A 60,948-nucleotide genomic window follows, 5' to 3' on the forward strand; every position below is an offset into this window, starting at 1 on the left:
CCAATCGCAGCTTATCCTGCTGGACGTTATATGACGCCCAGTCAGGATAACGCAAGCCCTGCCCGGCCGTCATTCTGCTATAGGCCGTGTGGGAAGTGGTTAGTTACAATATGACTCGTGTAGCAATTCTATACGCTAGATAAATTTTTTTTTATTTGCTATTTATTTCCCCCAGGAAAGTGGAGTCACCCTTTAACAATGTGATTCAGGTACATGTGAACATGTGTGAGTCAACTGACAACAGAACATGCAAATAAAAGTGTGAGGGTGCGGGTAACTCGAGTTCCCTGCTAGTTTCCCACGCAGCAGTCTGATCGCGCTGCCCTTGCAATCTGCAGCGGCTGGCAGTGCAAAGTTAACAACACCACAAACGCAGGTCAGAAACGCAGTGCGGTTTTCTGCACTGGATCGCATTGGTACAAAAGTGATCATGCGATCCGGTTGCAGTACGCTTCCAAAAGAAGTGCCTGCTCTACTTTTGGTGCAGTGCGGTGCAATTTCAGCCCGTTCAAAATGAATAACCTGAAATCGTACTGCAACAGAACAGCATGTGAATCGCACAGGAACCGCACAGCCCCCCGGTGCGATTCACATGCACTCCCTAGTGTGAATAATCTCTTAAACGTTTTGAAATTACAGGAGCACCTGAAACAACATACAGTATATGGTTTCCGTGTTTTGGGTTTAGATATGCTTTAAACTGCGATAAGCCTCAGTCAGTTCTTAGAATGTGGCCAAAGCAAGTATTAGAGACCTTATCTACGTATACAAGACGGGCACGAGTCAGGCACACGTCGCAACAGGTCTCAGAGAAATTTAAATAAAATTTGCTGATAATAAACCCATCGTTAACCCTTAGTTAATCCTTCCTCCCCTTCTCCACATGCTTTTTTTTTTTTATGTTTTTTTTTTTTTTTTTTTTCCTGCTGATTGTCTCTTTTTATTATTTGTTTACTGTATTTTCTTTGCTTTAATTTCTTTTTGCAAAATTGTCTTAAGAAGATTTGTTTATTCTCTATATGATCTGGAGAACAATAACAACATTAAAAAAATAAAATAGAAAAATTGGTGTTTCTACTTTGGTATTAGCTTTAAAAAAAAAATAGCTTTCTATAAGTAAAAAAAAAAAAAATGCACAATTTTTCTATAATTTTTCTATTTGTGAAGCTAACATTGTGCTTCTGGGGCAAAGCATTGTAAAAAAAAATATTTATAATTGAAGGGCTTTTTTTTTTTTAATTTGCACCTTAAATGTGACAATTGAAAAGTTAGCAAACAAAACAAATGGAAATGCGAAAAAAAAATGTTTAACATAAACACTTATGTTTACGTTAAACTTTAAACTTTTTTTTTTTTCATTTCTATTTGTTTTGTTTGCTAACTTTTCAAATGTCACTTTTAGGGTGCAAATTTAAAAAAAAAGGCCTTATAATGTAAATAATTATAACTCCACTAGAAAAAAAAAATCATTGCCTGCTGCAATGGACTACAATGGGTCCTCTAATTATGTTGCTGACATCTAGGAGGACACTATAGAGGATCGATATTTTTTTAGGGGTCCATTGTAGTCCATTGCAGCAGCCATTGGATTTATATTTTTTATTTTAGATGGTGTATTTATAATTGAATGAATTTTTTTTTTTGTTTTTCACCTAAATGACAATTCAAAAGTTAGCAAACAAAAAAAATGGAAATGGGAAAAAAAAGTTTAAATACATTAAACGTAAGTGTTTAAATTAAGTGTTTCAACTTTATTTTTCATTGCCATTTGTTTTGTTTGCTTACTATTCAATTGTCACATTTAATGTTCAAAATGAAAAAAAAAAAGACCTTCAATTATAAATACACCACCTAAAAAAAAAAAAAAAATCCAATTGCTGCTGCAATGGATTACAATGGACCTCTTAATTATGTTGCTGACATCTACAGTGAGGGAATCCCCTGCTGATTCTGTACGTTTGCCCACTGACAAAGAAATGATCAGTCTATAAATTTATTGGTCAGTTTATTTTAACAGTGAGAGACAGAATAACAACAAAAATATCCAGAAAAACGCATTTCAAAAAAGTTATAAATCGATTTGCATTTTAATGAGTGACATAAGTATTTAATCCCCTATCAATCAGCAAGATTTTCTAGCTCCCAAGCGTCTTCTATACAGGTAAGGTGCTGAGATTAGGAGCACTCTCTTAAAGGGAGTGCTCCTAATTTCAGCTTGTTACCTCTATAAAAGACACTTGTCCACAGAAGCAATCAATCAATCAATCAATCAGTTTCCAATCTCTCCACCATGGCCAAGACCAAAGAGCTGTCCAATGATGTCAGAGACAAGATTGTAAACCTACACAAGGCTGAAATTAGCTACAAGACCATCGCCAAGCAGCTTGGTGAGAGGGTGACAAGAGTTGGTGCGATTATTCGTAAATGGAAGAAACACAAAATAATTGTGAATTTCCTTTGGTCGATCACAGCGTCTGACGGACCGAGAAAAAAAAAAAGGAAAAAACTCAGCTGACTGCAGGCTTTCTGCATTGACAGCTGTTATATAGCTGAGGGCGTGGCCACCCGATGACGTAAACAGGTGACCCCGCCCCCTGTGACATTATGTGACGTTACATGATGTCAGAAGGGGCGGGGTCACCCGTTTACATCACCGAGTGGCCCCGCCCTCAGCTATGAAACAGCTGTCAATGCAGAAAACCTGCAGTCAGCTGGAGCCTTTTTTTTTCCTCGGTCTGTCGGACGCTGTGATCAAAGATGAATGGACATCGCGGGACACTTTTTCTTTTCTTTTTTTTAATAAAGGACTTGTCCCAAATTGTCTACTGTCATTTGTGCCATTTTGACACCCATTCACATGGTGGGGACTGGGATCTGGGGGGTCCCCTTGCTAAAGGGGGCTTCCAGATTCCGATAAACCCCCTGCCCGCAGACCCTCACAACCACCGGGCAAAGGTTGTGGGGATGAGGCCCTTGTCCTCATCAACATGGGGACAAGGTGCTTTGGGGGGCTACCCCAAAGCATCCTCCCCATGTTGAGGGCATGTGGCCTGGTACGGTTCGGGGGGGGTGCTCTCTCATCCCCCCCTTTTTCCTGTGGCCTGCCAGGTTGCGTGCTGGGCTAAGGGTCTGGTATAGAATTTAGGGACAACCCCTACAGCATTTTTTTTAAAATTTTGGTGCAGGGTTCCCCTTAATATCCATACCAGACCCAAAGGGCCTGATAATGGACTGTAGGGGGGGGGAACTCATGCCGTTTTTTTTTTAATGATTTTTATCTATTTTGCTGGGATCCGACAATTCATTACAGCCGCGAGCAATTTTAAATGACTTTTTTTTTTCTTTAGAAATCTCATTTTGCTGTGATACTGTTCTAAACACAGGAAAGATGCGCTAATTTACAGGCATACTATAGACACCCCCCAGGCATGATATTTAAAGGAATATTTCATTTGTATTGTTTCACTTTAAGCATTATTAAAATTATTAAAATCACTGCTCCTGAAAAAAACTCAGTTTTTAAAAAAAATTGGCACGGACCCGGGTCCCCATACACTTTTTATGACAATAACTTTAAAATTTTAAAACTTTAATAAGCCTTTAAAATGAGCACTTTTGATTCTTCATGTTTGTGTCCCATAGACTTTAACAGTGATCACGTGTTAGCACAAATTTTTTGCCTGTTTGCATGTTCTGGTGCTAACAGAACCGGGGGGTGTTCTTCTCATTCCTACTTACCTCCTCTGTGCAATGGTTTTGTACAGAGCAGCCCGGATCCTCCCCTTCTCGGGTCCCTACTGCTGAGTGCCCCCCACAGCAAGCAGCTTGCTATGGGGGAAACCGAGCCAAGTCACAGATCCCTGTGTCCATTCAGACATGGAGGCGCTGCCCTCCCCGCCCCCTTTCTCTTCTGTTTGGCTGAGAGACTTTGATTGACAGCAGCAGGAGCCAATGGCGCCAAACTGCTGTCCCAGCTAATGAGGAAGGGAGTTCTGGGCAGCCGAGACACTCTTGCAACATCGCTGGATCTAGATGGAGCTCAGGTAAGTTTTAGGGGGGCTGCTGCACACAGAGGTCTTTTTATCCTAATGCATAGAATGCATTAAGATAAAAAAAACCTTCTGACTTTACAACCACTTTAAGTTTTGACAATAAAAACTGGAAGCTGATTGATTTCCATGCAGAGCTACACTAGATTTTGCACTCTCCAATTTTAGTAAAGCAACCCCCTTATATTACCCCTTTTTTTCTTTTTGTTTTTTTTTTTATCTATTTTATATGGGATTGTCTAATAAAAATATATTTTTTTAATGTATTAATTGGTGTAGTACCTTTAAAGTGGCTGTACACCCTGTACAACCACTTTTACCTACAGGTCAGCCTATATTAATGCTTACCTGTAGGTGCTGGAAATATCTCCTAAACCTCCACGGTTTAGGAGATATTTACAAAAAAGTTGAGCACCGATGACTACACATTGTGCCCTTTCTAATAGGGGTCATGCGGTGACTGGTGGCTCCGGACAGTCAGAGTCGAAGTTCGGGGCCCCCCCGGAAGGAAGGGGGGGGGGATGGACGCTCGCTGCTAGTGGGGACATCGGTGGCATCGCAGGCTTCGGTTTCAGGTAAGTGACAAATAATGGGCTACTATGCTTTAGCTTTGCAGGGAAATAAAGAGGAAGTTTTTTTTTTTTTGTGGTATATAATATTGTAGAGGATGTGGCATAAGTAAAACCATCAGAGAGTGGAGGCAGATGTTTCCTTTGTTACATAACTTTCTTCTTTTCAGTTATAAATGACTTTACAATGCTTCGCACAGTCATAATGTTACCTTCATAAATGGGACATATTATAGAATAAAAATGCACTTGTTTATCTTACACTAATTGCTTTAAAGCTAATGTCAAACTAGAAAAAAATCAATTTGTTTTCATTTTGTTAGTTTTTGTTTATAGATCATATAGAGAATAAAATCAATTGTACAAATAAAAAAAAAAGTCAAAGACTTTTTGTGCTGAAAAAAAAAAAAAAAAACAATACATGTATCACTGGCGACGGATGAGGAGCCTTTAGTGCAGAGCTCTATGCAGCTGATCATTGTAATGCGATCGTACGAATGGGGATATAATACGAGCGGAAGATCTCTGCGCAATGGATGTGTTTTTTCTTTATTTTTCATGTTAAGAATATGAGCGGAAAATCAAAACTGGCGATCGAGTGACAGTAAAACTCTAATTATATTCTTCATATTTTTCACAGCAAATCGGCACTGAACTCACTTATTTTTTATATAACTTATTCGTTTTGAGTATTTAATGTTGGCGCACATAAGTTATTCATTCATTTATTTATTCAGTTCAAGTTTGTTGGCAGATATAATTAAGTTGTGGCATTTATTCTATATATATATAATTTTTCACAGCAATCGGCACTGAACCCACCTATTTTTGATTGAACTTATCAGTAGAACTTTGAACATCATATGTTGGTGCACATAGGTTATTCATTTATTTATTTATTTATTTATTCAGTTCATGTTTTTTGGCAGATATAACTAAGGATTATTTGGTATTTATTTCATATGTGTTTTATATGTGTGAATGAATAGGGTAATTTAATTGATAATATTTATTTAATCACTCATTGAGCTACACACTTAGGTGTATTATTAATAGAATAATATCAGTGCAATTAATCACAAACACTTAATTATTCACTTGCTAGTCACAATTTATTGCAGCTATATTATTTGGTCATCTCTTATTAATCACATATTATTTGTGCGGGAGTTACCCACTTCAGTGCTTTAGCATCTTCTAATCATGTATCTCTTTGCTATCCTAAGTAATGAAAAAGTAACAGTAAAAAGGTAAAATAAATAGACCTAGGGCTTTTTTTCAGCAGTAACGTGGGGGAACGCATTTCCGGCACCTTCAGAACTGAATTTATGTAATGGAAAGGGGTGTTGGGATGTTCTGAAGGGTCTAGTAATTCTGGCTGCTGGGGAATCAATTGTTGCTGGAAGGGATCTATTTTTGCAGAGGAAGGGGGTCTATTGTTACTGCGGAGGTCTTCTTTTGTTCCAGGGGATCATTTGTTGCTGGGGTGGGTCTTATGTTGCTGGGGGGTCAGTTGTTGCTGGGAGGGATCTACTGTTGAGGGAGGGGTCTGTGTTGCTGGTTGCTGGAGGTTCTATTGATGCTGGCTACTGGGGAATCTATTGTTGCTGGAGGTGATCTTTTTTTGCAGGGGGGTCTATTGTTGCTGGTGTGGGGTCTATTGTTGCTGATATAGGTCTTATGTTGCAGGAGGTCAATCGCTGCTGGGAGGGATTTACTGTTGAGGGAGGGGTCTAATGTTGCTGGCTGCTGGCGGGTCTATTGATGCTGGCTGTTGGGAGACAATTGTTGCTGGGGTGGATCTATTTTCTCTTGGGTGTCCATTGCTAGATTTATTTTACTGCTTTCATTATCAAAAACAAATTCCATACTTAATAGCACCACAAAATGATACTTAGTTCTGTATTCTCTAAAAGGGGTGGTACTGGGAGGTGGGTAAGGGGTGGGGCCAAGGAGCAGGGCTTGGAGGTGGGTAGGGGGGCGGAGTCAAGGGGTGTCTCAGGAGGGAGGAGTTCCTGCACCTATTCTTTGAGGAAACAAAAGCCCTGTATAGGCCAGTAGCAGAAATATAAAAATTGCTCTGGTTCATATCAGGTACTGTATGTATAGTGGTTAACTATTGTATGTAAGATAGAGGTTGTGGTTTGGTGGTCGAACAAATCCCAAAAACGTGTCATCCCAGCAAAGGGGGAGATTTACTAACACTGGAGCACTCAGAATCTGGTGCAGCTGTGCATGGTAGCCAATCAGCTTCTGACTTCAGCTTGTTCAATTAAGCTTTGACAATAAAACCTGGAAGCTGATTGGTTTCTATGCAGAGCTGCACCCGATTTTGCACCATGCACACCAGAAAAAGAAAGGGCAAGGAGATACCAATTGTCACCAAATGACGTACTAGTACATTGCGGCAGTTTGAGTTTACTACAAACATAGGAAGAGAAGGCCCGGGGTGGTTAGCAGGTAATCTGTAGCCTCAGCTTGATTCATCTAGACCACAACTCCAACATGTTTCGCCCCGACCTCAAGGCTTAATCATGGAGAGGCAGTTTGAGTGGTTTTACCGGGGCCATGGCTGCAACTTTCCCATCCCACTGGGCAGCTCAGGACTGAAGCTGGTGGTTCCACCAGATGATCATAGAGCAGACCGGGGACCAGGATGCCACCAATCATCTCTATGGTTTAAGAGACTGGAAGTGATTAGTATTTGGTCCCTACATTTCTGGTTTGGGCAGAATGTAAACCATCCATTTTTGGACTGGGAAATAATTAGTTCAAACCGATCTTGTGTTTTTTTTTTTTTAGTTAACAATACAGATTGACATTGTCACGTTAGTCATTTGTAACCAACTTAGTTACATTGGCTCATAAGATTGTTCTTATATAAATACAATATTTGGTAGTCTGTACCAGCCTACCACTATTGGGTTCAAACTGTAGGCATGCATAGGCCACCAATTGAGTTAATTAGTTGAATACAGAAAATTATAAAGAAAACAGAAACATTGTGAAACATTGTGTATTCCACACACTTATAGCAGCAAGACTCGCTATAACCAGCCTCTGGAAATCCAGGGACGCACCCAACTTATCGACAGTTATAGCCAGAATCAATACACAGGCCCAGTACGAATTAATGCTGGCATATAAAAACTATTCCACCATTACATTCAGAAAGAAATGGATTGCTTGGATCTCCCATCCCAGAGCATCCAAATGCTTAAAAGAATATAATATATAATCTATATAATCTATTGACAAGTTTGAAGTACATTGTAGTCAGATATATGCATACCCCAGATGTAGTATATCATCCTGGACCTACTTTATTAATCTATGTAGCAAATTTTGTTCAGTTATTTTAAATATAACGTCCCCCTGGCAGGCCGCAGGGGGACGAGAGAGCGGCCAGAGGGGGGACAAGAGAGCGCCCCCCCCTGAACCATGCCAGGCCACATGCCCTCAACATGGGGAGGATGTCCCCATGTTGATGGGGACAAGGTCCTCATCCCCACAACCCTTGCCTGGTGGTTGTGGGGGTCTGCGGGCGGGGGGCTTACCGGAATCTGGAAGCCCCCTTTAACAAGGGGGACACCCAGATCCCCCTAGGTGAATTGGTAAGGTGTGCATTGTACCCCTACCATTTCACAAAAAGAAAGTGTCAAAATGTTAAAATACCACAGAAGACGGCTTGGGACAAGTCCTTTATTAAAAATAAAAAAATTTAAAATAAAAAAGAGATTCCAGCGATGTAATCCAATAAGTCCATGCTCCTACTCCAGCGATGTAATCCAATTCTCGATCTCCAGCGATGGATGATCTCCAGTGATGGATGATCTCCAGCAACTCTAGCGAGGAACACGCACAGGATCTTGCCTCCACCGGAGGCACCCAGCCAATGACGCGGCTCTTATGCAGGATTCCCGTTGCATCAGAGGGGGGCGAGTCACCCGTACACGTCACTGGGAAACCCCGGCATTTCCCCTTGTCAGAGGGAGCGGGTCACGTGACGGGTGTCCCCGCCCTCAGCTACATAAGAGCTGTCAAGCTAGCGCCGCATCATTGGCAGGGTGCCTCTGGTGAAGTCAGGATCCTGTGCGTGTTCCTCGCTGGAGATCGAGAATTGGATTACATCGCTGGAGAAGGAGCATGGATTTATTTTTTTTATTTTTAATAAAGGACTTGTCCCAAGCCGTCCCCTGTGGTTTTTTTTAACATTCTGACACTTTCTTTTTGTGAAATAGTAGGGGTATTTAAAAGAATATTTCATTTTTATTGTTTCACTTTAAGCATTAATAAATTCACTGCTCTCTAAAAAAACGTTCGTTTTTAAAACTTTTTTTTTGCATTGATCCATGTCCCCTGGGGCAGGACCCAGGTCCCCAAACACTTTTTATGACAATAACTTGCATATTAACCTTTAAAATTAGCACTTTTGATTTTTCATGTTCATGTCCCATAGACTTTAACGGTGTTTGTGTGTTCGAACAAATTTTTTGCCTGTTCGCATGTTCTGGATGCGAAACGAACAGGGGGGTGTTCAGCCCATCCCTACTAGTGAGAAAATGAATGGGGATAATGGGCATCTAGGTCTGGTTCCGTTAGTAAGGGAGAAGGTTTTAGAGATTAGGGCAGCACAGTGGTGTAGTGGGTAGCACTCTCGCCTAGCAGTAAAAAGGGTCGCTGGTTGGAATCCCAACCACAACACTACGTGCCTGGAGTTTGCATGTTCTCCCTGTGCCTGCGTGGGTTTTCTCCGGGTACTCCGGTTTCCTCCCACACTCCAAACACATGCTGGTAGGTTAATTGGCTTCTGTCCAAAATTGGCCCTAGTATATGAATGTGAGTTGGGGACTAGGGATGAGCCGAACACCCCCCGGTTCGGTCCGCACCAGAACCTGCGAACGGACCGAAAATTTGCACGAACGTTAGAACCCCATTGATGTCTATGGGACTCGAACGTTCGAAATCAAAAGTGCTCATTTTAAAGGCTAATTTGCATGGTATTGTCCTAAAAAGGGTTTGGGGACCCGGGTCCTACCCCAGGGGACATGTATCAATGCAAGAAAAACTTTTAAAAACTGCCGTTTTTTCGGGAGCAGTGATTTTAATGATCCTTAAAGTAAAAAAAAAAAAAAAGTGAAATATTCCTTTAAATATCGTACCTGGGGTGTGTCTATAGTATGCCTGTAAAGTGGCGCGTGTTTCCCGTGTTTAGAACAGTCCCTGCACAAAATGTCATTTTTAAAGAAAAAAATCTAATTTAAAACTGTTTGCGGGTTTGATGTAATATCGGGTCCTGGCAATATGGATGAAAATCAGTGAGACAAACGGCATGGGTACCCCCCAGTCCATTACCAGGCCCTTTGGGTCTTGTATGGATATTAAGGGGAACCCCGCACCCAAATTAAAAAAAGGAAAGGCGTGGGGCCCCCATGCCCTATATATTCTGAACAGCAGTATACAGGTGCAAACAAGACAGGGACTGTAGGTTTGTTGTTAGGTAGAATCTGTTTGAAATTTTGGACTGGTACATTTTTAAAGTGTAGCTCCAGCCAAAGAATCTATGTTTAAGCTTTTTGGAAAACATAGGGAAGGGTTATTACCCCTGTAACATTTGTTTTGCTGTCTGTGCACCTCTTCAGAAGATTTTACCTCACTTTCTGTCCCAATGACAAATGTTTTTTGAAAATTTGGGTTTTTTTGTGAAACAAGGATTGTTGATAAAGCATCAGTGGAGAGGAGACACGTTTTTCCCATATTAACTCTTACAGGAGAGAATTTCCCTTCCTAGGGGTAGATTTCATCTCACTTCCTGTTGTCTCCTTCCGTTTGCAAGTAGGAGTCGTTTTTAAGTTAGATGTTTGAAAGTAGGGGCCTGCCCTATATACTCAGCAGAAATTTGGGCCTTAGGTGTTGTTGTGGCCACAACACTGTAAGCCCTTACAGGGCCCTGCTGTGAAATATTAGATCAAGAATTGTAATTACATGCCCCTGTTGAACAGGGGCAGAAAAATTGGGCCTTTGGTGGTGGTGGTGGTGCTGGTGCCACAACACTGTAAGTCCATACTCGCTCTTGGTGGGTGCAGAAATGGGCCCTGCTGTGAAATATTAGATCAAGAATTGTAATTACATGCCCCTGTTGAACAGGGGCTGAAAAATTAGGCCTTAGGCACTGGTGCTGGTGCCACAACACTGCAACCCCTCACAGACACTCTAGTTGGAACGCAGGAACGAGCCCTGCTGCAAAGTATTGCATCAAAAATTGTAATTACACGCCCCTGTTAAACAAGGGCTGAAAAATTAGGCCTTAGGCACTGGTGGTGGTGCCACAACACTGCAACCCCTCACAGACACTCTAGTTGTAACGCAGAAACGAGCCCTGCTGCAAAGTATTGCATAAAAAATTGTAATTACACGCCCCTGTTAAACAGGGGCTGAAAAATTGTGCCTTAGGCACTGGTGGTGGCGCCCAGAACCAAAAATGTTCTTACAAGCTATCAGCGTGATGATTAAGGAGGAAGAGGATAATTTCTCAGGGATAGTCACTCAGCATCAGTATAGGCAGTCTTTGAAGGGAACTGAGATTTCAAAAAAAATTATTCGGTTACATCAGCAACAGGTGCTTGGTAGCTGGTGGTGATCCAAGACTGATTCATTTTTATGAAGGTCAGTCGATCGACCGAGTCGGTGGACAGACGCACTCTGTGATCGGTTACAAAGCCTCCAGCAGCACTGAATGTGCGTTCCGAAAGAACGCTGGATGCAGGACAGGCCAGTAGCTCAATTGCATACTGTGCAAGCTCTGGCCAGTGATCCATCCTCAAGACCCAGTAACCCAGAGGATTTTCGGTGGGAAAGGTGTCCAAGTCAGATCTTGCCCCTAGGTATTCCTGCGCCATGTAAAACAGACGCTGGCGATGGTTGCTGGAACCGATCATACCTTGGGGCTGCAGACCAAAAAATTGTCTGAACGCATCGGTCAGACGGCCACCTTCTCCACCGCTCCTTCTTTGACTGACCGAAGCCTCAGCAACACGTTGTCCAGAAACAGGAGTTTGTAACCTCCCAGTCTCTGGGAACGCGTTGCACAGACCTTTCTGCAAGGCCTCCTGAAGATGTTTCATCCTCTGCTCCCTCTGCGATTGCAAGATAAGGTCCACAACCTTACCCTTGTAACGTGGATCAAGGAGGGTTGCCAGCCAGTATTGGTCCTTCTCCTTGATACCACGAATACGAGGATCCTTACGCAGGCTTTGCAGGATCAGGGAGGCCATGCAGCGTAGGTTTGCTGAGGCATTCGGTTCGGAGTCCTCTGGGTCACTAAGGACGACATGGTCCGCAGCCACCTCCTCCCAGCCACGTACAAGTCCATGTGTTTCTTGGGACTGATCCCTTAAAGACTGCTGCTGATGCTGAGTGCCAGGCTCCACCTCCATACTGACACAATCTTCCTCCTCCTCCTCCTCCTCCTCCTCCTCGTCCTCTTCCTGTGTGATCGGTGGGCATGCAGGAACACTGTCTTGATAAAGGGGGCCTTGAGAGCTAAGGAAGTCCTCCTCTTCCTGCCTCTGTTCTGCCTCAAGTGCCCTGTCCATTATTCCACGCAGTGTGTGCTCCAACAGGTGGACAAGGGGGACAGTGTCACTGATGCATGCACTGTCACTGCTCACCATCCTTGTGGCCTCCTCAAATAGTGACAGGACAGTGCATGCATCCCTGATCATGGCCCACTGGCGTGGGGAAAAAAAAACAAGCTCCCCTGACCCTGTCCTGGTGCCATAGTCGCACAGGTACTCATTGATGGCCCTCTGCTGCGTGTACAGCCGCTGCAGCATGGCCAACGTTGAGTTCCACCTGGTGGGCATGTCACAGATTAGGCGGTTCTTGGGCAGGTTAAACTCCTTTTGGAGGTCCATCAGCCGAGCACTGGCATTATATGACCGGCGGAAATGCACACAGACTTTCCTGGCCTGCCTCAGGACATCCTGTAACCCCTGGGCACCTGCCCAAGAACCGCTGCACCACCAAGTTAAGGACGTGAGCCAAACAGGGCACATGGGTCATTTGTCCCTGTCGGAGGGCAGAGAGGAGGTTGGTGCCATTGTCGCAAACCACCATTCCTGCCTTAAGTTGGCGTGGTGTCAACCACCTCTGAACCTGCCCCTGCAGAGCTGACAGAACCTCTGCCCCAGTGTGACTCCTGTCCCCCAAGCACACCAGCTCAAGCACCGCATGGCATCTTTTGGCCTGCGTACTTGCGTAGCCCCTTGAACGGCTACGGAGCACCGCTGGTTCCGAGGACAAAGCACAGGAAGAGGCCATGGAGGAAGAAGAAGAGGAGGGGGTGGAGGAGAGAGGTGTGTCACAATCATTAGCATTTTGGAGGCGTGGTGGCGGAACAACCTCCAACATTACTGCACCTTGTCCTGCATCCTTCCCAGCTGCCAGCAGAGTCACCCAATGCACCGTGAAACTTAGGTAACGTCCCTGTCCATGCCTGCTGGACCATGAGTCAGCGGTAATATGCACCTTACCGCTGACCGCCCTGTCCAGCGAGGCATGGACATTGCCGGTAGAGAGCCGGAATCGCCTTCCGTGAGAAAAAGTGGCGTTTGGGTACCTGCCACTGAGGAACTGCACATTCCACAAACTCACGGAAGGGGGCAGAGTCTACCAACTGAAAAGGCAGCAGTTGAAGTGCTAGCAATTTTGCCAAGCTAGCATTCAACCGCTGCGCATGTGGATGGCTGGGAGCAAACTTCTTTCGGCGGTGCAGCAGCTGGGGCAGGGAAATTTGCCTGGAACAATCTGACGTCGGTGTACCAAAAGCAGATTGCCCACAAGTACTTGGCTGTGACACACCTAATTCTACACCTTCATTCCTCTCAGTGCAGGTCTCAGAGAGGACTGAAGGTATAGTGGGGTTGGAGATCTCAGCTGATGAGGAGCAAGGAGAGGTCCTCTTTGTTCTTTGGTGTGAGTCTTTTAGATACGCTTGCCAACGAACTGCATGGCAGGTCAACATATGTCTGGTCAAGCATGTGGTACCCAAGCGGGAGATGTTTTGACCACGCGAGATACGCTTGAGACATATGTTGCAAATAGCAGCGGTGCGATCTGATGCACTCGTCTCAAAAAAGGTCCACACCAAAGAACTTTTTGAATAACGAGCAGAGACTGCAGCGCCCTGCACATGTGGAGATTTGGGGTGTGATGCAGTCAATGTGCTGCCCTTAGGCTGGCCCCTGGAGGGCATCCTGCCTCATTGGTGATGTGCCGCCTCCTCCTCCTCTTCCTCTCTCCTATCAGGCACCCACGTTGAGTCAGTGACCTCATCATCCCCTCCCTTCTCATCACTGGAGCAAACCTGGCAGTATGCTGCAGCAGGGGGAGCATGACTGCCAGATTGCTGTCCTTCTTGGGCACCCCCTCTGTCCATGCTCATGTTACTGCCTTCATCGAGCTCAGTATCATCATCAGAGCCTTCCAAACGCTGGGCATCCTCCTGGAGCATGTACCCAACACTGTGGTCAAACAGTTCGAGGGACTCCTCAGGAGGACATGATGGGGCTAGGGAAGGAGTCACTGATGACATTGAGCCGAGGGAAGAGGCCGCTGCTTTGCCAGACAAAGTACCCTGGATATGGGTGAGAGAGGATGAGGAGGATGAGGACGGCTTGGTCATCCACTCGACCAAGTCTTCCGCATGTTGCGGCTCAACACGGCCAGCTGCCGAAAAAAAGGCCAAGCGTGTCCCATGGCCACGTGCTGATGAGGATGCACCGTCTCCACGACCAGCACTAGACATAGAGCCTGCTTGCCCTCTCTTATTGGCTTGTGACTGTCTGCCTCTCCTTCTTGGCCTTCCAGACATACTAATGGCCTGTAGCTGCACTAAGCTGGGATATATATATGTACTGATACTGCAGCTAGCAAAATCAACTGCCTGCCTGTAGTATGAGAACACCACCAACCTTCTATAGGTAGCTTTAGCTGAACACTGTGCAGAGCTCGCAAAAAAGCAGAGCTCGCAAAAAACTAACTTGTAACTTTTTTAGTTGCCTGCGGTAGTGATAGGATCAGGAAAACACCACCAACCTTCTACAGGTAGCTTTAGGTGAACACTGTGCAGAGCTCGCAAAAAAATAACTTGTAGGTTTAGCTGAACACTGTGAGGTGGACGCACCACACTAACTTGTAGTTTTAGCTGAACACTGTGAGCAGGACGCACAGCACTAACTTGTAGTTTTAGCTGAACACTGTGAGCAGGACACACAGCACTAACTTGTAGCTTTAGATGAACACTGTGCAGAGGTCTCACTACACTAACTTGTAGGTTTAGCTGAACACTGTGAGCAGGACGCACAGCACTAACTTGTAGTTTTAGCTGAACACTGTGAGCAGGACGCACCACACTAACTTGTAGGTTTAGCTGAACACTGTGAGGTGGACGCACCACACTAACTTGTAGTTTTAGCTGAACACTGTGAGCAGGATGCACCCCACTAACTTGTAGTTTTAGCTGAACACTGTGAGCAGGACGCACAGCACTAACTGTAAATAGTCTAGCTGCCTGACTGTGGTACTAATAGGATCAAAAGTGAGTTAATAGATAGGGGTAAGTGGCGCTACCTGTGTTGGATACCTAGTTAGATATATATTCTCTACTGGGTGCACAAATGTGCACTTACTCAAAAATAAAGGTAAATTAAATTCCAAAATAAATACGTGCCAATTGGGACTAATGTCCCGTGACAGTATGTGCAACAAATAAATCCTTATTGTGTAAAAAAGTTTAAGTACACCCACATCAGTGACAGATTAATCAAAATGTATAAATAATCTAGTAAACGTCCCCTCTAGATGCGTTGAAGGGGATAAATGAATAAATAAAATGAAATAAAAAACTATAAGTAAAAATCCTCCTTCCACCTGATGTGATCATTAACCAACAATCTGCTTCCAATTATTAGTATAACATCTGATATACATAGTACCACATTATCTCCCCTGCAAGCAACTGGGCAGCTGAATATAGCCTAAACGCAGTACATCAGCGTTAAAAAACACCATATAATAAGAAAAAAGTTTAAATACTTGTGAAAATATTTAGAACCACATACATACATCATACAGTCCTGTGGAGGAATCCTGCCCTGTATGATGGAAGTTCTGTGACTAATGAAACTTGCGCCAAAAATAAAAACCGCAGAGGTGATCAAATACCACGAAAAATCTTCTGGAGCTGAAGTGTTTAAATAGGTGACAGCCATTTAAAGACACCAGCAACCAATTACAGAGAGGCACCAAAAAAGGAGGCAACAGCCAAGCCACCACAACGCACAAAGGGAGGCCACCCTCGCTTGGGCAACAACAGGGGAGGCAACAAGGGCATCCCCCCCCAAGACACTTGCAGAGTTACTGAAAGGTCCACTCAAAGTTGTACAGTGAACATTTCTTCCAGCGATGAGAGAAACAAATGGGAACCCGGAGTTCTGAAAGACATACTGTATCTGGAGTGGAAACCCCCAGGGACAACTTTACTGGAACCCTAGACACCATCGAGTGCTGGAGAGTATATGCTGATTACCCCTGTAGGGGTGCATGGAGTTGGTGAGTGGGGATCCTTGAGGGGGAGGACCGGAGTCACTGGATATCAACTGTCGCAGTCACAAAAGTCACTTTACACAGAATATCTGAATGTGATGGAATTATATGGAACTTTTGAAGTTGGGACTTTCACAACAAAAAAAATTTTTCACAATTAATTTTCTCATTTTTTTCATTTTTTATAATACACTTTCTTTATACATTTAATGTGGTTCTAAATATTTTCACAAGTATTTACACTTTTTTCTTATTATATGGTGTTTTTTAACGCTGATGTACTGCTGTATCTAGAGGGGACGTTTACTAGATTATTTATACATTTTGATTAATCTGTCACTGATGTGGGTGTACTTAAACTTTTTTACACAATAAGGATTTATTTGTTGCACATACTGTCACGGGACATTAGTCCCAATTGGCACGTATTTATTTTGGAATTTAATTTACCTTTATTTTTGAGTAGTGCACATTTGTGCACCCAGTAGAGAATATATATCTAACTAGGTATCCAACACAGGTAGCGCCACTTACCCCTATCTATTAACTCACTATATATATCTCACCCTTCTGAGGGTGCGAAAATAAAAAGGGGGGGCTGCAAGCCTTGGTCCGTGAGCGCGGAAATCTTTTCCTATACTGCTAATAGGATCAAAAGAACACCAGTAATTTTCTTCAGGTAGCTGTATATACTGTAACAAGACAAGCCTGCCTGTCAGTAAGAAGATAACAGGAACGGATCTAGCTGAACACTGTGAGCAGGACGCACCCCACTAGCTTGTAGGTTTAGCTGAACACTGTGAGCAGGACGCACCCCACTAACTTGTAGTTTTAGCTGAACACTGTGAGGAGGACGCACCGCACTAACTTGTAGGTTTAGCTGAACACTGTGAGCAGGACGCACTGCACTAACTGTAAATAGTCTAGCTGCCTGACTGTGGTACTAATAGGATCAAAACAACACCAGCAATTTTCTTCAGGTAGCTGTAACTACTGTAACAAGACAAGCCTGCCTGTCAGTAAGAAGATAACAGGAACGGATCTAGCTGAACTGAATACAGTGTATATATATATATGCAACACCTGGGATGCATATATATACACAATACACTGTAAGTGCAGCTAACTGACTGACTGTTCTGCCTAATCTATCTAACTCAAATCAAATGACACTGTCTCTCTGTCTATCTCTTTCAACGCCGGAACACACTACACAGGGCCGCCGTGCAGGCAGCCTTATATAGTGTGGGGCGTGTACTAAATCCCCTGAGCCATAATTGGCCAAAGCCTCCTTGGCTTTGGCCAATTACGGCTCTCTGTTCAAACGGCGATTGACCAAGCATGCGGGTCATAGTGATTGACCAAGCATGCGGGTCATAGTGCATGCTTGGCCAATCATCAGCCAGCAATGCACTGCGATGCCGCAGTGAATTATGGGCCGTGACGCGCCACACGAATTTGGCGCGAACGGCCCATATCGTTCGCAATTCGGCGAATGGGCGAACAGACGATGTTCAAGTCGAACATGGGTTCGACTCGAACACGAAGCTCATCCCTATTGGGGACCTTGGATTGTGGGCTCCTTGAGGGTAGGGACCGATGTGAGTGTGCGATGTATGTGTGGAGCGCTATGGGTACCTTAAATAAATAGGGATAATTGTAAACACGCACCCACACTCACTCAGGTTGGACTGGTGTCTTTATTCAACCTTACTAACTATGTAAGATTATACCTGATGTGAATACTTTGGCCGTAGGTTGAGAGTATAGCACCATAATTGCCGAATGGATGAATCCTTGAAATCCGAATTTGGCTAAATTTTTGGAAATGTATACCCAATGCATTCTGTTGAATGCCTTTTCTGCATCTAATGCTAGAAGCGAGGAGGGAGTTTGATCGGTGTGAATTTGGTCAATTAAGTTAAGAATTCTTCTCGTGCTGTCTGGTGCTTGTCTCCCCTAATGCCGCGTACACACGAGCGGACGTTTCGCCCCGACTGGTCCGACGGACCGAGTCTGGCGGACAATTTGATAGTGTGTGGGCTTCATCGGACCTGCAGCGGACTTTTTCGGTCGAAAATCTGACTGACTTTAGATTTGGAACATGTTTCAAATCTTTACGTCGGCACTCCGTCGGATGCAGTTCCTATAGAAAAATACGCTCGTCTGTATGCTAGTCCAACGGACGAAAACCGACGCTACGGCAGCTATTGGCTGCTGGCTATCAACTTCCTTATTTTAGTCTGGTCGTATGTCATCACATACGAATCCGTCGGACTTTGGTGTGATCGTGTGTAGGCAATTCCGTTTGTTCGGAAAGTCCGTCGGAAGTCCGTCGGATAGACCGTCGGACCAGTCCAGTCGAAAAGTCCGCTCGTGTGTACGCGGCATGAGTGAATCCTACTTGGTCAGGTCCTATTAGGTAGAGGGTTATGTTTACTAATCTGTTGGCCAGGATTTTTGCATAGATTTTTAGGTCAGAATTTAATAATGAAATGGGTCTATAATTTAGAGGGGATGAGGGGTCTTTGCCCTGTTTCGGTATTGTTATTATTATTGCTTCCAATAGTTCTTTGGAAAAATTTTTAGAGTTAGCTAGATGGTTAAACATGTTTGTTAGATATGGAACTAGAGTTTCTTTCAAGGCCATGTAATATTCCCCCGATAGGCCGTCAGCTCCTAGTGTTTTGTTTTTGGGTAGTTCTTTGATTACTTTAAGGGTTTCTTCAGGTGATATTGGTTTATTTAATCCTTCTAAATCATTAGGGTCAATATTTGGTAATATTATGTTATCTAGGAATTTTGTTATATTTTCTAGGTTAGGTTGAGGAGTATTGCTTTCATCTTTTAGGTTGTATAGTGACTCATAGTATTGTGCGAATGTATCTGCTATTTATTGAGGGTTGATTACTACTTTACTGGAGGTATGATGTACTAGTTTATGGATTTTATTCTTTATTTGGCGTTGGCGGAGTTGGGAGGCTAGTAGTTTCCCTGCTTTGTTGTTCTGGGAGTAATAGTTTATTTTCATTTTTTTTTTTTATTTTATCATAGTCTAAAATTAGGATGGCTCACAATTCAGATCTTAGTTGAGTAAGTCGGCGATCTAGGTTAATGTCTTAGGGTTTTTTTTTTTTTTGTGAAGTTCTTCTAATGTGGCTATGTCTTTTAAGATATTACTTACCATATTGGTTTTCCTTTTTTTTCCCCTTATTGCTGCCTGTGTAAGGAGGCCTCTAGCATAGGCTTTATGTGTACACCCTAGAATAGTGCTGTTTATCGGTTCTTTATTATTAATTACAAAAAGTTCTTCCAAGTTTTTTCTCAAAGCCAACAAGTGATTCTCCTGCGAAAGAACAAAGGTGTTATTTCTTCATATGTAGCTATTAGAGCAAGGCAGCCCTAGGTTGATTTCAAGTGTGATTGGTGCGTGATCGGACCAAGTTATATTGTGGATGCATGCTTTGACGATCTTTGGCAGGAGAAGCCTGTCGGCAATGAAATAGTTTATTCTAGAATAGGATTTGTGAACATGTGAAAAAAAAAGCGTAATCCCTTTCCCTTGTGTGCAAGCATCTCCAGGCGTCATACATGCCTTCTGAGGAAAAAATGGTAGATAAACCCTTCCTGGAGCTAGTTCTTTCCTTGGAGGTGTCCATAACAGGGTCCATAGGTGCATTAAAATCACCGCAGAATATGAGAGTTCCTTCCTGTATTTTTCTTGTTTTCTTGAGAATTTTTCAGATGAATTGGTGAGGATTTTTATTGGGAGCATAGATGTTTACAATTGTGTAGATTACATTGTCTATTGAGGCCACCAAAATTATGTATCTGCCTTGAGTGTCAGTTAATAGGTTAATAAGCTTGAAAGAGATAGTGTCTTTAATTGCTGTTATCACTCCTTTTTTTCTTTTTTTTTTTTTGCAGCTGGATATGAAGATATGAGGAAATTTTTGATGATTGAATTTGGGAGTTTTGTTTAATGCGAAATGGGACTCCTGGATGCAAATGACGTCACATTCATATTTTGGGGCATCTGTCCACAGAGCTCTTCTTTGAAGTAGACATACCGGTATGTTTCATATACAGATAAGTTGTACAGGAAATGGATATGATGTAGTTATGTTTTTCTTCCAGTAGATGGAACTTTTGAACCATATATTCAATATACAGGTAAGTGGTTTTAAAGAGATGAAAGGAAAAAAAAACACAGTCATTTAACTCAAACATAAGAAGGTAGAAAAAAATTAAAGAGTTGCAAGGCAACTCTAGTGTATATTGAGCTTGTACTAATTTCCAGGGGTTACAGGGAAAAAAAGAAACACAGGGTGAATCAGGTATCTGGATCCCTGATCTTCAAGAAAAAAAAGCTTAGATTGTTAATTTTTGAGGAATTTTCAGTTCCACAGACTGCAGGATGTTGCTATATACAGGGCATATTATTATCTTACCATGTATAGAGGATTCATCTGTGACTTTTTTGCCAGTCTTGTGACACTTTTCCAGGAGTGGATTTATCCGGTATGTTGACTGCATCTTTTTGGAGTATGCCCCATGAACGTAAGACTTTCAAACCTTGCTCCAAGTTGTTGATCGAGTACTAGGTGCCTTTCTGTTCTACGAATATTTTCGTAGGAAAACCCCATCTGTAAATCATGCTGTGATTCTGTAGGATCTTGGTAATTGAGTTTAGGTTTTTGTGTGCCAGGATCTTTGCTTGTGATAGATCTGCATACAAGATGATACCTGTGTATGGGTCAGGAAGTGGGGAATTTCATCGTGCGTATTGCATAAGTTGATCTTTCACCTCATAGAAGTGTATTCTGTCTATGACGTCCCTTGGCAATTTTTCTGAGATGTGAGATGGTTTAGGCAATCTGTGGGCTCTGTCGATTTCTAGTTCCTGATGTGGGATTGTTGGAATTCATTTTTTAATAGTGTCTTTAAGGAAGAGTTTCAGTTCGGGTGGTTTCGCATTTTTGGGTATGCCTCTGATCCTTACGTTATTGCGTCTAGTGCGATCTTCCAAGTCTGCCATTTTTATTCTTAGTTGTTTAACTTCATCTTCTAATTCAAAGCGAGAATCGTCAATTTCATTGTGGGCAGATGTGAATTCACACATTTTATTTTCTACATAGTCCACTCTTTCTCCTAGCGCATCTATTTCCATTTTAGATTTCTGCATGGAGTTTAACATATCGTATTGTAATGTTCCTCTTAGGGAGATTATCAAATCTTATATAGTAGAATCCAGTATGGGTTGCCCTGCTGTGGAGACTGCATTCAGCTTCTCATCATATGGATTTATATCTGATGTATGATTTTCATTTTGTGGTCACGGAGCTCCCTCACAGTGCGGCCAGCTCGTTCCGCGGCTAGCCACGCCCCCCAAACCGATCTTGGTTTGATCAGATGCTTTTAAGGGCAGGTGAGAGAGATGTCTCAGTAAAGAGGACCTGTCATGCTTTATTGCTATCACAAGTGATGTTTACATGCCTTGTGATAGCAATAAAAGTGATCCATTTAAAAAAAAAAAATAATAATAATTCAAATAAAATAAACTTCAGTTTGAGAGCAATAATTCCAGCACCAGACCTCCCGTGTAAATCTAAAGTCGTAACTTGTAAGGGTTTTTAAAGAGTAGCCTATGGATAATATGATGTACATAGTTTGTCACCGTTCCAGGGGCATGTCCAGTTTTAAAGTGTGAAATGATTGGTATCTATTTACATGGCGTGCCATCATCTTTTATCGTTTACCAAATAATTGTATAATATATTGTGTTTTTGTGCAATAAAAGTCATTAAAGTTTATTTTTTTCCCCAAAAATTGTGTTTGAGAAAACGCTGCCCAAACACTGTGTGACATACAAAATTGCAACACCCATCATTTTATTCTATAGGGCCTCTGTTTCAAAAAAATATATAATGTTGGGGTATTCTAAGTAATTTTCTAGCAAAAAAAAAAAAAAAGATATTATTACTTGTAGGAGAGAAGTGTTAGAATAGGCCTGGTCTTCAAGTGGTTTGCGTTTCATATATTCCAAGAGGCTCACTTCATCATGCCTTGTTGATCCTGGAAAACAGTATAAAGTCCGCTCCGGTCATTGGATTAGCAGCTACTAAACTGGTGACTGGGGCAGATTTTTATCTCTTTATTTTTGTGTACCCGCATGCTGGGTGAACTGGTTAGGGGTCCAAAGTTCATAAGCCCCCCTCCCTCCTGGTATGCCCTCCAGGGCACCATGGGTGCTGAAGAGTTACAGTGCCTTGCAAAAGTATTCACCCCCCTTGGCGTTTTTCGTGTTTTGTTGCCTCACAACCTGGAATTAACATGGATTGTTTGAGGATTTGCATCATTTAATTTACAGAACATGTCCACAACTTTGAAAATGTTTTTTTTTTTTTTTTTTTTATTGTGAAGCAAACAACAAATAGGACAAAATAACAGAAAAAGTCAATGTGCATAACTATTCACCCCCCTAAAGTCAATACTTTGTAGAGCCACCTTTTGCGGCTATCACATCTCCAAGTCGCTTTGGATAAGTCTCTATGAGCTTGCCACATCTTACCACTGGGATTTTTGCCCATTCCTTATTGCAAAACTGCTCCAGCTCCTTTAAGTTAGATGGTTTGCGCTTGTGAACAGCAATCTTTAAGTCTGACCACAGATTTTCTATTGGATTGAGGTCTGGGCTTTGACTAGGCCATTCCAACACATTTACATGTTTCCCCGTAAACTACTCAAGTGTTGCTTTAGCAGTGTGTTTGGGGTCATTGTCCTGCTGGAAGTTGAACCTCCGTCCTAGCCTCAAATCACACACAGAGTGGTGTGGGTTTTGCTCCAGAATATCCCTGTATTTAGCACCATCCATCTTTCCCTCAACTCTGACCAGTTTCCCAGTCCTGACTGCTGAAAAACATCCCCACAGCATGATGCTGCCACCACCATGTTTAACAGTGGGGATGGTGTTTTTTGGGTGATGTGATATGTTGGTTTTGCACCAGACATAGCGTTTTCTTTGATGGCCAAAAAGTTCAATTTTAGTCTCATCAGACCAGAGCACCTTCCTCCATACATTTTGGGAGCCTCCCACATGCCTTTTCGCAAACTCAAAACGTGTCATTTTGTTTTTTTGCTAAAAGTAATGGCTTTCTTCTGGCCACTCTGCCATAAAGCCCAACTCTATGGAGCGTACGGCTTATTGTCGTCCTATGTACAGATACTCCAGTCTCTGCTGTGGAACTCTGCAGCTCCTCCAGGGTTCCCTTAGGTCTCTGTGCTGCCTCTCTGATTATTGCCCTCCTTGCCCGGTTTGTGAGTTTTGGTGTACGGCCGTCTCTTGGCAGGTTTGCTGTTGTGCCATGTTCTTTCTATTTGGTTATGATAGATTTGATGGTGCTCCTAGGGATCATCAAAGATTTGGATATATTTTTTTTATAACCTAACCCTGACTTGTTCTTCTTAACAACATTGTCCCTTACTTGTTTGGGGAGTTCCTTGGTCTTCATGGCAGTGTTTGGTTAGTGGTGCCTCTTGCTTAGGTGTTGCAGCCTCTGGGGCCTTTCAAAAAGGTGTGTATATGTAATGACAGATCATGTGACACTTAGATTGCACACAGGTGGACATCATCTCACTAATTATGTGACTTCTGAAGGTAATTGGTTGCACCAGAGCTTTTTATGGGCTTCATAACAAAGGGGGTGAATACATACGCACATGCCAATTATCAGTTTTTTATTTCTGAAAAATAGTTTTATGTATATATTTTTCTAATTTTACTTCACCAACTTAGACTATTGTGTTCTGATCCATCACATATAATTCAGATTAAAAAAACATTGAACTAAAGGCTGTAATGTAATTTGGGAATTTTTATTTATACTGTAGATTTGAAAGCAAATAATTTGTAACTTTTTTTATTTGTAAAATAGCATGTAAAATAGTGTAAAAGTAAAATAGAACAGCAATTTATAACATTGAAAAAAGTGAAAATGAAATAAATTTGACGACCTCTATAGTATTTCTATATACTGTGTTCAGCATGGATAACATTTTTTTTTTAAATCTTTACTACTGTCTGAAAGTGACTGAAAAGAAAAAAAAAATCTATCTTTACTACCAATCAGCCTTTTTGTACACTATATTACCAAAAGTATTGGGACACCTGCCTTTACACACACATGAACTTTAATGGCATCCCAGTCTTAGTCCTTAGGGTTCAATATTGAGTTGGTCCACCCTTTGCAGCTATAACAGCTTCAACTCTTCTGGGAAGGCTTTAGGTTTAGGAGTGTGTCTATGGGAATGTTTGACCGTTCTTCCAGAAGCGCATTTGTGAGGCCAGACACTGATGTTGGGTGAGAAGGCCTGTCTCCGCTCTAATTCATCCCAAAGGTGTTCTATCGGGTTGCGGTCAGGACTCTGTGCAGGACAATCAAATTCCTCCACCCCAAACTCGCTCATCCATGTCTTTATGGACCTTGCTTTGTGCACTGGTCCAAATCATTTGGTGGAGGGGGGATTATGGTGTGGGGTTGTTTTTCAGGGGTTGGGCTTGGCCCCTTAGTTCCAGTAAGGGGAACTCTTAAGGAGTCAGCATACCAAGACATTTGGACAATTTCATGCTCCCAACCTTGTGGGAACAGTTTGGGGTGGAGGAACTTGACTGGCCCGCACAGAGTCCTAACCTCAAACTGATAGAACACCTCTGGAATGAATTGGAGCAGAGACTGCGAGTCAGGCCTTCTCGTCCAACATCAGTGCCTGACCTCACAAATGTGCTTTTGGAAGATTGGTCAAACATTCCCATAGACACACTCCTAAACCTTGTGGACAGCCTTCCCAGAAGAGCTGAGGCTGTTATAGCTGCAAAGGGTGGGCCATTAAAGTTCATGTGCATGCAAAGGCATGTGTCCCAATACGTTTGACAATATAGTGTACTCTAAAGGCCTTTTTTTTTTTTTTTTTTTTTTTTTTTTTAGACGTTCCAGAAAAATACCTTAAAAAAGAGAATGCAAATCATAGCTGGGAGGTAGAAGCTTTTCTGGAGACCAGTACTTCCATTAGTGCAGATAAATTCAACAACTGTCTTTACTCTTTGGCTGCTAACAGATTGGCTACCCAAATCGCAGATGCTTTTTGTGGCACAACCGCGTATTGCTGATGAATTTTCTGTTGGTCCCTCTAAAAATAAATATATAAAAAATTATACATTTTACAACAAATGTTTAAAACTATTAAAACTGTAATGGCAGTTTGATCTCAATAACACCAACACATATCAATAAGGTCTTAAAAATTAGGTTCCAAATGTGTCAATTCACAGGCTTTTTTTTTTAAATCTTGCAAAAATAAAGAAAAACAAGAATAGGACTTTAACAATGTGGCCCACTATTAGATGTATGTATGAGAATGCGGATCAAACTACCATATGGAGGGCCAGACATAGGAACCAGTGTTCCCATCATCACCAATTGAAATTGCTATGCATTTCCCCAGAGGCTTCTTCAGGTATCCATGAAACCATGGTTTCTCTCTCTCCACCCTTCTGTGTGAGCTGGATGCACTTTACCCCCTTCTCCCAGTGTTGTAGAATGAAATCTCTTTGAATCTCAGGCCTACTTGATATATAATACCAATAGAATGACCTGAAGAAGCCTCTGGAGAAACATGTAGTGATTTCTATTGGTGATGACACATGTTAAAGTCCTACTTTCTTGTTTCTCTTTATTATTGCATGCCCACATGGATGTGGTACCACAATTACAGGTTATGTCTCTAAACTGTATCTATTCTTTTTTAAATCGTGTTAACTTCCTTTTTTGTCAATGAACATTTTGCTTAAATTTTGTGATGTTAAGGGTAGACTCTTTCTAAAAAATGTCCTATGCAAATGTCTCAAGCATTTAGTGAGCTGTCACAAATAATGTATTTTGCCTAATAGGTTTATTCATATAATCTTCAGCTCCAACTAGTGGCCATAATGCAGGATTTTCCTAATTTAGGGATTTCAGAAAAATACTGTGTTACAAAGACTAGATAGTGCTGATGATGATTTAGGAAATACTGCCCTGCGACCCATGCTTGGCTTGGGTATGTCACAGTACATGTTGGCATTCATGGTTCACTCAATGAACTGTAGCTCCCCAGACCATGACACTCCCACCACCATGCTTGACTGTAGGCAAGACACACTTGTCTTTGTACTCCTCACCTGGTTGCCGCCACACACGCTTGACACCATCTGAACCAAATACGTTTATCTTGGTCTCATCAGACCACAGGACATGGTTCCAGTAATCTTAGTCTTAGTCTGCTTGCCTTCAGCAAACTGTTTGTGGGCTTTCTAGTGCATCATCTTTAGAAGAGGCTTTCTTCTGGGATGACAGCGATGGAGACCAATTTGATGCAGTGTGCGGCATATGGTCTGAGCACTGACAGGCTGACTCCCCCACCCCTTCAACCTCTGCAACAATGCTGGCAGCACTCATACGTCTATTTCCCAAAGACAACCTCTGGATATGACGCTGAACACGTGCACTCAACTCCTTTGGTGGACCATGGCGATCTGATTGGAACCTGTCCTGTTAAACCGCTGTATGGTCTTGGCCACCATGCTGCAGCTCAGTTTCAGGGTCTTGGCAATCTTCTTATAGCCTAAGCCATCTTTATGTAGAACAACAATTCTTTTTTTTCAGATCCTCAGAGGGTTCTTTGCCATGAGGTGCCATGTTGAACTTCCAGTGACCAGTATGAGAGAGTGAGAGCGATAACACCAACATTTAACACACCTGCTCCCCATTCACACCTAAGACCTTGTAACACTAACGAGTCACATGACACCGGGGAGGGAAATGGCTAATTGGGCCCAATTTGGACATTTTCACTTAGGGGTGTACTCACTTTTGTTGCCAGCGGTTTAGACATTAATGGCTGTGTGTTGAGTTATTTTGAGGGGACAGCAAATTTACACTGTTATACAAGCTGTACACTCACTACTTTACATTGTAGCAAAGTGTCTATTCTTCAGTGTTGTCACATGAAAAGATATAATAGAATATTTACACAAATGTGTGGGGTGTACTAACTTTTGTCAGATACTGTATGTAAATAGCATGAAGTACATATGTAAAAATAAAAGTTGGAGAATAAAAATAATTTACATGTCCTATATGTCAAAACATTGTATAAAAGGGTGAAGCTGTATTTTAAAAGCATACAATATATGTCCTGTGTTCAGAAGGCGTTTGACAGGTGGTGAGGTGGTATTACATCCTCATGAATTTTTTGAACATCAAAAAACCTACATCACTACACCATAACCTCGTACATTCAAGAACTGGTACCGTTTAGAGGGCAGTACTGCCCACTGAGCACAACAGGGGATGTCATTTTTGCCACAATACAACCCCCATCTGGTGACTTTGCAGCATAAAGGGGAGCAGTTGGGAGGGGGGTAAACATGCAACTCAACCATGTATTTTTATCCCACCCACAACTATAAGTGTACACTAGGCCTAACAGATTCCTGGACAACAGTAATAACAGGAATTCTGATCCTTCCCCATGCTACCAAAATCTAAAAATCTGGCTATAGATGCACCCCAATGCTTCTCACTGAGTGTAATGTATAGCATTACTGTCAGGAAGGCACTAGCCATAGTACAGATGAAGCTTCAAGGTGTACATGGGCACGCAAGTGCAGATGTATGGGTGCCCATTTTTCTGTGCATAGCCCTGCACGAGCATGCGTCCCCGCTGCTAATGTTGGCACTGATGGGACTATTTAAACTGCAGCAGATCCCTTAGCCAGTGCTGTCTGATCTACAGCTATTACCCATGTCTCTGTAATCATACTTGTGTTACTAACCCAGCTTGCCCTGGCCTTGCTTGAATCCTACCTGCCCTACCTTTGGCCTGTCTCTGGATTTGCTCTGCCTCCTGCTCATCTGCCTGATCCTATGTTGCTAACCTCTACTTGTATCCTGACCGTTCTCTGCCTGCCGTCCATGCCCGTATCTGACCATCTGTTGTGACCTGACTCGCCCTGGCCTTGCTTGAAGGCTACCTGCCCTAACTTTGGCCTGTCTCTGGATTTGCTCTGCCTCCTGCTCATCTGCCTGATTCTACATTGCTGACCTCTACTTGTATCCTGACCGTTCTCTGCCTGCCGTCCATGCCCGTATCTGACCATTTGTTGTGACCTGACTCGCCCTGGCCTTGCTTAAATGCTACCTGCCCTGACTTTGGCCTGTTTCTGGATTTGCTCTGCCTCCTGTTCATCTGCCTGATCCTATGTTGCTGACCTCTACTTGTATCCTGACCATTCTCTGCCTGCCGTCCATGCCTGTATCTGACCATCTGTTGTGACCTGACTCGCCCTGGCCTTGCTTGAAGGCTACCTGCCCTAACTTTGGCCTGTCTCTGGATTTGCTCTGCCTCCTGCTCATCTGCCTGATTCTACATTGCTGACCTTTACTTGTATCCTGACCATTCTCTGCCTGCCATCAATGCCTGTATCTGACCGTCTGTTGCTGACCTGGCTCTTCTGACCTTGCATCCAGTTGTCCACCTGTCCTGCTCTGCATGCTACCTGGTCCCTGCTGGTTTTTCACCTGCTGAGTGCTGCCATTCCTTCCACATCTGCTGTCTGCCAGCTGCCTGTCAAGCACCTGTCGCCTGCTGTCTGCCCAGTCCCGGGTCTGCTGTCTCTGCTGTCTCTGCTGCCATCTGCTGTTCCAGTGATCTGACCGGTCTCTGGCGACACACCTGCTACCCACTGCCACGGCTGACGGAACATCTTACAGGCACTTGTACCTTGCCGGGCTCTCGCAGCCACTGTCGCAGTATCAGTGGTCCCAGAGCCGGAGCTGTACGAGAGGCCTCCCTCTACATGCCAGACTCTGCCACAAGCTACGTGACAATTACGCATAATAATACACGTGTTTAACCACATTTTACTGTAATGCATTAGTGTAAATGGGCTAATTATGATAAATACATTTTTTTTAATAACACTGGCTCTGCTTGTAATACTGACCTGATACTATTGTGGTTTGGCGAAAACACATGTTCTCATCCCCCGTACACTTCATCGTATCTGAAGTGTAACACCAGGTGGAGTCAGCAGACATGCAGGATCGGCACGTCAATCCATTGGACTGTGAGCTGTTCCCTGGAACTAAGGTAAGAAAACATAATATGAACATAATGGCATGGGATTAAAGAGCACCTGTATTTAAGTACCAAACAAAGGGTCACCACACTGAGACCTTCTAATAATGAAGATGTTAACCCTCTTCGCACCTAAGGGTAAAACAAATGTTAAAGTCCAAGTACAATTTTGCAACTTTGACATGTGTTAGTAAAACAGTATATATTATCACAACTACTTTGTGCATCCAGGTGGATTATACCGTGTTTTTTTCAGGACAATTTGGGCTTTTATTTGGTGGTAAATGGTAATGGATATCTCCTGAATTTTTTATCTTTTTTTATGAAAGGAAAACAGGCCCAAAATAGTAAAGAAAAAAATGTTTTTTTTTTAAATGTAGCTGTATATTTCTTGTTACTACCATAATATTGTTGTCTTTTTTAACTCTTTAGGCTAAGGTCCTGGTGGTGGGAATTTTTCCCCCAGTTTTTGTAATACCATTTGTAATTTATCCCTTATCTTAAGCTGCGTGGTCCTTAGTAATCTCTTTTAGGTGAGGTACTTCCCCACCTTGTTCTTTTTTCTTGTTACTACCATAACCCAGTGTTTCTCAACTCCAGTCCTCAAGGCGCACCAACAGGTCATGTTTTCAGCATTTCCCTCACATGAAACGGCTGTGGTAATTACTAAGGCAGTGAAAACTGATTAAATCACCTGTGCAAAATAGTGGAAATCCTGAAAACATGACCTGTTGGTGCACCTTGAGGACTGGAGTTGAGAAACACTGCCATAACCTACCACCAAAGAAGAACCCAAAATGTATTCTCCTGCTCTGGACGATCAAAGCAATACCACATATGTGTATATTAGTTGTTGTATGTACCCATAGTGGGGCCCACAAACAATGGTGAGCATTTTGCTTTTTTTTCAGTGCCCATCCCTAATGGCTGTCGGTACCTCCCCATCAGTGCTGCCTATCAGTGCCCACCAGTGCCACCTATCAGTGCCACCTACCAGTGCCACCTATCAGTGCCCATCAGAGCCGCCTATCACTGCCCATCAGTGCTGCATATCAGTGCTGCATATCAGTGCTGCTTATCAGTGCCTATCAGTGCCACCTTATTAGTGCTACCTCATCAGTGCCCATCAGTGCCCATAAGTGCAGCCTCATCAGTGCCCGTCAGTGAAGGAGAAAACAAACTTTTATAACAGAAATAAAGAAAACATTTTTTTTTCCCCAAAAATGTTGGTCTTTTTTAGTTTGTTTAGCAAAAAATAAAAACCAAGTGGTGGTCAAATACCACCAAAAGTAAGTCCTATTTGTGGGAAGAAAATTATAAAAATGTAGTTTGGGTACAGTGTTGCATGACCGCGCAATTGTCATTCAAAGTGTGACAGCGCTGAAAGCTGAAAACTGTCCTAGGCAGGAAGGGGGCAGTGCCCGGTATTGACGTGGTTAAAAGAGAATTATGGGAATAATTTTTTTTGCGAAATCATACTTATCTAGCTGGATGCAGCATCAGTCCCATGCCGCATCGGTTCACTGCCGACTCTAACATTGAGAACCAAGCGATCCCTGAGCAGAGAGTTGCTGACTGTCAGACAGCATCTCTCTGCTCTGCCCCACCACGCTCACTGGAGTGCTGGGCAGTGGGGGGGGGGGCAGGAGCGGCCAGCTCAGGCTGAGCAGGGTGCCAATCCAGGCCTGTGGGCAGATCCCGACTTCACTGTGGCAATCTTGCCCGAGCCTGGCCCAGATCTGTGACGTCAGCAGACAGCGGACTTCAGCCGCTGCACTTTTATTATAATTTTTTTTACTAGTAATGGCAGTTATCTAGTATTACTAGTATTTTTAGCGGGACTGCGACATTGCGGCGGACGGATCGGACACTTTTCACACATTTTTGGGACCATTAACATTTATACAGCGATCAGTGCTATAAAAACGCACTGATTACTGTATAAATGTCACTGGCAGGGAAGTGGTTAACACTGGGGGGCGATCAAGGGGCTAAATGTGTTCCCTGGGATCTGTTTCTAACTGTGGGGGGGGAGGGGGCTGACTTGAGGAGGAGAGAGATCGCTGTTCCTAATCACTAGGAACAGTAGATCTGTCTATCCTCCTCTGTCAGAATGGGGATCTGTGTGTTTACATTGACAGATCCCCGTTCTGCCTCTCTGTGGAGCGATTGCGGGTGTTTGGAGGATATTGCGTCCACCAGTCAAGCGCATCGGCTCTGGCGCCACTCTGTGCCGGGGGGGGCGCGCGCCCCTTTGTGCTCTTAAAGTGGCCGACGTACACCTACGGTGATTCGCCCAGGAGAGCCAACCTGCCACAGTATAATGGTTGTTAAGCGGTTAAAGTAAAGCAGTGCCATATCGCAAAAAAATAGCCTGGTCATGAAGGGGGGGGGGTAAACCTTCTGGAGTTCAAGTAGTTATTTATTATTTTTTAATTTACATATTTAGTTTTACATTCATAACATTTATTTACTTACGGGAAGGAAGAGGTGGGGTGCAATGATCAGTTCTACAACACGATCTACCCAACTTCACTCTTACATTGTTATGAGGGCTGAAACTTCCGCTTGTGTTACACTTGTCCTCCCGTGTACATGACAGCATGTATGATTTTGACACAATGGAATCTACAATAAAAAAGAAAATCATTTCATTCTCTGCAATGAAAATAGACAAAGTTTTAATGTGAAAAAAAAATGGCAACCCCCCCCACATTTATACCAAACGTTTAGAGGGGCTTTGCACATTAACAAAACAAAAGTTTCCCGCACTAAAGCCTCATACACACGATCAGATTTTCCAATGGGAATTGTGTGTTGACAGACTGTTGGCCTAAAATCCGGCCGTTTGTACGCTCCATCGGACAATAGTTGTCGGATTTTCCCGCGGACAAATGTTGGATGGCAGGCTTATAAATTTTCCGCGGACAACGGTCTGTTGTCAGACTTTCCGATCGTATGCACACAAGTCCGTCAGACAAAAGTCCAAAGTACAAACACGCATGCTCGGAATCAATGCTCATCAAACACGACATCAGCAGAAGGTGCCCAAAGGGTGGTGCTAAAGAGCTGAAAAACCACGTAGTACGTCACTACGTTCGTGTTTGTTGGCCGACAATTGTGTGCCGTTTGTACGCAAGACAAGTTCCTGGGCCAACGCCCTTCAGACAAAAGTCAGACGCTTTGTCTGCAGGAAATCCGATCTTGTGTACGAGGCTTAAGACCCCATACACACTATCATGCCCTGTACACAAACGATAGGATTTTCAACAAACGTTGGATGTGAGCTTGTTGTCGGAAATTCCGACTGTGTGTATGCTCCATAGAACATTTGTTGACTGAATTTCCGCCAACAAATATTTGTGAGCAGGTTCTCAAATTTTCCAACAACAAAACTTGTTGTTGGAAATTCCGAGCGTGTGTACATAAGTTTGACGCACAAAATTCCACACATGCTCGGAATCAAGCAGAAGAGCCGCACTGGCTATTGAACTTCATTTTTCTCGGCTCGTAGTAGGTGTTGTACGTCACCGCGTTCTTGATGTTCGGAATTTCCGACAACATTTGTGTGACCGTGTGTATGCAAAAGTCCAATTAACAAATGCACCCGAAACAAAACAAAAATTTGTGGAGTGCACATGTCTAGTACTGCAGTTGTCACCATCAGAAAATCCACCCTAAAAAATGCCATGTAGTCACCTATAGAGCACATGTGTGTAGGCAGGACGAGGCTTGGGGAGGTCAGTAGCACTGAGATGAAAAAGGTGTAAACAGTTTTTTATTTTTTTTACTTTTTACCAAAATAAAAAAATGCCAATTTTTTTGTTACGATACACAGCGCTCTAACAAACTAATGCTGCGTACACACGCTCGGAATTTCCGTCAACAAATGTTCGATGGAACTTGTTGTCGGAAATTCCGACCGTGTGTAGGCTCCATCGGACATTTTTTGTCGGAATTTCCGACAACAAAAATTTGAGAGCTGGATCTCACATTTTCCGACAACAAAATCCGTTGTCGGAAATTCAGAGCGTGTGTAGGCTCCATCGGACATTTTTTGTCGGAATTTCCGACAACAAAAATTTGAGAGCTGGATCTCACATTTTCCGACAACAAAATCCGTTGTCGGAAATTCAGAGCGTGTGTAGACAATTCTGACGCACAAAGTTCCACGCATGCTCGGAATCAAGCAGAAGAGCCGCCCTGGCTATTGAACTACATTTTTCTCGGCTCGTTGTACGTTTTGTACGTCGCCGCGTTCTCGACGTTTGGAATTTCCGACAACATTTGTGCGACCGTGTGTATGCAAGACAAGTTTGAGCCAACATCCGTCGGAAAAAAAACATGGATTTTGTTGTCGGAATGTCCGATCGTGTGTATAGGGCATTACTGTCATCCAGATAGAGTTAGGGGCTAGTAGTGAATATTGACTTATTATATTGGGCTATTATATTTTGTGCATTGCAATATTATTTTGCTGTTTGGATGACATGAGTGATGATCTTGAGTGTGCTATTCACACATTGTGCCCATAAAACCTAAAAACAGATATCTCTGATTTGAACTGACGCTTGTGACTCTCCGATAGACATGTGCACTGATGAAAAATGTGTTCGTTTTCATTTAATTTGTTTTTTTTTTTTGTTTGTTTTTTCGTTACATTCGTTATGATTGCAATTCGTAAATTTGTAAATTCAAAAGTTTGAAAGAATAACTAATTATTAATAACTAACTATTAAATTATAGGTATTGGAATTTCCTTTCAAATTTGGCTGTTAGTGAACGTAACAAATACAAATTTATCCGAAGTTTTGAATTTTTCTAAATAAGGAATGCTGCATCTAAACAAATGTAACGGAATTAATTAATAATAAATAATAATAATAAAAATGTTTTATTATTATTATTTATTATTATTAATTTGTTATGTTCCATTCGTTTAGGAACGGCGTTTGTTAATTCAGAGAATTCGTAACATTTTTTATTCGTTACGTTCACTAACAGCCAAATTTGAAAGGAAATTCCAATACCTATAATTTAATAGTTAGTAGTAGTTATGTTATTATTAGTTAGTTAGTTATTTCAGATTTTCGAATTTTTGGGTTTTGTAATTTTCGTAATTTTTGAATATTCAAATTTACGAATATTTGGAAAAATTTGTTAAAATGGGTTTTCGTTAATTTGGATATTTCCGAGTTAACAAATTTGTCGAAATTCGTTAAAAAAACAAATTTGAAACAAAACGAATTGCAAACGTCTACTCTACTCTACTCTCCGACATAAATTCCACATACTGTAGCATTTTTTATTGAGTAACTTACCCTGAGACCAGCTTTCTGTGTATACAGCTCCACACACTGAGCCAGAAGAACAATTTATATTTGGCCCAGAACACGAGTCAGATGAAGAAGCACACCGTGTACAAAAGAGCGAGTAGCCTAAAGAGAGAAAAAATACAGCAAGGATTCAACCACAGCAGTAATATTTTACTGTATTGAGAACCTCATTTATCATCCATTTTCCAACTCTCATCCTCCAAAGCAAATTTAACCCACAGCTCCTCCATACATCTTAGAAAACATATGTGACCGGTAGAGTTGGGCGAACACCCGAATTTGCGGGTTGCACGGCAGGATATTCGACTGCTGAGTGCCCCACAATGCACAATGCTACATTGTACCTCTACTCATTCACCAAAAAAAAAGTCTCAAAAAGAAATAAAAACACACACAATTCCTTTATTAAAAATCAAAAAAATGTCCCCCCGATTTAGATCCATCATCAATCATGATGCCCGCCACACTGCTGGACCCGAAAAAAGAAAAAAAAAATGCTCTGCCCACGACGAAGGCTAACCACCAACTACCTGCTCCACTGTTTGACAGCTCCTATTTAGGTAAGGGGTGATGACACTTGGCAACGCCACCTGGTGTCACCGCCCCCTTGTAAAGTCACCAACCCAACATGCACTGGTCAGTGGCGTCACATGGGGCGGCTCCACCAGACGACATCGCCAGGTGGCCCTGACCCATACCTATAAAAGAACTGTCAGATGGTGGAGCAGGTAGTCGGCGTTTAGCCTTCGTCGCAGGTGGCGGGTTTTTTCCTTTTTTTGGATCCGGTAATCGTGGTTGAAGATGGATCTACATGGGGGACATTGCACATACACACAGCCCCTTCACACCTGTACACGCTCAGCCCCCCTCACCTGTACACACTCAGCCCACCCCCCACACCTGTACACACTCAGCCCTCCTCACACCTGTACACACTCAGCCCTCCTCACACCTGTACACACTCAGTCCACCTCCCACACCTGTACACACTCAGCTCACCCCACACCTGTACACACTCTGCCCCCCTTACACCTGTACACACTCAGTCCACCTCCCACACCTGTACACACTCAGCCCATCCCCACACCTGTACACACTCAGCTCACCCCACACCTGTACACACTCAGCTCACCCCACACCTGTACACACTCAGCCCTCCTTACACCTGTACCCATTCATCCCCCCTCACACCTGTACACACTCAGCCCCCCTCACACCTGTACACACTCAGCCACCCTCATACCTGTACACACTCAGCCCACCCCCCCACACCCGTACACACTCAGCCCACCCCCCACACCTGTACACACTCAGCTCACCCCACACCTGTACACACTCAGCTCACCCCTCACCTGTACACACTCAGCCCTCCTCACACCTGTACCCACTCAGCCCCCCTCACACCTGTACACACTCAGCCCCCCTCATACCTGTACACACTCAGCCTCCTCATACCTGTACACACTCAGCCCACCCCCCACACCTGTACACACTCAGCCCACCCCCCACACCTGTACACACTCAGCCCACCCCCCCACACCCGTACAAACTCAGCCCACCCCCCACACCTGTACACACTCTGCCTCCCTTACACCTGTACACACTCAATCCACCTCCCACACCTGTACACACTCAGCCCACCCCCACAACTGTACACACTCAGCTCACCCCACACCTGTACACACTCAGCTCACCCCACACCTGTACACACTCAGCCCTCCTCACACCTGTACACACTCAGCTCCCCTCACACCTGTACACACTCAGCGCCCCTCACACCTGTACACACTCAGCCCCCCTCATACCTGTACACACTCAGCCCTCCTCACACCTGTACACACTCAGCCCACCCCCCACACCTGTACACACTCAGCCCTCCTCACACCTGTACACACTCAGCCCACCCCAACACCTGTACACACTCAGCCCACTCTGCACACCTGTACACACTCAGCCCACCCCCCACACTTGTACACACTCAGCCTACACCTGAACACACTCAGCCCACCCCCACACCTGTACCCACTCAGCCCCCCTCACACCTGTACACACTCAGCCCACCCCCACACCTGTACACACTCAGCCCTCCTCACACCTGTACACACTAAGCCCTCCTCACACCTGTACACACTTAGCCCACCCCCCTCACCCGTACACACTCAGCCCACCCCCCACACCTGTACACACTCAGCCCCCCTCACATCTGTACACACTCAGCCCACCCTCCACACCTGTACACACTCTGCCCCCCTTACACCTGTACACACTCAGTCCACCCCCACACCTGTACACACTCAGCCCACCCCCCCACACCTGTACACACTCAGCTCACCCCACACCTGTACACACTCAGCCCTCCTCACACTTTTACCCTGTCAGCCCCCCTCACACCTGTACACACTTAGCCCCCTCACACCTGTACACACTCAGCCCCTCTCATACCTGTACACACTCAGCCCTCCTCACACCTGTACACACTCAGCCCACCCCCCCCACACCTGTACACACTCAGCCCTCCTCACACCTGTACACACTCAACCCTCCTCACACCTTTACACACTCAGCCCACCCCCCACACCTGTACACACTCAGCCCACCCCCCCACACCTGTACACACTCAGCCCACCCCCCACACGTGTACACACTCAGCCCTCCTCACACCTGTAGACACTCAGCCCACCCCAACACCTGTACACACTCAGTCCACCCCCCACACCTGTACACACTCAGCCCACCCCCACACCTGTACACACTCCGCCCCCTCACACCTGTACACACTCAGCCCACCCCCCACACCTGTACACACTCAGCCCTCCTCACACCTGTACACACTCAGCCCACCCCCCACACCTGTACACACTCAGCCCTCCTCACACCTGTACACACTCAGCCCCCCTCACACCTGTACACACTCAGCCCCCCTCATACCTGTACACACTCAGCCCTCCTCACACCTGTACACACTCAGCCCCCCTCACACCTGTACACACTCAGCCCCCTCACACCTGTACACACTCACCCACCCCCCACACCTGTACACACTCAGCCCTCCTCACACCTGTACACACTAAGCCCTCCTCACACCTGTACACACTTAGCCCACCCCCCTCACCCGTACACACTCAGCCCACCCCCCACACCTGTACACACTCAGCCCCCCTCACATCTGTACACACTCAGCCCACCCTCCACACCTGTACACACTCTGCCCCCCTTACACCTGTACACACTCAGTCCACCCCCACACCTGTACACACTCAGCCCACCCCCCCACACCTGTACACACTCAGCTCACCCCACACCTGTACACACTCAGCCCTCCTCACACTTTTACCCTGTCAGCCCCCCTCACACCTGTACACACTCAGCCCCCCTCACACCTGTACACACTCAGCCCCTCTCATACCTGTACACACTCAGCCCTCCTCACACCTGTACACACTCAGCCCACCCCCCACACCTGTACACACTCAGCCCTCCTCACACCTGTACACACTCAACCCTCCTCACACCTTTACACACTCAGCCCACCCCCCACACCTGTACACACTCAGCCCACCCCCCACACCTGTACACACTCAGCCCACCCCCCACACGTGTACACACTCAGCCCACCCCCCACACCTGTACACACTCAGCCCACCCCCCACACCTGTACACACTCAGCCCACCCCCCACACCTGTACACACTCAGCCCACCCCCCACACGTGTACACACTCAGCCCACCCCCCACACCTGTACACACTCAGCCCACCCCCCACACCTGTACACACTCAGCCCACCCCCCACACCTGTACACACTCAGCCCACCCCCCACACGTGTACACACTCAGCCCTCCTCACACCTGTAGACACTCAGCCCACCCCAACACCTGTACACACTCAGTCCACCCCCCACACCTGTACACACTCAGCCCACCCCCACACCTGTACACACTCCGCCCCCTTACACCTGTACACACTCAGCCCACCCCCCACACCTGTACACACTCAGCCCTCCTCACACCTGTACACACTCAGCCCACCCCCCACACCTGTACACACTCAGCCCTCCTCACACCTGTACACACTCAGCCCCCCTCACACCTGTACACACTCAGCCCCCCTCATACCTGTACACACTCAGCCCACCCCCCACACCTGTACACACTCAGCCCTCCTCACACCTGTACACACTCAGCCCCCCTCACACCTGTACACACTCAGCCCCCCTCATACCTGTACACACTCAGCCCTCCCCACACCTGTACACACTCAGCCCTCCTCACACCTGTACACACTCAGCCCACCCCCCACACCTGTACACACTCAGCCCTCCTCACACCTGTACACACTCAGCCCCCCTCACACCTGTACACACTCAGCCCCCCTCATACCTGTACACACTCAGCCCACCCCCCACACCTGTACACACTCAGCCCTCCTCACACCTGTACACACTCAGCCCTCCTCACACCTGTACACACTCAGCCCCCCTCACACCTGTACACACTCAGCCCCCCTCATACCTGTACACACTCAGCCCTCCTCACACCTGTACACACTCAGCCCCCCTCACACCTGTACACACTCAGCCCCCCTCATACCTGTACACACTCAGCCCTCCTCACACCTGTACACACTCAGCCCACCCCCCCACACCCGTATACACTCAGCCCTCCTCACACCTGTACACACTCAGCCCTCCTCACACCTGTACACACTCAGCCCACACCTGTACACACTCAGCCCCCCTCACACCTGTACACACTCAGCCCCCCTCACACCTGTACACACTCAGCCCACCCCCCCCACACCCGTACACACTCAGCCCTCCTCACACCTGTACACACTCAGCCCTCCTCACACCTGTACACACTCAGCCCTCCTCACACCTGTATACACTCAGCCCACCCCCCACACCTGTACACACTCAGCCCTCCTCACACCTGACAAATGGGGATGGTGCTGCGCTAATCCTACAATAAATTATACTATCTAGGTGTACTGGGTATCAACTCTTGTCTTTACTGAGGTATGGGATGGTGATCTAAACCACCATGGGGAATATAGCACTATGTGGACGTGCAGGCAGTATGTGCATAATAGAAAAAAATATTAATAAATAAAGGGTGGAGCCCACCAAAAAAACTATACATATGTATCTCTCAGCTTAAATAAAAATAAAACCATGGTGAAATCTACAATAAAATTTAAAAAATTGAAAAATAATAAAATATTCTTTTTCAATAAGATAGTGATTGCCGCTGAGACATTAAATGCCAGTACAAAGTGCTGTGAATTAATATCCGGAAATTATTATAGTTCAGTGAACCATGATTCATATAAATAAATAGATGGCTAAAAACGAAATAACATAAAAGCAAAAATTGCCAAATGATACAATGTTACATTGAATGTCCAAAGTGATCTTCATAGTTGTGCATCATGCAATATAGTGTCCAGCAGGGGGTGCTCAAACTTAAAATAATACAATCCAATAAAGGTGACTCAGTGCAACAAAAAACAGCTTCAATGCTTCCTTAGTGATAACAGACAATTAAGTCGTGTGGATAGCAGCTGAGTTTAAAAATCATTTGTTCAGAAGAGTGGTGAATGTGAAATGTGCAGCAGGATCTCCTCTATGCAACAATCCTCTAGTGGTAGATAATGGCCCCTTACCTCACTATACTGAGGATTCAGCATAGAGCAGACAGCACTTGTGGTGTCTCCTGTGCAGGGGGGTCCTAGGTAATGGACTGTCATTTAACAGACCTCAGATCCATGGGGAGCATCATAGTAAATGGAGAGATGAAGATACCATATAGTGTAGTATTTCAAGCATGTATCAGACTTTATTCAACATTAGCAGCATACAGGGTACTCACACAGTAAAAAACGAAAGATACAGTGTATCCAGACGAGCGGCGAGCTCATACACTGCTGACAGTGGGCGGTGCCTGTCCCTACATGTGGCGTCACGGGTCACGTGGCTTCATCAGGGGATGGTCAACATCACCTGATGACCACGCCCCCTTATGACGGCACAGTCCCAGCATGCCCCGGGACTGTGACCTCATAAGGGGGCGGGGTCACCGCCTATATAAGTCCATTGCGGAGCGCTCAGAGAGCATTCCAGCTGGAGAGAGCGTCGTGTCAACATCGGAAGAAGAGAAGAGGGAAGAAGACAAGAAGGAAGAAGGCAGAAGGCAGAAGTCCGGGCCACCGCTAGCAAAAGAGCTGTAGAAGATAGCGGAGGATCCAGCAGAAGATCAGGACACCGGGAGGAGACGCAGGAGCGACCTCCGAAGTCAGAAGAAGACCCCCGGAGTCAGAAGAAGACCCCCGAAGTCGGAAGAAGACCCCGGAGCTGCCTAATAAATTACTTTAAAAACCTGTGTAGTGTGTTTTTTCATTGACACTTTTCTTTTTTCCCTAGGTGAATGGGTAGGGGTACGATGTACCCCATACTCATTCACAAAGGGTGGGGGGCCGGGAACTGGGGGCTCCCTTATTAAAGGGGGCTCAGAGATTCCGATAAGCCCCCCGCCCGCAGACTCCGACAACCAACGGCCAGGGTTGTCGGGAAGAGGCCCTTGTCCTCATCAACATGGGGACAAGGTGCTTTGGGGTGCCCCCTGCCCAGAAGCACCCCCCCCCCATGTTGAGGGCATGCGGCCTGGTACGGTTCAGGGGGGGGGCGCTCGCTCGTCCCCACCCCCATTCCTGACCGGCCGGGCTGCATGCTTGGATAAGGGTCTGGTATGGATTTGGGGGGACCCCCACGCCGTTTTTTCGGCGTAGGGGGTTCCCCTTAAGGTCCATACCAGACCCAAGGGCCTGGTGTGCTCTTGGAGGGGGGAACCCATGCCGTTGTTTTTTTTTAAAATTTGGCGCGGAGTTCCCCCTCAAGATTCATACCAAACACAGTGTCGGGCATTGGCGGGGATCCAAGTCGGATCCCCGTTCATTGAAAGCCGGACGCATGCTGGCTTCCTGTCACAGGGCAAAGTCGGATCCAAAGTAGGACGGCTGTCATGTCGCACCAGTGTGAACCCAGCCTTAGGTCAAAGGAATGAACTTCTGTGTGTAAATGAGGGAAGTTTAACCACTTAAAGACTAAATCTTTTTCTGACACTTGTTGGTTTCAAGTTAAAATCATTATTTTTTGCTAGAAAAGTACTTAGAACCCCCAAACATTGTATATATTTTTTTTGCAGAGACCCTAGAGTAGAGGTCTCCAAACTGCAGCCCGCGGGCCGAATGTGGCCCTTTGCTTGCCTTTATCTGGCCCTCCGGGCACTATTCAATAGGGTAGTATTCCTCCCACTGACACCAGAGACAGGGGCGGACTGACAACACTCAAGGCCCCCGGACCAAATAAAGCAAGGGCCCCCTGTCAGGCCCCGCCCATGACTCACCCTAACCCCGCCCATGGCCTGCCCCTGACCTCGCCCCTACATTTTGCACAAAGTACAACTTCTGCCTTTTTTTTTATGGGACCTGGAGGGGGGTCTCTCTCTAACAGTGTCCATTAGAGAATCTCTGTTAGAGAGAGAGACCCCCCTCCAGGACCTATTAGAGACTACAAAGGAGTATAATGGGAACTGGAGGGGGGCCTCTTTCTAACAGAGTGTACAGTGAACACCTTCATTTACTCTGGTCCTCATAGGACCCCCTCCTTGTGCCGTGACTCTCACCCCTGCCCCAACCTCTCACAAAGTAGAAATAAAATTGGCACTGTGTAGAGCTCTTCTTACCTTAACTATGTGTACTGTAGCTGTGGCTGGTTCCCGCATCCTCTGTGGCTAGCTGGTTCCCACATCCTCTGTGGTTGGCTGGCTCCCGCATCCTCTGTGGCTGGCTCCTGTGGGTGGCTGGCTGGCTCTCTGGTGTGGGTGGGTCACTGTGGGTGGGTGGCTGGTACCCTGGCCTTGCTGTGGGTGGGTCACCTTGTGTGGTTGGGTGGCACGCACCCTGGCCCCACTGTGGGTGGGTCACCGTGGGTGGTTGGCTGGCACCCTGGCCCTGCTGTGGGTGGGTGGCTGGCTGGCACCCTGGCTGGCTGGTGTGTCCTCCCCTCTTCCGTCATTTTGGGAACTGTTTGCCGAGGTGAGGGAGGTACTTGGAGGGAAGTGGTGACCTTTTCCCTATCTGGGACGGTAGATCTAGAAGGTTTTGCAGCAGGCCCTGTGCGCGGAGACACGTGGCGCAACACATAATGACGTTGCCTGCGTGTGCGGGTCCTCTCTGTGCCCATTTGAGAGTCTATGTTAGAAAAAGCCCTCATCAGTACCCATCAATGCAGCCTCACCAGTACCAATCAGTGCAGCCTCACCAGTGCCAATCAGTGCAGCCTCACCATGAATGCAGCTTCACCAGTGCCCATGAATACAGCCTGATCAGTGCCCATTAATGCAGCCTGAAAAGTGCCCATCAATGCAGCCTCACCAGTGCCCCTTAATGCAGCCTCACCAGTGCCCCTCAATGCAGCCTCAATACAGTTTTACCAGTGTGCCCCTCAATGCAGCCTCACCAGAGTGCCCCCTCCATGCAGCCTCACCAGAGTGCCCCCTCCATGCAGCCTCACCAGAGTGCTCCCTCCATGCAGCCTCACCAGAGTGCCCCCTCCATGCAGCCTCACCAGAGTGCCCCCTCCATGCAGCCTCACCAGAGTGCCCCCTCCATGCAGCCTCACTGTGCCCCCTCCATGCAGCCTCAGAGTGCCCCCTCCATGCAGCCTCAGAGTGCCCCCTCCATGCAACCTCAGAGTGCTCCCTCCATGCAGCCTCAGAGTGCCCCCTCCATGCAGCCTCAGAGTGCCCCCTCCATGCAGCCTCAGAGTGCCCCCTCCATGCAGCCTCAGAGTGCCCCCTCCATGCAGCCTCAGAGTGCCCCCTCCCCCCTCCATGCAGCCTCAGAGTGCCCCCTCCATGCAGCCTTAGAGTGCCCCCTCCCCCCTCTATGCAGCCTCAGAGTGCCCCCTCCATGCAGCCTCAGAGTGCCCCCTCCCCCCTCTATGCAGCCTCAGAGTGCCCCCTCCCCCCTCTATGCAGCCTGATCAGTGAATGGGGAATAGCTGCCGGATCACACAGAGCGGGTAACTCCCGCTGTGACACCTGGCGACCACTGTCATCGGATGTCCCGCCTCCTTTGTTAGACATCACACGTCCCGGCATTGGACCAGTGAGATATTTATCAAAGGAGGCGGGACATCGGATGACATCGGTAAGCGGGAGATCCCCGCTCTATGTGATGCAGGGGCGCCTGCCCTCCTCCCCCTTACCCTCCGAGGCAGCGCTGGGGCCCGTGCGGGCCCGAAAAGATGATCACCAGCCCTAAAGGCTCCAGCAGGTGGCGCTGGCGGGCCCCCTTTAGCGGCCGGGCCCTCGGTCCATGTCCGATTGGACCGACTGGTCAGTCCGCCCCTGACCAGAGATGAGGAACCAATTTTCCCACTGACACCAGTGATGGGGCACTATTCCTCACACTGACACCAATGGTGTAATTTCTTTACTCCCACTGACCACCAAGCCTATGGTATTGTTTACTCCCACCGATATCAGGGCATTTTCAACTCCCACTGGCCACAGTCCGTCCCCTCCTAAAGTTTGGAGGGCAGTAAACTGGCCCTTTGTTTTGAAAGTTTGGACACCCCTTCCCTAAAGCGTAAAATGATGGTTGTTGCAATATTTTATGTCACACTGTATTTGCGCAGCGGTCTTTCAAACGCAATTTTTTGGGGAAAAAATACACTTTAATGTACACTCCCTGTCCCCCCCACTACCCTGTATAAGAAGGAATGGATGGCTGCACACCAAGGTAAAGATAAGTATTTTTTTTGTAAAATCCGTAACATGAATAACACCACAGGACAGGAAAGCAGATACAGGTAGACACGTTTCACACAGCGACGCTGCCCTTATTCATATTCCTATGAAAGAGACTTACCTCGGTGTGCAGCCATCCATTACTTCTTATCCAATTACACGGCTGGTGAGCCGAGGCTAACACCCCTGGGAGGAGTCCATTCCCCAGCTCACCTGGTTCCATCACTCACTAGGAGGGGCATTTTCTTTTCCCATCCCCCCACACCTGTACGCACACCCCATACACACATGTCACACTTAGCCCCCTCATACCTGTACACACTCAGCCCCCCCCCCCCCCAGACCCTTATCTGAATTTGCAGCCTAGCTGCCCAGGAAAGGATGGGGAAGAAAGTGCATCCCCCCCCTCCTGAACCATACTAGGTCCCATGCCCCCAAGATGAGTGTGTCCTGTCCATATTTGGTCATGAGATCACCTGGAAGACCCACCTTCTTTGTATACTTGTTGATGTGCTAAAGTGCCCCTAATTAATTTTCAAGATGATACTCAGACAAGATGGTATATGCCAGTCTAGTATAGTGCCATCCCCAGCCTGTGCCACCCCAGGCTTTTTGGGGCTCTGATGCTGGAGCTAAATGTAATATTTTGCATACTAAGTTCCTAGGCCCTGAATCTTGGAGTGCTTTGAAGGACCAATGTCCGGGTACTTCTCGGTATAAACTCTGACCTTCTAAAAGTGTCTAAATCACTGTAGATAGTTTTACTTTATGTTAGTATTGATTCCTGATATTTATTGTTAGAACTTCACACATTATTAAAAAACAGTGCATTCTTTTTAGGACATGTGTGAAATATTATTAAGATTAAGAAGCTCTTTTGTAAAATTGGTAAATAAGAAAATGTTGAATAAAGAGGTAATGTTAAAAAAAATAAAAAAAAAAAAAAAGATTAAGAAGCTCTTACCAGATGCCACCAAAGCTGATACAACCCCGAGAATTCGGAGAAGTGATGCCATTATGAGAGCCTTCTGTTTTTCTAAGTTGATGCCTGGCAGAAGTGACTGAGTATGCTGGAGAGCTGTTTTATTTTGTAAAACTTATTTGCATTGACTTTTTGGATCTGACCTTGCATAAATATTCTGTACCACAAAAAAACAGACTAGGTTTCATTTCCTTCCATTTCTTTAATTCAGTTTTCTGTAAATGCCAAATCTAAAGGGTAAATTTAACTTTAAGAAGTTTTCATCTAATTTCTAATTCCTAAGATTGTAAATGGGCCATATTTATAAATTTGCAGCCAAAAAGCACGACTCTTTGTACTTTAGATCACATTATTTTCAGGTAATAATACATTGGTATTTTGTCATATGCAAAAACACATTTACAGGTACTCATACAGTGAGGGAGAAAAAGTATTTGATCCCCTGCTGATTTTGTAACTTTGCCCACTGACAAAGAAATAATCGGTCTATATAGATTTATTGGGATAATAAACAGTGCAGCGCTGGACATGAATCTAGATAGATTGTTATACCAACCAATGATAATAACATTAAATAAAGGTAATAATATTACAACAATATGAGTGACGATGTGCTAATAAGATAATGTGAACAATCTAGAATGATTAGCCACCAGTATAAAAAATACCCATCAGTGAGAAATAAGTGTTCATAAAACCTAAATATATTCTAAAAAATGCTCAAATAAAGTGCTAAAGTCCAAAAAAAAGTCCAAAGAAGGTGTAGGATAAAGAATAAGAGATCCAAATCCAATGATCCACTTGAAAGTGACGCCCACCACCAGGGGAGAAAAATGGAGGCTTACCAGAAAGCCTGCGACCGCCCTTACTCAGAGGGGTTAAAACAGGCTTAGTAGATCACCGTTGATGTCCTGCTAGGGTTGAATCTGTAGTTCCTCAGACCTCCCTTTGCGATGGCTTATGAGCAACAGCCAGAAGCACTCAGGAGAATGTGGTCACAAGATGGTTCAAGCAGCGGACACTCCAGCAAGGGTGAATCATATAAAAGAAAAAGGAACTCCCATAGTGCAGAGAATTAAGTTCCATTTATTTCAAAAGAAGGCAGATAAAAAATCAGATACACTGCATTAAAATCGCATATACAATGCCCAAACGAAAAACGAGCAGGGAAACAGTGAAATAACTCCACCGCTGTTTTAAATTAAATTTAAACCGCGCATGTGCGATGTGTGTTCACGTTGTCACAACGAGTTTTTTTTTTATCCAATTCCCCCATTTACACATTCCAGGTATTGGGGAATCCTCCGACAGCGAACCAGTGGGTGAACAACCAGGGTTGCTGTCCTGGCACCGCTATTGACAGCGCTGGTCTCTGTCTCCATGGCAGCAGCAGCGCATTAGGACCTAGTGCTGGCTAATTTGGCACACTAGGCTAATGGGCGCATGCGTAAGAGGGCCAGTACAATTGGTTGTAGACAGCTGAGCTCCCTCACTTAGCAGTGGTAACACTACATAGCATTCTCTGACATGCTCATCGGGATGTGATTCAGGTGATGCTCCCAGTCAGATCTATTGTTAAACGTGATAGTGAGTTTATTGATCAGAACCTCCACCTTACTGGCATGGAGCCCACATAGCTGCTGAACATATGGTTGATATATATGTGAGTGTACTCTTGATAAATACTGTGTTTATTAGATCCTACTGGGAGCATCACCTGGGTCACATCCCAATCGGCATGACAACAGAGAAGGCTGTGCAGCGGTACTGCTGCTAGGTGACCGTCGGGGGGCTCAGCTGTCTACCCCCAATAGTGCCCGCCCTCCCCCTGCATGCATCCATCAGCCCCATAATGTAACCAGCACTGGGTCCTGATAGACTACCGCCGCTGCCATGGGGAGACACCAGACCAGCGCTATCAATAGCAGGGGCATGACATAAAGAGTAGGCTGGGGACACCCATGGTGGCAGAATGTCAGTACCCAGTCACAAGTGTGACCTTTGCAACCCTGGTACTTCTGCCATTGTGTTGGACCCTTTTATGCAGTTCCCTGGTGTGCCATATCTATTGTTTTCTGCCACCGTGCGGTGGGCCAAGGATGGTAGAAAGGGGGCCCACTGCAGAACATATAAAAGGGTCCCACTGCGGGACCATAATAAAGGCCCCCCCGGGCCAGTGGGGAGGGCCATGGGACCAGAGAAATGGGCCCCGGGACCAGTGAAACAAAGGGGGGGTTAGGGGGGCCCTTCAAGGTTTCTTGCACCAGGGCCCTGAAGGCTCTAGTTACACCTCTGAAATATTTGATCCCCTATCAATTAGCAAGATTTCTGGCTCACAGGTGTCTTCTATACAGGTAACAAGCTGAGATTAGGAGCACTCTCTTAAAGGGAGTGCTCCTAATCTCAGCTTGTTACCTGTATAAAAGACATATGTCCACAGAAGCAATCAATCAGATTCCAATCTCTCCACTATGGCCAAGACCAAAGAGCTATCCAAGGATGTCACTGACAAGATTGTAGACCTACACAAGGCTGGGATGGTCTACAAGACCATCGCCAAGCAGCTTGGTGAGAGGGTGACAGCAGTTGGTGCGATAATTCGCAAATGGAAGAAACACAAAATAACTGCCAATCTCCCTCGGTCTGGGTCTCCATTCAAGATCTCACCTCGTGGAGTTTCAATGACCATGAAAACGGTGCGGAATCAGTCCAGAACTACACAGAAGAATCTTTTCATTGATCTCAAGGCAGCTGGGGTCATAGTCACAAAGAAAACAATTGGTAGCACACTTGCTAATGAACATCTGAATGATTCAGAGGAGAACTTGGTGAAAGTGTTGTGGTCAGATGAGACCAAAATCAAGCTCTTTGGCACCAACTCAACTCACCGTGTTTGGAGGAGGAGGAATGCTGCCTATGACCCCAAGAACACCATACCCACCATCAAACATGGAGGTGGAAGCATTATGCTTTGGGGGTATTTTTCTGCTAAGGAGACAGGACAACTTCACCGCATCAAAGAAACAATGAACGGGGCCATGTACCATCAAATCTTGGGTGAGAACCTCCTTCCCTCAGCCAGACCAATAAAAATGAGTCGTGGATGGGTATTCCAGCATGACAATGACCCAAAACACATGGCCAAGACAACAAAGGAGTAGCTCAAGAAGAAGCACGTTGAGGTCTTGGAGTGGCCAGCCAGTCTCCAGACCTTAATCTCATAGAAAATATGTGGAGGGAGCTGAAGGTTCAAGTTACCAAATGTCAGCCTTGAATCCTTAACCGGTTCAATACCGGGCCTTTTCACCCCATTCCTTCCCAGACCAATTTTTAGTTTTCAGCGCTGTCGCACTTTAAACGACAATTGCTCGGTCGTGCGATGTTGTACCCAAACAAAATTGACGTCCTTTTTTTCCCCCAAATAGAGCTTTCTTTTGGTGGTATTTGATCACCTCTGCGGTTTTTATTTTTTGCGCTATAAACAAAAGAAGAGCGACAATTTTGAAAAAAACACAATATTTTTTACTTTTTGCTATAATAAATATCCCAATTTAAAAAAAAAAACTAATTTTTTCCTCAGTTTCGGCCGATACGTATTCTTCTACATATTTTTGGTAAAAAAAATCGCAATAAGCATGTATTGATTGGTTTGCGCAAAAGTTATAGCGTCTATAAAATACGGAATAGATTGATGGCATTTTTAAAAAAAAAATATTGTTTTTTTTTTTTTTACTAATAATAGCGGCGATCGCCATTTTTTTCGTGACTGCGACATTATGGCGGACACATCGGACACTTTTGACACATTTTTGGGGCCATTCACATTTATACAGCGATCAATGCTATAAAATTGCATTGATTACTGTGTAAATGTGACAGGCAGTGAAGGGGTTAACCACTAGGGGGACACAAGGGGTTAAATGTGTTTCCTAGGGAATGCTTCTAACTGTAGGGGGCGGGGACGTACAAGGGGAGGAGACCGATCAGTGTTCCGCTGTTCTGGGAACACAGATCGCTCTCCTCTGAGCTGACAGGACGTGGATCTGTGTGTTTACACACACAGATCCACGGTCCGCCCCGGTTAACGGGCAATCGCGGGTGCCCGGCACACGCACCGGGTCCCGAACAACGCGGCGCACGCGCGCCCCCTAGGCGGCCGGGAACCCGAGGCCGTCATATGACGTCCACCCAGGATGGGAGATCCTATCTGTGGACGTCATTTGACTATAGGCAGGTAGGGAAGTGGTTAATGACTTGGAGAGGATCTGCAAAGAGGAGTGGGACAAAATCCCTCCTGAGATGTTTGCAAACCTGGTGGCCAACTACAAGAAATGTCTGACCTCTGTGATTGCCAACAAGGGTTTCGCCACCAAGTACTAAGTCATGTTTTGCAAAGGGGTCAAATACTAATTTCATTCATTAAAATGCAAATCAATTTATACCCTCAAACATACAAAATCAGCAGGGGATCAAACACTTTTTTTCCCTCAGTTTATGGGTAAGTGTTGTGCAGGGAGGGGGGGGGGGTGACAGGTGTACGTATATCTTCCCCACTCAAGGTGCAAGATTATAAAACACCTGCCCCCCCAGGACAAGAACCTAGAGGGGAGCGTCAAGGACCTAGAACACCGAAATCTTGGTGGCAGAATAAGGGCAACTAGAAACCCTGGTCTAAATCCCCAAGAAGACCTTAATGGAAAAACAATGGTAATTGTAATAATAATAGGAACGGAAATAAACCAAAGAATCAATACTTTAACAATAATGATAACTGCAGAAATTACTATCAAGGACCCAGGGAACCTAGAAACCAACAATATAACGATCATGGTAGTTATAATACCAACATGAGGATCCAAGGAGGAGCCCAATACACACATACAACCACTATGAACCACTAAGAAACCATTATGAAGAAGAACCCCCACAGCCTTTTTTAGATCAATGGAGACACGAGAGATCCCCTCCACGACAAAACAGTAGGGGGGATCAAAGAAGAAGTCCAATCCAAGAGGGGATGCAGAGCAGGATACCAGGTCCAAAACAAATAGAGAGTATTAGGTGAAGGAGTATTTATTCTGTGTGGTACAAAATAAAAATGAAATGAAGGTACTGGATAAAGGATTGAAATTTGCTCCAAAACATAACCTTAATGAGGAAGTCCAGCCTGGGAAAGAAAAATGAAAAGTCAGCAGCTACAAATACTGTAGCTGCTGACTTTTAATATATGGACACTTACCTGTCCAGGGAGCCCGCAATTCTCAGCCCTCCTCACACCTGTACATTCTCAGCCCCCCCCCCCCATATCTGTACACTCCCTGTCCCCGTTCCCCTCTCCCCCCCCCCCACACACACACACACCTGTATAAGAAGGAATGGATGGCTGCACAGCAAGGTAATGATAAGTCGCTTTTTAGTAAAATCCGTAACATGAATAACACCACCGGACAGGAAAGTAGGTACAGGTAGATGCGTTTAACACAGCGACGCTGCGCTTATTCATATTCCTATGAAAGAGACTTACCTCGGTGTGCAGCCATCCATTCCTTCTTATCCAATTACACAGCCGGCGAGCCCAGGCTAGCACCCCTGGGAGGAATCTATTCCCCGGCTCACCTGGTTCCATCACTCACTTGGAGGGGCATTTTCTTTTCCCATCCCCCCACACCTGTATACACACAACCCTTCCCCCGCACACATGTCACACTTAGCCTTAGCCCCCTCACACCTAGACACACTCATCGCCCCCCCCCCCGACACTTATCTGAGCATGCAGCCTAGCTGGCCAGTAAAGGATGGGGAAGAATGTGCATCCTCCCCCCTCCTGAACCATACTAGGTCCCATGCCCCCAAGATGAGGGTGCCCTGTCCATATTTTGTCATGTGGTCACCTGGAAGACCCGGCTTCTTTGTATACTTGAAGAGCAGATGATGTGCTAAAGTGCCCCTAATTAATTTTTAGGATGATACTTAAACAAGATGGTATATGCCAGTCTAGTATAGTGCCATCCCCAGCCTGTGCCACCCCAGGCTTTTTGGGGCTCTGATGCTGGAGCTAAATGTAATATTTTGCATACTAAGTTCCCAGGCCCTGAATCTTGGAGTGCTTTGAAGGACCAATGTCCGGATACTTCTCGGTATAAACTCTGACCTTCTAAAAATGTCTAAATCACTGTAGATAGTTTTACTTTATGTTAGTATTGATTCCTGATATTTTTTGTTAGAACTTCACATATTATTAAAAATAAAAACAGTGCATTCTTTTTAGGACATGTATGAATTGTTATTAAGATTAAGAAGCTCTTACCAGATGCCACCAAAGCTGATACAACCCCGAGAATTCGGAGAAGTGATGCCATTATGAGAGCCTTCTGTTTTTCTAAGTTGATGCAGGGCAGAAGTGACTGAGTATGCTGGAAAAACTTATTTGCATTGACTTTTTGGATCTGACCTTGCATAAATATTCTGTACTGCACAAAAAAACAGACTAAGTTTAATTTCCTTCCATTTTTTTACTTCTGTTTTCTATAAGTGCCAAACCTAAAGAGTAAATTTAACTTTTTCATTTAATTTCTAATTCCTGAGATTGTACATGGGCCATATTTATAAATTTACAGCCAAAAAGCATGACCCTTTGTACTTTAGATCATACTTCATATTATTTTCAGGTAATAATAAATTGGTATTTTGTCATATGCAAAAACACATTTACAGGTACTCATACAGTGAGGGAGAAAAAGTATTTGATCCCCTGCTGATTTTGTAACTTTGCCCACTGACAAAGAAATAATTGGTCTATAATTTTATTGGTAGGTTTATTTTAACAGTGAGAGACAGAATAACAACAAAAATATGCAGAAAACACATTTCAAAAAAGTTATAAATTGATTTGCATTTTAATGAGTGAAATAAATATTTGATCCCCTATCAATCAGCAAGATTTCTGGCTCCCAGGTGTCTCTACACAGGTAACGAGCTGAGATTAGGAGCACTCTCTTAAAAGGAGTGCTCCTAATCTCAGCTTGTTTCCTGTATAAAATACATCTGTCCACAGAAGAAATCAATCAGATTCCAATCTCTCCACCATGGTCAAGACCAAAGACTTGTCCAAGGTTGTCAGGGACAAGACTGTAGACCTACACAAGGCTGGAATGGGCTACAAGACCATCGCCAAGCAGCTTGGTGAGAGGGTGACAACAGTTGGTGCGATTATTCGCAAATTGAAGAAACACAAAATAACTGTCAATCTCCCTCATTCTGGGGCTCCATGCAAAATTTCACCTCGTCGAGTTTCAATGACCATGAAAACGGTGAGGAATCAGCCCAGAACTACAAGGGAGAATCTCGTCAATGATCTCAAGGCAGCTGGGGCCATAGTCACTAGACATGTGCATTTGTTTTCTTCCGAATGCATTTTCGTCCAAATTTTGGGTATTTTCGTTATCGTTTTATCAAACAATAACGAACGTGCAGAATCCGAAAAAAACGAAAAATTCGACATAAACAAATTCTTTTTTTTTTCATTTTCCTTGCAACAACAGTTCGATGTAGATAGGAGATTCGACATGACGCTGACAATAGCGATCTGTGTCCATCGAACCTGTGGTCAAATGTGCCTAACCTTTGCTCTATTAGTCCAAGAATATTCTACATAGAAAGAAAAGATTCGACATAGAGAGAAAAGATTCAACATTATAGAGACAATAGCAAAAAAGGTCGAATGTGCCTAACCTAACTCTATTAGTCCAAGATTATTCGACATAGAGAGAAAAGATTGGATATGAAGATTCGACGAAGCAGTTGCTGCGAGTGGACATTTATGGTCAAATGCTCTGCCCACAGGCTATAGAAGAATTCTAATGTAGTTGACTAGTAATAATAATTAATACATTTAATTATTACTAGTGTCATACAACATTAGAATTCTACTATAGCTTGTAGGCAGAACATTCGACCGGAAATGTACGATTGCAGCGTCGTACAGTTTAGCTGCTCCGTTGAATCTTCTTAGAACATTTGACAGACACCATAAGCCTTCAATGACAGATTCGACCTTAATTATATCGGATTTTCGGACGAATGCATTTTTTTTAACGAAACAAAATAAATAAAAACGAATTTCGGGAGTAACTAAATACATTTATTTTTCGGACGAAAACTAAATTCCGAAACAAAATATTTCAGTGTGCACATGTCTAATAGTCAAAAAGAAAACAATTGGTAACACACTTGCTAATGAACATCGGAATGATTCAGAGGAGAACTGGGTGAAAGTGTTGCGGTTGAATGAGACCAAAATCGAGCTCTTTGGCATCAACTCAATTCACCGTGTTTGGTGGAGGAGGAATGCTTCCTATGACCCCCAAGAACACCATCCCCACCGTCAAACATGGAGGTGGAAGCATTATGCTTTGGGGGTATTTTTCTGCTAAGGAGACAGGACAACTTCACTGCATCAAAGGGACAATGGACAGGGACATGTACCATCAAATCTTGGGTGAGAACCTCCTTCCCTCCATCAGGCCCATGAAAATGGGTCGTGGATGGGTATTCCAGCACGACAATGATCCAAAACACGCGGCCAAGGCAACAAAGGAGTGGCTCAAGAAGAAGCACGTTGAGGTCTTGGAGTGGCCTAGCCAGTCTCCAGACCGTAACCCCATAGAAAATATGTGGAGGGAGCTTAAGGTTCAAGTTACTAAATGTCAGGCTTGAATCCTTAATGACTTGGAGAGGATCTGCAAAGAGGAGTGGGACAAAATCCCTCCTGAGATGTGTGCAAACCTGGTGGCCAACTACAAGAAACGTCTGATCTCTGTGATTGCCAACAAGGGTTTGCCACCAAGTGCTAAGTCCTGTTTTGCAAAAGGGTCAAATACTTATTTCACTTATTAAAATGCAAATCAATTTTTAACTTTTTCTGGATTTTTTTTGTTATTCTGTCTCTCACTGTTAAAATAAACCTACCATTGAAATTATAGACTGATCATTTCTTTGTCACTGGTCAAACATACAAAATCAGCAGGGGATCAGACACTTTTTTCCCTCAGTGTATGGGTTAGTGTTGTGCATAGGCGTGTGCAGGGAGGGTGCCAGGTGTGTGTATATCTTCCCCACTCAAGGTGCAAGATTATAGAACACCTGCTCCCTCAAGACAAGAACCTAGAGGGGAGCATCAAGGACCTAGAACACCAAAACCTTGGTGGCAGAATAACCCTGGTCTAAATCCCCAAGAACACCTCCATAGAAAAACAATGGTAATTGGAATAATAATAGAAACGGTAATAAACCAAAGAATCAATACTATAATAATAATGATAATTACAGACATTAATAAAGGACACAGGGAACCTAGAAACCAACAATATAACGATCATGGTAGTTATAATAACCACTATGAGGATCCAAGGAGGAGTACACATACAACTGCTTTGAACCACTAAGAAACCATTATGAAGAAGAACCCCCACAGCCTTTCTTAGATGAATGGAGACACGAGAGATCCCCTTCACAACAAGACAGTAGGGGGCATCAAAGAGGAAGTCCAAATCCAAGAGGGGATGCAGAGCAGGATACCAGGTCCAAAAGAAAAAGAGAATATTAGGTTTATTCTGTGGTGTGGAACTAAATAGAAATTAAATGAAGGTACTGGATCAAAATGTAACCTTAAAAAGGACGTCCAGCCTGGGAAAGAGATATGAAAAGTCAGCAGCTACAGATACTTTAGTTGCTGACATTTATTATATGGACACTTACCTATCCAGGGAGCCCCCGATGTCGGTACCTGAAGCCGATCTTCCGATCGGCTATTGGGTGCTGCCGCCGCCATTTCCTCTAAGGGAAACCTGCAACGAAGCCTTTTGGCTTCACAGCCGGTTCCCTAATGCGTATGCGCGAAACGCGCTGCGCTTTCTAATTGGCCCGGCGGCAGGAGAAGGAGGAGGATGGACGAACTTCTGGCAGATGGGCCTCGGCCCCGTCTCCTGAAAGTGGGGAAGGGCACTTGTCAAAAACAGGTCCCTGTTCCCCCCTCCCCCCCCGAAAGGTGCCAAATGTGGCACCGGAGGGGGGGGGAGCAAATGAGCAGAAGTTCCACGTTTATATATATATATATATATATATATATATATGTATATATATATATATATATATATATATATATATATATATATATATATATATATATATATATAGACATACAGAAGTACACAAGAAAATTGAATATTCAGAGATATATGTTGAATAAACCAGAATTAACTAGTAGAGGAAGTACTGATGAGAACAGTGACAGCGGAGTCAATTAAGGAATAAATCATTGTTAAGCCCATGGAGTCAAAATATTGAACACATAGAAGTTTTCAACAAAATGGTGTTACAAGATCTAGAGAAATTGAAGATAAGGAAAATGAAGGATCCACAAAACATCAGGATAGGAAGAGACAATTTGATAAAGGATAAACCAAGAAATCAAAGAACTACATACAATCTACCCATCGTATTAAATCGAATTGTTTAGAAAACATTGGTCGATCCTCAGAGCTGATAGACAGTTACGGGACATTCTACCAGAACAACCAAGATTCACCTACGCTATGTGATATCATTGCTAAAAATTTATCTGACCCCACTAAACAATCTCAGAACTTTACTTTCTTCCAGGGAAAATATTTTTTTTCCATGCAAGAGATGTTATGCATGTAGAAATACAAATTTCAGTGGTCAAAGATGTGGGAAATTCACCTCCAGCACCACAGGAAAGGAATATTCAATCAAGGAATTCATATCATGTAGAACAGGAGAGTGGTGTATGTTCTCCAATGTCCATGCATGAAACAGTATGTAGGGAGAACAAAACGACCCATGTGGAAAAGAATGCGAGAACATGTCTAGAACATCTGTAAAGGTTTTACTTAACATAGTGTTTCAAAACACTTTGCACAGTGTCATGCTAAGGATCCTACAGTTCTCAAGTTTTGAGCAATAGAACAATGTAACGCACATTGGAGAGGGAGCAATAAGATTGCAGTATTAAGTAAAAGTGAATCAAGATGGATGTGAGTGTATCTCTTTTTAATAAATTTGGTACTTGTTTTATGGAATTACACTATGTGTCCTTTTTCCTTCCTGCTACATAACACTGCTATCCGCTTTCCAACATCATCTCAAGGGACCTACTAGTACTCGGTTTGTTCTTGGATCTTCATCTTCACCACCCCTCCAGAACATCTACCATCACCCACCACCCAAGCCTGATTTGACCCAGTTGGGCGTATGCCCTCTTGGGTCTGCGTGATCTGGTAAGCCTCCCCATTGTTGGTGGTGGTGTGTTTCGTCTGTGTTCACTCCAGATGTCACACATTTGATATGTTCCTCACACGAAGTCGCTGAATTTATATTAACTATTTACTCTTATGAGTCTTATATACATGGAGGACTTTCTTCTAAGTTTTTCTTTGATATCTTTCATCATTGGTTGCACATTGTTTTCATGTTGAACTTTTAGCGCTACACAAATTTTGTTTTACTGTCATATACTTATATCCTATTGGTTAGCTGCTTATCCCCCTTTTTTTTTGGCAGCGCAGAATTACTTGTTATCCTTGGCTTGTCCGTGAGTACAGAGAGCCTGACCTCTAAAAGACTCAGTGGCTGGCAAATACAACCAAATCCCCCAAACCACATCCCGGGCAGATAAGGCAAATTCCTTGGGATGTGTTGCCAGGGACACAAGAAAGGAAACACAATGTCCTTGTTCAAATGGAAACCCAGGGACAGAACTATAGAAAAGGGCGAAGCACCACCTAAACCTGGGTAAGGTGAACGAGAAGATAACGCCACCCTTTTTGACACCCTGTGAGCAGAGGTGAAAGCCACCAAGAGGCCACCTTCCGAGACAGAGTAAGCAGTGGTAATTCCCTATGTTTTGAGAGAGGGAGAGAGAGCGGCTCCTGGAGAACCGAAAACACCAAGTTCAGATCCCACGGTGGTAGAAAAAAAATGCACCGGTGGAAACAGACGTCTAACCCCTTGAATAAAGGTACGCACCAGGGGGCACGAGACCAGGGGATGCTGAAGACGACCACCCTGGCTGACACCTGGCCCTCGATGGTACTCGAGGCGCATTCCTGCTAAACCCCCTGTCAATGGGGGTCGGAATTGGAGCAACCTAGAAAGAACAAGGATGAATGTCCGGGGCTTAACACCAGGATATATGCGCTCTCCACACCCGGAGGTTAAAACCTCCTAAAAGATGGACTCCCTATCCATCAACAGTGTCGGAACTGCCGCACCTGGCTCAACACAGCCAGGCCGTTAAAACCAGTGACTCTAAGGCAGGATGGAAGAACGACCCTGGGACAATAGATCCATCCTGAGAGGCAGTCGACAAGGAACGATGGCGACCAGGCGCACCCAGTCAGCGTACCCAGACCAACTGGACCCATCAGGGGATAATAGAATGAACCCCCGCAGCCATGATCCAGCGTAAAAGCCACAACAGAAGCTGGAGAGGAGGAAAGGCATAGGGAAACGTCACTGGCCCCATGGGCCACCAGAGCTGCCAGAGCAACCCGTGACCTTACCAGAAACCTTGGTACCGTCCAGTTGAACTAGGACACCAAGAGAACTACCTCATGAGCATTCCACTCCCGGCCCCAGCTTTGTGAGATATATTGCACTTCTTACTCCTCAAATTGCAAAGAAACTTCTTTATTATTACATTCAATACCACCGCAATCAGACATTTTAAAAAGTAAGCTGAATAAAGCATCTGGTGTAATTTAGCAATACTTAACCCTGTGGCTTTTGCTATTTTTAAAAGGTGTTTAGCATTTTTCCTAGTTAACCCATATTTAGGTATACCTTATATTATGTGAAGAATTTGTAATTTCTTATTGTCTTTCTTTAGAATTTATTCGTTACCTCTTTGATAAATGACAATATTTAGAATCCCGGGACCAAAGGACTCTTCTTCTACAACTCAATGACTGTACCAGCAGTCAAATATATATATATATATATATATATATATATATATATATATATATATATATATATATATATATTCATCTCGAGATCTCTTACTTGTTTTAACTTCTCAGAGGGGCGTCCCCCGTCTGAGCGATAGTAGGATCACTAATCCCTGACTAGCCTTCCTATACCGAAGAACAGACAGCAGGTTTTTCATTCACTGTGGCTATTCCGCTGAGGGCACCTTCGCCCTAGCACCACAGGTGTACAAAAAATCATACAAAAATTCACCATTCAGCAACTTCTATTCACTCTTAGAAATTGTGGTACCTGCTTTTTAGTACACACCCCTTATTTAAAGTATATGTTATATTGTCATTTCAAAGGGTAAGGAAAAATGAGTACTCTTATTATTCTAGCACATTAACACGTGCACTTAATTACTTTACAATTTAACCAACCATATATCTGAGAAACAATTACTCTCAATAAACATGCACAAGCAGAATGCATTAATAAAATAATTAAGAGTGCTACCTTCTGACCTCTGCTTTCACCTTTGCCCCTAGCATCTCATTCCCACACAGCAAAGACAATAATAACACAGGAGAAATATCTCACCTTAGGTGCCGTTGTTAGATGTCCCTCCTATAATGGGATGAGAGCCAGAGATGGATGGATGTGCAGAGTAGAAGACACGTATCGGGGTCACCTTTTCAGTTAGCCTTGTATTAGCCTTTTGAAATAAAGGATAGAAGCATTCTCTCGCAATATCAGGTTTACTTCAGAGTAGTTGTCACACATACGGATACAGATTTATCAGTGTACACCGTTCCACGACTCAAAAGGGTGTGGCAGTTACAAATATATTTCTTCAGCCTTCTATACAGATACAGATATATATATATATCATACTCAGGTCAATCTTATAGTGACACATAGGGTGCTTTCCAACTAGGGTTGTTATTGCATTTTGTTCTTTCAGAGAAAAACGATCAATGCACTGCCTTGACACTGCCTTTCGCAATATTTTGCAATATTTCCTAATACACAAAAATAGTTTGGAACATACGAGAGGGGGAACTCCAGACTCCTAAGAACAATAGAGAGTATAGTTCAATAATAAGGGGAACTCCGGACTCCAGATATTTGATATCTTAACAAATGCATACATCGGAAAAGGGCCGGATGAAACGTTCTGCCCACCGGGGAATACTGGCAACAGCCAGGGCCGCCACAGCCTATTTGACCGCCCTGGCGAAGGGCATAAGCCATCGTGGTTGCCTTGTCCGACTAGAACCATACCGGGAGCCCCCGAAGTCGATCCGTCCATGATCCAAACTTAGCCTGATTGCTCGAAGTTCCATGATATTACCTTGTAGTCCAGATTCCACCAGTGTACAATGACCCTGAGCAGAGCTCAGTCCCAGGACAACCTACCCGAATCGACTGGCATTGGTGGTCACCCTGTTTAATACAAGGGGAGAAAGGATTTAACACACCGAAGAACCGGAGAGCGAGCCACCCGACCAGGGAACCCTGGTTTCCTAACTCAGCCGAATCTGATTGTCCCAAGACCTCGGCATTTGTCTTATGCCAGGATCTCCCCGAAGGGAGCTTGTATGGAACTGTGCAAATGGAATCATTTCAAAAAGGTAGAAACTCTTAGACCCAACACCCACATGCAGGTCCGCAGAGGCCCTACCTGCCGGAAAAAAAAAAGACTTCAGATAGTATAGATGCCTATTGAAATCAGTCAAGGTCTGTAAAGAAACTACATTGCCCCTCGGGGTAGCCAAGGAGTGGCAGAAGAAGATCGTCCAGGCAGCCAGGACCGCAAGCCCCCACGGATGCAACCACACCCAATCCAGGGCCAACACCATGCGAATACCTGAGGAGTGGTGGCCAGACTATGCACTGATCATGCGCCGCACCCGCAGCAAAACGGAGGAAGTGCTGGAGTTGGGCACATAACGGAATGTGTAAACAAGCATTCGTGATGTCGATAGAAACCAGAAGGTCCCCATGATGAAGAGGTGCTACTGCCTTGCTAACGAACTCCATCCTGACCTTCTGTATCCACACCAGGCAGGTCAGGGCCTTTAACTGTTCCCAACATGGGAACCGTGACAACCACACTCTGCAGCAACGGAGCTTGCACACCCCCCCCCCCCCCCCCCGCAGAGAACAGCAAGAGGTCCAGCATTAGACGCCCAGTGGAAGTAATGACATCCAGGGTAGTCCCCAAAATACCTGTCTAAGCACCACTGAGGAGACCTTAGAAGCTCAGAAATCAGGGGAACTATGGCCAATAGGCGTAGCTAACATACTCCAGTGCCTAGACCATAGGTCCGGCAAAGCAGCAAAGGCAGGGGAATTCCTAAATGGGTACGTCACAGCAAGCGTTTTTTTTTTTTTTTTTAGAAACATAAATGCACTCTAGATCCTCC

General features: G+C 44.7%; 1 protein-coding gene across 2 annotated transcripts; it reads right to left on the bottom strand.

The window, feature by feature from the left end:
• Positions 1-24,128: 24,128 nt before the first annotated feature.
• LOC141110436 (phospholipase A2 inhibitor NAI-like) lies at positions 24,129-59,502 on the bottom strand. Of its 2 annotated transcripts, none has more exons than XM_073601783.1 (7): positions 59,120-59,502; positions 51,837-51,994; positions 45,512-45,686; positions 34,723-34,839; positions 31,880-32,029; positions 29,268-29,408; positions 24,129-25,411 (listed from the first exon to the last, which is right to left on the bottom strand). In XM_073601783.1, exons 3-7 carry the CDS (start codon positions 45,561-45,563, stop codon positions 25,206-25,208), a joined length of 666 nt encoding a protein of 221 aa, XP_073457884.1. In that variant the 5' UTR covers positions 45,564-45,686; positions 51,837-51,994; positions 59,120-59,502; the 3' UTR covers positions 24,129-25,205. The 2 variants fall into 2 exon arrangements, with proteins under 2 accessions (XP_073457884.1, XP_073457883.1); XM_073601782.1 differs by having other exon boundaries at positions 51,837-51,999.
• Between the last annotated feature and the right edge of the window lie 1,446 nt (positions 59,503-60,948).

Source organism: Aquarana catesbeiana, linkage group LG10 (assembly GCF_042186555.1).
Source record: "Aquarana catesbeiana isolate 2022-GZ linkage group LG10, ASM4218655v1, whole genome shotgun sequence".
NCBI classification, from domain to species: domain Eukaryota; kingdom Metazoa; phylum Chordata; class Amphibia; order Anura; family Ranidae; genus Aquarana; species Aquarana catesbeiana.

What these genes read in the sequence shown, in the direction of transcription:
- LOC141110436 (XM_073601783.1), bottom strand. Translation starts at nt 45,563, where the DNA reads ATGGCATCACTTCTCCGAATTCTCGGGGTTGTATCAGCTTTGGTGGCA. An exon ending in ATCAGCTTTGGTGGCATCTG is followed by an intron (nt 34,840 to 45,511) that starts GTAAGAGCTTCT and finishes TTCTCTCTTTAG; the next exon opens with GCTACTCGCTCTTTTGTACA. An exon ending in CACAGAAAGCTGGTCTCAGG is followed by an intron (nt 32,030 to 34,722) that starts GTAAGTTACTCA and finishes TTTTTATTGTAG; the next exon opens with ATTCCATTGTGTCAAAATCA.